The sequence below is a fragment of the Amborella trichopoda genome, chromosome 8 (genome assembly GCF_054954075.1).
Source record: "Amborella trichopoda isolate Santa Cruz 75 chromosome 8, AtrichopodaSantaCruz75HAP2 v2.0, whole genome shotgun sequence".
Classification (NCBI taxonomy): domain Eukaryota; kingdom Viridiplantae; phylum Streptophyta; class Magnoliopsida; order Amborellales; family Amborellaceae; genus Amborella; species Amborella trichopoda.
In genome coordinates, this window is record NC_142343.1 from 9,862,649 (window position 1) to 9,934,737 (window position 72,089).

At 35.9% G+C, this 72,089-nt stretch overlaps 2 protein-coding genes and 1 long non-coding RNA gene across 6 annotated transcripts; 2 read left to right on the forward strand and 1 right to left on the reverse strand.

Annotated features, from left to right (window-relative positions):
- Positions 1-10,532: 10,532 nt before the first annotated feature.
- On the forward strand, positions 10,533-22,633 carry LOC18436068 (cation/H(+) antiporter 19). 4 transcript variants are annotated; one of them, XM_020668481.2, is made up of 3 exons: positions 10,533-10,827; positions 20,155-21,156; positions 21,303-22,633. In XM_020668481.2, exons 1-3 carry the CDS (start codon positions 10,642-10,644, stop codon positions 22,491-22,493), a joined length of 2,379 nt encoding a protein of 792 aa, XP_020524140.1. In that variant the 5' UTR covers positions 10,533-10,641; the 3' UTR covers positions 22,494-22,633. The 4 variants fall into 4 exon arrangements, with proteins under 4 accessions (XP_020524140.1, XP_020524142.1, XP_011624081.1 ...); XM_020668483.2 differs by having other exon boundaries at positions 20,180-21,156; XM_011625779.3 differs by lacking the exon at positions 10,533-10,827 and adding an exon at positions 16,383-16,841.
- Positions 22,634-51,656: 29,023 nt separating this feature from the next.
- LOC148780775 (uncharacterized) lies at positions 51,657-52,788 on the reverse strand. The gene is made up of 2 exons (XR_016060525.1): positions 52,593-52,788; positions 51,657-52,345 (listed from the first exon to the last, which is right to left on the reverse strand). It is a non-coding gene; the product is annotated as an uncharacterized LOC148780775 (long non-coding RNA).
- Positions 52,789-64,071: 11,283 nt separating this feature from the next.
- On the forward strand, positions 64,072-71,048 carry LOC18436066 (peptide transporter family protein). The gene is made up of 5 exons (XM_006846092.3): positions 64,072-64,597; positions 66,641-66,698; positions 66,784-66,901; positions 66,984-67,101; positions 70,679-71,048. Exons 1-5 carry the CDS (start codon positions 64,085-64,087, stop codon positions 70,724-70,726), a joined length of 855 nt encoding a protein of 284 aa, XP_006846155.1. The 5' UTR covers positions 64,072-64,084; the 3' UTR covers positions 70,727-71,048.
- Positions 71,049-72,089: the final 1,041 nt, after the last annotated feature.

Genomic DNA, 72,089 nt, shown 5'->3' on the forward strand with positions numbered 1-72,089 from the left:
ATATACGGGTCAAAATGATATTTTTATTTTATGCAAATTTAAAGGATTTTAGTTTAGTTAAGATGAGCACAAGAGGCTTTCCTAGTTTCTAGGATGTCGTGGTCTATATTGATGAGCGTAAAAAGTAGATGGGTCGGGGGATTGGTCACGTGAGAGTTAGAGAGTTCTTCAAAAAGAGTATCTAGAGGAGAGATGAAAGGAAAGGATGGGAAAAAGGGTGATTTACATGATTTAGGGAGAGATATCCATGGTTAGTTACGTGAGAGATAATAAAAGCATCTAAATAAAGACTGGAAAGATGAACTTTGGCGAAGTTTTGTTTCGAATCTTACACTTCTCATTTCTCTCAAATAGTAGCATTCGGCTAGGCAAGTTGTTATATTTCATTTTTGACGTACTTGTGAATGCTATACTTCTCACTTCTCTCGAATAGTAGCGTTCGGCGGGGCAAGATGTTATACTTCATTTTTGACGTATTTGTCTCATCGGGGCAAATAAAAAGAGAGCCGATAGTAACCTAGTCCCGTCGGTACCCAAGACCTCGACCATGGGAACACTGTAGCAATAAGCCTAATATTGGGCGATATTTGAAAAAGTATTAAAATGACCTCAAATTTCATAAGAGGGTAGTTTTGGATACCTTGAGAAACCCCATAACGTTTCGTCGCGATCTGATAAGTTTTGAGTTGATCAAGATGAAGCTTAGTATTCAAATCTAGTTCTTATCATGCTGAAAATAGACCTCATAACTATAACCCTATTTTCTGGGCATCAAACAGTATCAGACCACAAAAATTTGATCCGTAACATCAAAAAACTACTATGGACCAAATTTCGGCTTAATCAGACCCGCCATGACCATTATGAGCCTAACTTGCCAGGGTGGCCGCACAGGAAGAGTGTGTGGCTCCTCTTGTTTAGGTCTTTTGCTCATAACTTTGTCCTGGAATGCCCGATTAAGCCGAAACTTAACCCATACAAATTTTCGATCGTGCCAGATCCAATGGCGATGGTTTCGTAGCTTTTGACACATCAAAAATATAGCTCTAGTTATGGGGTCTATTTCAAGGTGTTAGAGGCTGATTCTGCGAAAACTGCTTCTTGGTCTGCACTACTCCAGACATGTCGGATTGTGAAAAAAATTGGCAGGAGCCCTTTTGTAGTGTTTATGAAGATCTTAACTAGTTTTGGGGCCAGTCTGAGTCTGTCAAAATTTCCACTGTACGTCAGGCTTTATTGACCGGCTTCTCCCTTTTATTCCGCATTGGGGATCCATGGTGATGAAAATGTCTTCCAACAATGATTACTAGGGCTTTTCCTTTTGGTTGTGATTATGGAATGTCCCATCTTTTTTATGTGGATGATACTATGATTTTTTGTAATTTTTAATTAATAATGTTGCTGCTATGAAGTCAGTTCTCTCTATTTTTGAAGCAACTACAGGACAAGAACTTAATATTGCAAAAGCAAATCTTCTTTTTGGGGTTTCGCAAGGAAATAAATCTTTAATCAGAAAAATCAATATGGGAGTCTTATGGTACGACTGTTCATCAAGACCTTGAGGTTACTATGCCACAGGTCTCTGATCATATTGGGGGTGTTCCTCAATCTTGGGTTTTTGCCTACGTCAAGTTGGTTTCTTGGGTTTATGTGGCCTTATGAGTGCTTGTAAAAATGAAATGATATAGTGGAACATGAACTCAATGGGAGTGTGGTCCCTCGTGGACCACACTAAGCAAATGATGGTTTGCTGATACCGATCTGTGCTTAACGATCTAGGCCAGTCGGTTGGGAAAAACCTATGTTACCTGGGCATGAAGAACAAACCGATGAGGATTTATGGGTTAGCCCTTGATGAGGTCGGAGAACATGCCCGGATGAGTGAGCCAAGGGACTGTGTGACCCTTGTGTGTGATGGTGGCCTACTGAGACGGAGGCCAAAACTTTATCCATGTTCCACCACATGGCATGCGTATTGATAAATAGTTCGAGAAAGCCAGATATCCACCTTTGGGTGAAACGTATGCATGTGCAAGAGATACGCTTATGCGCCATAGAGCTGTGGTCGCATAAGGTCTTGGTGACCTTGACTTGTCTCTAAGGGAGGACTTGAAATCCACAGACTGAGATTACGATCCCTTGGCTCATAGATCAAACTTTGGTGACTTGCTAATGAGTCTCTGCCTGGACTGTAGGTCATGGGAAATACTGGGTCGGTCTGATAAAGTAAGTGTGGTCTGTAGTCCACAGTTGGAGGTAAGGTGCCCCATAATTGTTGATTCATAAACCATATGGATCATTTTCCCATCAAAATAATTTAATTGTATTTGTTTTATGATGAAAATTATTTTAAGATTATTATTTGAATTTTTATGAACCCCTGTATATTTTATTTTTAATTTTTGGATTTATAAAATTAAAGATATTGATTTTACAATTTTTTAAATATTCAAATAATATTCTAAAATATTTTTATTGATTTTAAATATATAAAAATATCATGGGAGTCCATTGTGCACATGGGCCCGCCATATCTTTTTAGAAAGTAGGGCCCATGAGTGCTTCTCCTGGGTGGCACGCCCCACCCTTATTCTCTTTCATATTTTTAGGTGATATGGCATGTGGCCATATGGTTGGAAGATATTGACGAAATATTGACTTGATATATCTTTGAAAGATTTTGTGGAAAGATTGATATATCTTTGAAAGATTTTGTAGAAAGATTGAGTAGACTTGTGCTATTTTATGGTACGACACAATATTTTGATTAGATTTAATTTATTTAATTTCTATTGATGGGAAAATGATTTAGAAAAGGGGGATAATGGTTCATGCACCTTCCATAATGTTGATGGCCCATTTATGGAATTGATGGCTCAGATCTCTCACCCCACAAGTCACCCTTGATCGACGGTCTATGTTCAATCTCACAAAAAGATGCAAGTTAAGGAAAACCCTAAGAAATCTTAATCTTATTCAAAGTCTATAAAAAAGGATTGTCTCTATCCAAAAATCTCTACACCTTATCTCTTGTACCTAATTCTCATCTTTCTCTATCATATCCCAAAAGAACATAAGGGTGTTATGAAGTTCTTCTCTCGTATCTCTCAAAAATGGATTTATACCTAAGGATTTTAGGGTTTAGCAAAAAAAGAATTCATCTCTCTCAAACTAGGTTGCTAAGAGAATTCCCCTAGGGTTGGAGTTTGTGATCAAAGGGGTTCATATTCCATTGGTGTGGCTTGACCGAAATTTGCCTTTCCGGTTTGGGATTGAAGCTAGACCGTTGATCCCTCGCTATCGAATGGTGGTGACTCGGTGTGGGTTGTAATAAGCCCGGTTGAGGTAACCTCCGCCACTCTTCTTTTTTGGTTTCTTGCAATGTTATCTTTTATTCTAAAGCATAGTGCATAGTTGTTTCAATGACATCAAGTTGTTAAGATCTTGATTTTATTGTTATGTTGATTTTATTTTGAAATTTATCTTATTATAATAAAGACTACCTGTAAGTGATCTTTTGCCAAAAGAAAGGGGTGAAAAAAAAAAAAAAAATGTATTCCCTGGTTAAAGATCACATAGGTCTCTCTTTCATGTTTGACACAGATATGGAATGAAGTTCAGAGCATTATCCTTCCACAACATCCACATAGGGATTTTCTGGCGTGGATTTATTCTGCGAGTGATCTCTTTTCAACTAAAGAAGCATGGGAGTTTATTCGTAACAAGGGCACTTCTCAACCGATATTCAGAACCTTGTGGTAAGAAAAATGTACCCCCGAGAGAAATGGTTTTCTTGGTTGGCCCTCCATCATCGGTTACCTATTACTTCTCTCTTGCAGTAGCGCATGATGGCTATGGGTCCTCCTGTATGGCCCTTTTGCAAAAATCGTGACGATAGTTCATGTCATCTATTATTTCTTTGTGATTTTCGTAGGCTATATGGAGGTCGGTTACCTAACGATGCGGTAAGCGCTTCATCTCTGGCATCTCTATTCCTATGATGTTGAGAAACTGGTTAGCATTCAGATTCAAATCATATGGTTTTTTCAATATCTAGACTTCTTTATTCTTCACAACTATATGGTTCTTATGGGCAGAACGCAACCAGCCACGATGGGTTGACCAAAAGGGAACAATTACTTAGACATATCATTTCACATGTTCAGGAGTTAGGTGATACCAAACCCTGGTCATTTCATTTGTCAGAAAAGACGATCATTGATAACTTACAGTGCAAATGGTATCAGCATAGAATAAAATTACTATTGCAGTGGTATGGTCATTTTCCTAGCCCTAATCACCTCAAGATAAACATTGATGGAGCTTCCTTGCATAACGCAGGCCAAGCAAGAGGGTGGTGTTATTCGAAATTTTGATGGTGCTTTTATTGCAGCATTTGTCAAACCTTTTGGAATCGCCTCTAATAATTATAAGAAATTTTGCGCTCTTGAAGAAGGATTAATCCTAGGTTATCAACCATAATGTTACCCTATTTAGATTGAAAGTGACTCAGCATTGCTGGTTAATATTATTCATGAATGTTTTCGACCTCCATGGAAGTTACATACGGTGACAGTAAATTGTTGACAACATCTCTCTAGGTGCGGGTGGTCTATTTCCCATATTTTACGTGTAGCCAATATGGTAGCTAATATTTTTATAAAGGGGCTACATCTTATGTATTGTTTGGCGTTCTCATCCGTCGGATTTTATTTACCTTACTTTAACTCATGATTTGGCACAAGTGCGTTGTTCTAAGGTTATACAGTAATGAGTTATAAACTTTCTATTTCTTACTTATTAATGAAAGAAGGGTATGGGGCCTTCTCCCCCACTGACTTACCCAAAAGAAAAGCAATGAAAAATCAAAAATATATATTTTATGGGTGGTCATGCATTGAGCAAAAAATATTAGATAAATTTTATGTGAATTTGTGGATATTATTATACCTTGAAAAAATTTGTAATAATATTCTAAACATTTAAATACCACCATTAAATTAAAAAACATTACGAACCAACAAACTCATAAGCTTTACAACTAAAATATTGATAGATTTTAAATAAAAATTCCATGAATATTGTTATAGAATAAACGATTGTTATATATATTGTGGACTCACAGACTTGGGATCATTAAGAGGTTGGTTTACTTGTCTAATAGCCCTGGAGGAGCTCAGTGCATACGTGAACATTTGGACTGGATTGTGCCTAATTCAGACGGGATCCCAAGTCTAAAGTGGAATTGTCCCCTGATGGTTACCAGTGATTTGAAAAATCAATAAAAAGAAAAAAGATAAAGAGGTAACGATTTTTTTATCATTGAAAACTCTTCGTAAAAATATGAATATTATCATCAACTATAAAATTATTTAAAAGTTCCTACAATAATAAACAAAGTCAGGATTTTTTTTTTTTTATTGTAAAAACAACATAATTGTTTTCTAACATTCTAAAAACTGTAATAAGAACAGATATTAGATATAAATAATATTAGAAAATTAATACTAATAAATGAAAATTTAAAATTCAAAATATTGGCATACATCTTCAGAAGAAAAGCTTAAACATTTTAAAAATATATATATCAATCAGAAAAATGTAATTTATAATTAAAATAATTTATACATTATTAATTATAAATTTTAAACTTTTATTAGTTTGAACGGACAAATAGTCATAAATGAAACTTACAACCATAATAAATCCTAATTTTTAAAATTCAAAATATGATAAATAATGGTCTAATTAGAGCATTTTAAAAATCCTTGCAAAAGGTCCCTTGAAAATATCGTTTGTTGGTCTTGTTAGCATAGTTTTCCTCGAATTGGAACTTTTGTAACTTTATTTTATTTTTCAAGCTTCTTTAAATTGTTTAATAAGTGTTTTTGTTCTAATTAATGAAATTTAGATCATCGTTTCTAGAGAAGTTGCACACCAAAATTTAAAACTATGAATTATTATGATTAAAAAATATTAATGGCTAATTTCAGAAATTTATTACAAACTTTAAAACATTAGAGCTTTTTTTTTAATGAAACAGAAAAACATTAGAGAATATTATGTTGAATTTTCTATAAAAAATTATAAAAACAAATGTTTTATAAGGACATTATATAAAAGAAAATTTTTTCATACGGCGGGGACCGCATTTCTACATTTGCGGTCCCCATAAAGCATCCATCTTAAATATGGATGCAAATAGGTTGTTCATCTAAATACAATTGAAAATAACGGTTCAAATGTTTTATTAATAAAAATATTTTTTCTAATTTTACAAATTATTAATTTTTTCATAATCATGATCTCCATGTTAGGGATTAAATGTCCTTACAATTAAGTCCAAAAATCCATTTCAAAAATAGATTTTTAAGAGGTGACTCATGTTCTACCTGGACTCATAAAAACCGTATCAATCTATATAAAGCAATTATATGTTATGGTCCTAAAATTCTTTGATTTATTTTCATATTTTTGTTATAAATCTCCAAATGATTAAAAAGTCATGTTGTCTTTATATTCTTCTCTTTTACTATTTAAAATAACTTTTTTTTTTTTTTTTTCATGATTTCTAATTATGGCAACCCTACATCTAAGGTTCTAATCTCGTACTACCTATCCAAAAGAATCAATTGAAAACAATACTCGCACTAAGAAATAGCGGTCAATAAACTTAAAAAAAAAAACAGAAAAAAAAGAGAGAAGAAAAGGTGTTATTTTTTCCTTTTTTGGTTTCAAATAGCATTTTATTTTCCAATCAATAAATCAAATAGCTGGATATTGTAAAAAACTAATTCGATCTAGAGACAAAAGAAGACTATAAAATAGGGAACACAATGAATAAATATTTAATATTCACTAATAAAAAATAAATAAACAAATGAGAAGACAAAAAAAGGGGGGCAGTTTGTATAGAGCCAAGGCTCTAAACAATCAAATTTCGGCTCCATACAATCAAATTAGAGCCCACCTTCAAATAGTATCAAGAAATATGGTTTTAATATTGAAAATATTTGTGATCGCCTTAAAATATATTTTCATCTTTAGTTATAACATTTAAAGCTTAAAAAATAGTGTAGATCAAGCAGATCATCTTGATGAGATGAAATTTTGGACGTCAAAACAACATCTTGTAGTGAAAAATTTGAAGTGAACTCTTGTTTAGACTATTCATAAACTTTTTACGAAAAATAATAAGACAAATAGAAATAAACACACCTGGGTGCAAGATCTGGATAAACAAGGCACGTCATGAGCAAGCCAAAAAAATGGGTGACTGGATTTTAGAAGAGAGGGAGAGAGATTTTAGAAGAGAGAGATGAACATTTAAGGATACCTGGAAATATATTGTCTCTAAAATATATTACTGGTATACTACATTACTGCATAATACATTACATGCAAATGGATTGTATTTAGATGCAACCTAGGAAATACATTGTTCTTATTTAACACGGTTTAATATGGAGTTTAATATGGAATTATCTCTATTGCACTTGAAATTTGCTCTTACATTGACTGGAGATAGCGATTTAATATAGAATTGTCTACAAAGAGACCAAAATTTGCTCTTACATTGACTGGCGATAGCGATTTAATATAGAATTGTCTACAAAGAGACCATTTATCTTTTATACTCATAATCATTCTTTTTCTTTAAATTTCAAAATGAGGGGTTCTACTAGTTTCATTGAATAAATACAAATTTTTTTTAAAAAATTCATTTTATAACTCACCTCAAGCCATCTAATTTGATATCTAATATTTGTGACATCCCTTCACAAAAGATAAAAAGTCTCTTTATAGGCATTCTTATTTAATATTGAAATGCATATGTATAGATAGAATCATTATACCATGCTTGTCATGCCTTATGGTATAATAATTAATAATGTGAATTAATATTGGTGATAAACATTAAGTTAACTATTTTAGTCACAACCTTTAAATATTGTTAATGTGTAGTTTAAATAGTAAATGTTGATATATCTTAAAAAAAAATTATTGTGAAATGGCAAAGTATTTTAAAAATTAGATTGAGATATTGGAGGTAGCCAGTAAGAAAAAAATACAATTAATAATCATTATAATTTATCAAATATAATTTATCAAAAAATCATTATAAAATTTATTTCTAAAATATAGTTGGTCAAAGTCTTTTAAAATAAATAAATAAATAAAAGATATAATCCAAATTGGGGATAAAAGGATGTAGAAATAGAAGAGTATAGCAATGAATATATAGGGGATGTGGAAACACTTATAAACAGAGTTTAGAGAGATAAAAGTAGAAATAGATGTGCTGAGCGAGAGGAAGAATGGAAGGAGATTAGATGTGCATAAGACATAGGGAGAATAACGGAAGATTGGATGTGCACCAAAAAAAGGAGAATAGCAAGAGATAGAGGATTTTTTTGGAACATAGATTAACTGTTAAACGCATGTGTAATTTATTTTCATTTTTGTTCAAGAGTACCCATACATAATAAATCTCATATTTCTTTATAATATATTCTCTTTATAATATATTTCGTTGTAATAGATTTTGAGATAGCAAACGGCCGGAGATTGAAAGCAAAGGGAGAGGGATTTTGGGAATCTCTATCTTCATTTAACAGAGGAAGACTGCATTCGGGTATATGCTCTTATTTTAAACTCAATCTCTATCCATTTGTCTCCTAAAATTTTTAACTCAAATCTCTATTTCTCTATTCCTAAAAGCATCTCTCCAAGACCTATCTTTCCATGAGATCCTTTCGTTCCTTAGGATGGAGCCACAATAACAAATTCTAGGAGAAATTTCCTTTTAAAGATGTATTCTTTAATTTATAAAGGAATCTTAATTCTTCAAAAATTTTAAAAATGCAAAAAATAAGTTATTCATTACAAATATTAATTTTTATTATAAAACAAATTAAAAGACACAAAAAGCATGAGGGAAAATACGCACATGCAAGAATAAATAAATCAAAAGATATTTATAGCAAAATAATTATCCAAAGTAACAGGAATATAAAATTTCACCAACGCTATAGAATGTAAAATAATGCAGGATTGAGACCAAATAAGTAAATATATGGTTGCTCTTCTACTTTAACTTGTAAATGAAAAAAATAAAACAAAATGAATTAAAAGACACAAAGGAAAATGGGAAAAAAAAGTTAAAAAATACAGCCACAATTGCAAATATAAAAAGAAATAATATAAAAAGAAATAATATAAATTTCCCTTTTCGGATTTTAATAATATGTTTTAAAACTTTTGGATGTTCAATATTCCAAAAATTACATTTCAGCATCCCCCAACATTTTTTACGTTTGAAAAATCGAAAAATTATTTGAAAATTAAAAATTTTATTTCTTAAAAATATGAGAATCGTAAAAAAAAGAGCATCCCGACAATTTTATTTAGCCAAAAAAACGTGTCCCAACAATCTTAGATTTTGAAATTATAAAATTTATTTGAAAATTAATTTTCAGATTTTAATAAACCAAAAATTTCAAAAAGAATCCAAAAATTGCATTTTACTGCTGCGTCATGCATTTTTTTTGTTAAATTCAGATTTTAAATATCTGAAAATTTATTAAGTAAATTAATTAAAAAAAAAAACAACCGACTACCCTTCAATATCCAAACTTGAAGGTCCAACCATTAAATTGATTTCCAATCTTGAAAATATGAAATATGGGCAATTTTGGAACTACCAAAAAAACTGAGTATAAATATAGTCACTGTGGGTAAATTTTTAATAATATTAAATGAAACAAATATTAACATAATTTTCTCTAAATTTTACGATTAAGGAAAATTGTGTAGAGAGAGATTTTACACGTTGGAGAGGGACATCTCATAAATATTACGATAGAGCGTAAGAGATGTGATATTGTTCACGGGAGAGAGAAAGATACAAATGCACTAATTAGTTGATTACTCTAGATAACAATAAATAAAATAGTTTGTTATTTTAGAACAAGGTTTAAAAAAATGGATCGGTAACCTGGGTCGGCCACTCAAAAAACCGTGTTAGATCAATGGATTGGTGATTTGGATTTGTGGGTTTCGACCTAAAAAAAAAAAAAAATACTATAATTTCTCAAATATCTAGTTTTTTAGAAGAAATAATGACAATTACATTATGGTTTTTCATTACTAGGTCGAAAATATGTAAATACCAAAAAAAAATTTCATATCAAGTGTTTGTTGTCTATTAAATTCATTTCATAATCAAAATAAAATTTACTATTGTATTACTTTAGGAGTCTTGATTTTTTTAAAAAAATTATATAAAACAAATTTAATGGAAGATATGTAAGTAGAGAGAGAAGTTTAGTTAAATTATTTGTTTGAACTAATCAGTAGTTCAATTATTAATGAAGAGAGAGAGAGAGGTTAGCAGAGAGATAAAGGTAGTTAAGAGAAAGAAATTAGTAGGGAGAGAGAAGAGGGATTAATGGTTATCCCGCCACGTACGCAGAAGAAACTAAGTAAGAGATCGCGATATAACTACGAATTGAGGTTATTAATGGCCCTGCAAATAGTAGAGAGCGAGAGAAAGTGAGAGTTGTTTGCCGAGTAGAAGGAGAAGAGATACTGAGAAAAGCCTGCAACCCTAAGGGTTGAACTGCATCAGTATAGAGAGAGATGGGAAACTCGACATGCCCATCTCCGATGAAAGCGGTGTCGAACGGAGCATGGCAGGGAGATAACCCTCTGGACTTTGCATTGCCATTATTGATGATTCAGATCTGCCTCGTTTTGATCGTGACCAGATCGCTTGCTCTCCTTCTGAGACCTCTGCGTCAGCCTCGAGTCATTGCAGAGATGATTGTAAGCCTCCTCTTTTTCTTTCTCCTCCCTCCGCTTTTTTTTCTTCTTCTTTTGCTGTTCTTTGTTCGCTGTTACGGTTCCCGGTGGTGCCCGTGCCCGTGCCCGTGCCCGTGCCCTGCCCTGCCCTGCCCTGCCCTGCCCTGGAGAGAGAGGGCATGGTCCTAGAATTTTGGGAGGAGAGAGAGGGCATGGTCCTAGAATTTTGGGATAGAGGTAGAGAGATGAAAACAAGGAAAGGGAACTTTACTTTTAGGGAGGTGCTTTTGACTTTGTTTAGAGATGATTCGTGGGACCCGAAAGGCCCTCTATCTCGGGGTACCTGAAAGGCCTCAATCCTTTGTTAAATCACTACTTACTCCATTCTTCAAAATGAAGACCGACCCGAAAGGCCATCCTTTTGTTAAATCACTCAAAAGTTCTCAACCCCTTATCTCCATTCTTCAAAATGAAGACCGTCTTGGCAATGGACCCGATTAGCCCCAAGTTACTCTTCGGGTTTGGGGCCCGGTCCAGCCGGACTAAACTCATACCTCTTGGCCATAATATGATAGCAATCATGTATCATGTTCATATCGTCACAATATTAACAATATTTACAGTGTTATTGAAAATAATATTAATAATAAATAAATAACTCATAATCATAAAAAAAATAAAAAACTTATAGTCATAGGGTATATGAATAATATGATAGCAATCATGTGTCGTGTTCATATCGTCACAATATTGACAATATTTACAGTATTATTTAAAAATAATAATAAAAATAAATAAATAACTCATAGTCATAGAAAAAATAAAAAAGTCATAGTCATACTTACATGAGGCAAAACAAAAATCCCCTTCATACGGTGGCAAATTGGATCCGACTCCAGCTGGACCGTGCACGTTGCCACAAGTCCAGCTGGACCGTTGCCACCCCTACTCTTGCAAGACCTCCATGAGTAGGGGTGGCCACTCCATTTAGGGAAATAGCTCTCTTAAGTCTTAACGTAAACCCCATCGAGTATGTTACAGTATGCTTCAGCATCTGTTTGGTTTAAGCATTATCGAGTTTGTTACAGTATGCTCTAACACCTGTTGCTTTCAAACGATATACCCGTATCTCTTCGACCATTATTAGGAGCTTCCAATAGCAACCATTTTTTTTTTTTTTCTTCAGATTATCAAGTTTCCTGAATTGTCCTTTTTCTTCTGCCCAATTCGCCTATTTTCTTATTTTCAAAACCCAATTTTATGTGTGAATTGTTGGAAAAGAACCAACAGTGAATTTCCAAAAAGAGTATTCTCCGGTGAGTTTCTTGCCTCTTACCCCAGAACTTACGGGGTAGAAAACAGATGTAAGCTCTAGCTTGCTTGGTGGCACTGTTCGTACGATTGTAGTCTCGTTTTTGGAAATCCTTCTGGTTTAATTATCTGGATTTGGATCAATTTCTTGAACCCCAACTTCCATTTTTTGATCGAATTTATAGCGTTTGTTTCCAAGTTGTGATATTTTTGTTATAAGCTGTTTTTTTTTCTGTTTCTGTAGCTCTATTATTATCAGGTACCCCCTTTAGCTTGGTTCTTTGATGAGTTATGGAAATCCTCGAAGTTGATGTCATTACGATAAATTTTGCTTTTTGTTTTGCACATGAACCTTAATTTTCTTCAAAGACATTTTTACTCCAGTTTCTCGTTTGGGTGTCCTATCATCTGATTTTACAGAATTTATACATGGGTGCGGTTTGTATAGAACCGAGGTAAAAGGCACCTTTAAAAAGTGTCGTTTGGGTGACCTATCATCTGATTTTATTGAATTTATATATGAGTGTAGTTTGTATAGAATCAAGGCTCTAAACAAACCTATCATCTGATTTTATTGAATTTATATATGAGTGTAGTTTGTATAGAATCAAGGCTCTAAACAATCATAGTAAAAAGCACCTCATAAAAGTATCGAGAAATGTAGTTTCAATATTAGAAATATTTGTTACAGCTTTAAAATATATCTTCATCATTAAGTATAAAATTTCAAGCTTCAAAAATAACATAGATTGAGTAGTTATATAAAAACTTGAAAATCTTGAAAATTGATAGTCCAAAAATTAAATAGATAAAAAATACAATACAAGATGCACTATTTCCAAAACTTGAAATCTATTTTTTTTTTCTCTCATGTCTATGCATTTTGATGTCGAGATCAATTTGAAGATATTTGAGCATCAAAACAATGTCTTATGTTTTTGAGGGGGGCTCTAATTTGATTGTTTAGAGCCTTGGCTATATATGAACTTGTTCCTTGGGCTCTAATTTGATTATTTAGAGCATTGGCTCTACATGAACTTTTTCCTTCATACATTGGAAAGATAGTCACACGCTTCCTTCCCTCTATTATTGATCTCTTTGATTCTCTCTCTTACATAGATTCTCTCTCTTACATATGGCAGGCAAAACCCTCTCAATGGTATATACCTCAATGCCTTAGTCTTGTTTGCGTCCTTTTGGTTTGATATTTGGAGAGAAGAGATAGATAAAAGAGAGACAGACAGTTTTAAGGGGCTTGATATATATTTGAGAGGGAGAGATTTAAAAGAGCTTGATATTTGGAGATATGAGATATGAGAGATAGATCAACATAAAACCAAATACTTAAAGCCTCAGTGCCTTAGTCTTGCTCAAGCCCTTTTGGCTTGATATTTGGAGAAAGGGTCTGATATTTGGAAAGATAAGAGATAGATCAAAAGCGTCAGTGCTTTACTCTTGCTCCTTGATATTTGACTTGATATTTGGAGAGATGAGATAGATCGAGAGGGAGCCTTAGTCTTGTTCAAGCCCCTTTGACTTGATATTTGGAGAAGGGGCTTGATATTTGGAGAGATAAGAGATAGATCAAAGAGAGAGGGACTACTTAAAGCTTCAGTGCCTTAGTCTTGTTGGTTGATATTTGACTTGATATTTGGAGAGATGAGAGATAGAAGTCTCAATGCCTTAGTCTTGCTTAAGCCAAAGGGGCTTGATATTTGGAGATGAGAGATATATCATTGATATTTGGAGAGATGAGAGATAGATCAATCTAAAATCAACTACCTAAAGCCTCAATGCATTAGTCTTGCTTAAGCCCTTACGAGACTTGATATTTGGAAAGATGAGAGATAAATTGAGAGGGAGCCTCAATGCCTTAGTCTTGCTCAAGCTAAAGGGGCTTAATATTTGGATATGAGAGATATATCCCAAAGAAAGGGAGAGGGAGAGATCTACTAGCACGGGGATCCTCCCCTTTGCTATCCAAAAATGCTACCCGAAAATCAAACTACTTTAGCTAGGGGGTGCCATCTAGAAACAGAAGAGATGACTTGGGGATGCCCCTTAAAAAAACTTAGGGGAAAAACTTGTGAAACATCTTGAAGCCCTAGGTGGGGCGTGCCACCTACCTCTAGAAATATCTTTCCACCTCCCTATAGAGGGATCATTATAAGTGATCTTTGAGAGTCAACGTGCTACCCAAAAATCAAACTACCTTGCTAGGGCGTGCCATCCGCCATCTAGAAATGAGAGAGATGACTTGGGGATGATGTGCCTCTTTGAGAGAGAGAGAGAGAAATACGTCCCACTTACCTATAGAGAGATCTTTGAGAGAGAGATAAATACGCCCCCATCTACCTAAAGAGAGATTTTTTAGAGAGAGAAATAAACCCATAGAGAGATTTTTGAAAGACAGAAATAAACCCTTAGAGAGAAGAAAAATAGGTGTAGAGATTTTATGAACTCTTAGAGAGAAGAAAAATAGGTGTAGAGATTTTAGGCAGTGGGAGAGCCTCTTTTTATAGATTTTCTATACCTTGGATTTATCTCAAATTGTAGGGTCAAATCATGACCGTCGATATGAGAAGACTTGTAGGCAATTTCCTAGATCTATTTCCATCAAATCTTTTAAATAAAGAAAGTGTATATCTTATTTTATATTTTAATATGTCTAATTTTTATTTCTTGGATCAAGCAATCTTGATTCAAAGATTTACTAAATATTTCAAATATTCAAGCAATCTTGATTCAAATATTTACTAAATATTTTAAATATTCAATTATCATGTAAATTGACTATACCCAAAATATAAACAAACAAACAAAGGGATGACTATCCCTCAATCTTGTCCACCCCCCAATCCCACATGTTCTAAATTGGGCTTTGATATTTATAGAGGGTTCTATATAATTTTAAAAAATATTTTATTTTGTATTTAGAATTTTTTAAAATCTTATATTTCATTAAAAAAATAAAAAATCAATTTCTCTTAATTTATAAATCCAAATGATAAAAATAAAATATTATAAAATTTACAAAAATTCAAATAAACATTCTAAAAGTCATATATCATAAATTTAATTAAAGCTAATTAATTTTGATGGGAATTTACCACGATTTACCTAACTTTTTCAAATTGACCCACTGTAGGGCCTCATGATTAGACCCCTAATAGACTAAGGGACGCAATTCCATTTGCGTCCCAATTTATAGATTTCAGGTTCTTCTTTAGAGACAAAAAAATCATATCTTCCATACCATGATGCAACCATGACCCATATGTTGCATAGGGGTAATCTCTTGAAAGGGTAATTATGGTGCATAGGAGTAATCTCTCACATTGGCGAATCTCAAAACGACACATCGTGTGATGTCATGTGATGATATAACAATGAGGATAATATAACGATGAGGTTTGTCTCTAGATTCATCACACATGCCACACAGTTTCTTGGCTCTCATTTGGGCATACTTCAACCTCATTAAGGGCTCATCCAATAAACCCTTCTCAGTAGATCCCTATCTCATACAAGCTCTCATAAAGCCTTTAAAAACCACATAAACCCAACGGTCTCATAAGACATTTAAAAATCACATAAACCCAACAGTAATTAGTTGATTACTCTAGATAATAATAAATAAAATAGTTGGTGACTTTAGATCAAGGTTTAAAAAATGGATTGGTGACTTGTGTTGTCCACCAAAAATCGTGTTGGATCGATAGATTGGTGATCTGGATTTGCCGGTTTTAACCTAAAAAACTACTATAATTTTTTAAAAATCTAGTTTTTTAGATTTCTAGAAGGAATAATAGCAATTGCATTATGATTTTTTATTATTGCTTCAAAAATATGTAAATACTAAAAACATGTCTCATAGTAAGATTTTTAAAAAATGTAGTTTTTTAGATTTCTAGAAGGAATAGTGGCAATTGCATTATGATTTTTTATTATTGCTTCAAAAATATGTAAATACTAAAAACATATCTCATAGTAAGTATTTGATGTCCATTAAATTTATTTTATAATCAAAATAAAATTTAAAATAAAATATGACAATAAAAAGAATCTCTCTAACTTAATTTATTTATTATTGTATTAACTTAGGAGTCTTTATTTTTTAACGTATAGAACAAATTTAATGGAAAATATGCAAGTAGAGAGAGAATTTTAGTTGAATTATTTGTTTTCTACTACTTAGTAGAGAGAATTTAGAGAATTTTAGTGAAATTAATTTTAGTTAAACTATTAATGAAAGGATAGAGATAGAGGGGTTCTAAGTAGAAAGAGACAGGTATTTAAGATAAAAGAAGTTAGTAGGGAGAGAGAAGTGGGATTAATGGTTATCTCGCCACGTATGCTTAAAAACCCAGTAAGAGATTGCTATATAATTACGAATTGAGGTTATTATTTGCCCTACAAATAGGAGAGAGAGAGAGAGAAAGAGTCTTGATTGCTGAGTAGAAGGAGAAGAGATACTGAGAAAAGCCTGCAACCCTACGGGTTGAACTGCATCAGTTGAGAGAGAGCAAAAGTAGAGAGAGATGGGAAACTCGACATGCCCATCTCCGATGAAGGCGGTGTCAAACGGGGCATGGCAGGGAGATAACCCTCTGGACTTTGCATTGCCATTATTGATGATTCAGATCTGCCTCATTTTGATCGTGACCAGATTGCTTGCTTTCCTTTTGAGGCCTCTGCGTCAGCCTCGAGTCATTGCAGAGATGATCGTAAGCCTCCGCTTTCTCTTTCTCCTCCCTCCGCTTTCTTTTCTTCTTCTTTTGCTGTTCTTTGTTCGTTGTTAGGGTTCTTTTGATTCCAGTGGTGCCCTGGAGACAGAGGGCATAACCCTAGAAATTTGGGATAGAGGTAGAGAGATGAAAACAGGGAAAGGGGGACTTTTAGGGGTGCTTTTGACTTTCTTTCATCAACGTAACGACGAGATGGACGGGAGGGAAGATTAGTGGGACCCGAAAGGCCCTCCATCCAGATTAGTGGGACCTGAAAGGCCCTCCATCTTTTTTGTTAAATCACTAAAAAGCCCTCAACCCTTAATCTCCATTCTTCTAAATGAAGACAGTCATGGCAATGGAGCCGACTAGCCCCAAGGTACTATTCGGGTCTGGGACCGGGTGCAATAAGACTCAACCCGTAACTATGGGCCATAATGTGATACCCGAAAGGCCCTCTATCCTTTTGTTAAATCACTAAAAAGCCCTCAACCCTTATCTACATTCTTCAAAATGAAGACCGTCATGGCAATGGACCCGACTAACCCCAACTTACTATCCCGGTCTTGGACCAGGTCCAACCGGACTCAACCCATTGGCCATAATATGATAGCGATCATGTGTCGTGTTCATGTCGTCATAATATTGATCATATTTACAGTATTATTGAAAAAAATAATAATAAAAAATAAAAAACTCATAATCATAACAAAATAAAAAAAGTAAGTCATATAGTACGCGAATATTATAAAGAAAAAGTTTATATAAGGATGCAACCATAACTAACTACGAATGGATCTCAAAAATCGATCAGAAAAGGGTAGTTTTAATGTTGAAAAACCCTTTGATTGATCATCTCGACATCGATCATCTCGACATCGATCATCTCGACATCGAGATATATGACAATGAAAAATAGAAGATTTTAAGTCTCGAAAATAATACTTTTTACAACATATTATCTACACCATCCATTTTTAAGTTTTTCATATGTTTATAGATCTACTTGATTTTAACCATTTTTGACATTTAAAATTTTATAACTAGATATAAAAATGGATTTTGAGATAATTCTAAAAACATTTTATATCAAAATTATATACCATGATAAAATTTGAAGGTGCGCCTTACCTATACAGCTACGGATGCATCCGTATGCCAACTGCACCCATATTATAATAGCAATCATGTGTAGTGTTCATATTTATAGTATTATTGAAAAAAATAATAAAAAAAATAAAAAACTCATAGTCATAGAAAAAATAAAAAACTCATAGTCAGGGTATATGATGGTAAAATAAAAGCAAAAAAAGCATCATTCATACGGTGGAAAAAGGATCCGATCAGACCGAAAAGCTAACCGGTTCAAATACCGGTCCAAATTTTGGACTCTAATACTATTCAGGTCTTGGTCCAAGTCCAATCGGACCGTACACATTGCCACCCCTACTCTTGCATGACCTCCATGAGTAGGGGTGGCCATTCCATTTAGGGAAATAGCTCTCTTAAGTCTTAAAGTAAACCCCATCGTGTATGTCACAGTATGCTCCTGTTTGGTTTAAGCAATATCGAGTTTGTTACAGAATGCTCTGACACCTGTTGTTTTCAAACGATATACCGGTATCTCTGCGACCATTACTAGGAGTTTCCGATCGCACCTTTTTTCTTTTTCAGAATATCAAGTCTATTGAGCGGTTCTTTTTCTTCTGCCCAATTGGTGGATTTTCTTATTTTCAAAACCCAATTTTATGTGTGAATTTCTGGAAAAGAACCAACAGTGAATTTCCGAAAAGAGTACTCCGGCGAGTTTCTTGCATCTACTGCCAGAACTTACCTGGTAGAAAATAGATGTAAGCTCTGGCTTGCTTGGTGGCACTGTTCGTAGGATTGTAGTTTGGTTTTTGGAGATCGTTCTGGTTTAATTATCTGGTTTTGGATCAGTTTCTTGAACCCCAACTTCCATTTTTGGATCGAATTTATAGCGTTTGTTTCCAAGTTGTGAAATTTTTGTTATAAGCTGTTTTTTTTTTTCTGTTTCTGTAGCTCTATTATTGTCAGGTACCCCCTTTAGCTTTGTTCTTCGATGAGTTATGGAAATCCTTGAAGTTAATGTCATTACCATATATTTTGTTATTTGCTTTGCACATAAACCTTAATTTTCTTCAAAGATACTTGTAGTCCAGTTTCTCGTTGCTTGGGTGTCCTATCATCGAATTTTACTGAAGTTATATATGGGTGCGGTTTGTATAAAGCCGAGGCTCTAAACAATCAAAGTAAAAAGCATCTTCAAAAAGGGTCGAGAAATATAGTTTCAATACTGGAAATCTTTGTTACAGCTTTAAAATATATCTTCATCTTTAAATATAAAATTTAAAGCTTAAAAAATAATATAGATCGAGTAGATCTATGAAAACTTAAAAATCTTGAAAATTGACGGTCCAAAAATGCATTACAAGATGCACTATTTTCAAAACTTGAAATCCATTTTGTTTTCTCATGTCCATGCATTTTGATGTCGAGATGATCAATTTGAAGATATTTGAGCATCAAAACAACCTCTTCTAGTGAAAGTTTTGAGGTAGGCTCTAATTTGATTGTTTAGAGCCTTGGCTCTATATGAGCTTTTTCCTATTTGAGCTTTTTCCTTCATACATTGGAAAGCATTTTTTTTCATACCTACATTACACTGAAGTATGCTCCTTTCAATTGTAGCTTGTTCACATAAATTTCTAAGAAACATAATCCTAACTTTCAGAGCACAGATTACTAAAAGACTAGCTTACAACAATGTACCAAGACTTGGGTGAATAATCCCTTCTCTAAGAGAGAGGGAGATGGTTGTGTGGCTTGGGGGGGGGGGGGGGGGGGAGAGAGAGATGACAGAGCTTGAAGAGAGAGAGATCTGATAGATTGGAGAGAGATAGACGGCTGGGGAGCAGAGAGAGAGAGAGATGACAAAGATCGAAGAATGAGAGAGGTCAAAGATATTAGGGAGAGAGGGGGCTTGGGGGTATAGAGAGAGCGACACACATGGAAAACAAAAAAAAAAAAGGTGGTAATGTTACTGAATAATCCCAATTGGTTTAGACAAAGTATAATCCATGTTAACTTAAGCCCAACTTTAGCCCAAAACTGCATTATATGCCTCATTTATCTCTCTTTATACTTGAAAAGTTGAATTTCTAAACAAGCACAATACAGTATGTCTGTGTCAAACAACGCTTATTGTACCTCCCAAAATGCCATTTGTTTTTCCATGAAAGCGAGCATTTGGCCATAATATGATTTTTCTTGTTATATTTGTATTGACAAGGGTGGGATATTACTTGGTCCCTCAGCACTGGGCCGCAACAAGGACTACATGCACAGGATCTTCCCTCCTCGGAGCATGACAGTGCTGGACAGTCTTGCCAACATGGGCCTCCTTTTATTCCTCTTCTTGGTTGGGTTGGAACTGGATGTCAATTCCATCCGCCGCACTGGTCGCAAGGCCCTTGGCATCGCCCTTTCCGGCATCACCCTCCCCTTTTTGCTCGGTGTTGGTACCTCCTTTGTCCTCAAGTCCACGGTTGCCAAGGGTGTTGACACTGCTCCCTTCCTCGTGTTCATGGGTGTTGCCTTTTCTATCACTGCTTTCCCTGTCCTTGCTCGTATCCTTGCAGAGCTCAAGCTACTCACCACAGACATTGGTCGCATTGCAATGTCAGCTGCTGCTGTCAATGACGTGGCCGCATGGATATTGCTGGCTTTGGCAGTGGCACTCTCAGGCACTGGCCGAAGCCCACTTGTGTCATTGTGGGTGCTTCTTTCAGGAGTGACTTTTGTGATATTTGCGGTGCTAGCAGTGAGGCCTGTGCTGGCATGGATGGCTCGGCGATCGGATGACAGTGAGCCTGTGCACGAGGGCTACATGTGCGTGGTGCTGGCAGTGGTACTAGCAGCTGGTTTTGCAACAGATGCAATTGGGATACATGTTCTGTTTGGGGGGTTTGTGATGGGGCTGTTGATGCCCAAGGAAGGGGCCTTTGCTGTGTCACTTACTGAGAAGATCGAGGACTTGGTTTCAGGGCTGTTCTTGCCACTGTATTTTGTGTCAAGTGGATTGAAGACGGATGTGGCTACAATACGAGGGGCTCAATCGTGGGGGATGCTTGGGCTGGTGATCCTGACGGCATGTGTTGGGAAGTTCTTGGGAACTGTTGGGGTGTCAAAGGCGTTTAAGATGCCTTGCAGAGAGGCCTTGGCGCTTGGCTTCCTTATGAACACAAAGGGGCTCGTGGAGCTCATCGTCCTTAACATTGGCAAAGACAGAAAGGTGAGGCTTCCTTTCTCTCCTCTCCTTCACTATCTAACGCCAGGATTAGGCTCTCCTCTCCCTCACTATCTAACACCAGGATTAGGCAATGGGCTGTTCCTTCTGCATGACAATCAACTAACATGAGTTATTTGTGATTTGTACAGGTGTTAAATGACCAGACATTTGCCATCATGGTCCTGATGGCCCTCTTCACGACCTTTATTACCACCCCGTTGGTCACTGCAGTCTACAAGCCTGCCCGCAAGGCTCCCCCTTACAAGCACCGCACCATCCAGCGTAAGAATCCTGACAGTGAGCTCCGCATGCTTGCCTGCCTCCACAATGCTAGGTCTATCCCAGCCCTCATCCACCTCATCGAGGCCTCCCGTGGCACTCGCCGCCGCCTCCTCTGTGTCTATGCCATGCACCTCATGGAGCTCTCCGAGCGGCCCTCCGCCATCCTCATGGCCAACAAGGTCCGCCACAATGGCCTCCCCTTCTGGAACAAATCGCATCCCAACTCTGACCACATTGTTGTCGCCTTCGATGCATATCACAGCCTCAGTTCCGTTTCTGTCCGCCCAATGACTGCAATTTCCTCCCTCACCACCATGCACGAAGACATATGCTCCTCTGCCGAGCACAAGCGTGCTGCCCTTATCGTCCTCCCCTTTCACAAGCAAGCCCGCATTGATGGAAACTTTGAGCTGACTCGCCCTGGCTTTCGACAGGTCAACTTGCGTGTCCTTGAAAACGCTCCCTGCTCAGTTGCCATCTTTGTCGACAGGGGCCTTGGGGCCCCTGCCCGTATCCCCACCAGCGACTTTGCCTCCTCTATTGCCATGCTCTTCTTTGGTGGCCAAGACGATCGTGAGGCCCTTGCATATGCGGCCCGCATGGCAGAGCACCCTGGTGTCTCCCTCATCGTCCACCACTTCCTGCCTGTGCCTCAAACCAATCAACCGGATGGAGTCAGGATAAACATGGATGCTGGGAGTCGTGAAGCTGACAAAAAATTCCTCGTTGATTTTCAAGCAATGGAAACAACAAATCAGTCAATCAGATACGAGGAGTTGGAGGTAAGAAACAGGGAGGAGACAGTGGCTGCCATAAGAAATGTGGCTCGTTGCAACTTGGTGCTTGTGGGGCGGAGGGCAGAGGCTCCTGGGTTTGAGATGAGGAGTACAGATTGTACAGAATTGGGTTTGGTTGGGAGTTTTTTGGCATCACAAGAGTTCACAGGTGGGGCATCGGTGCTTGTGGTGGGACAGTATAACCCTGGTATCGCCAATGGCTCAACACTATTCTCCGAGGACACGCTGGAAATGTCAAAGACGCCAGGCGATAATTTCTGATGTTTCTGCAACTTCCTTGAAAGAATGATTTCCCAAGTAAAAATTAATGTAGCTCGTGTACTTTATTCTTTCATTTTATTTTCTTTCATCATGGATAAATCGTATTGGATTGATTATTTTTTAACCATTTTGTTGTTGAATATCTTTCGTGAGCACAGAGGAGATGGAGTCTTAATCCCCAAATATTTAGAAGGAATACCAGAGTGGTCCCTTCCCTTTAATTGATGGAAATCAATATTTTCATTGGAAAATGTCTTAGAGGCTCACAGAGAGCTTTAATTGACAGAAATCAATATTTTCATTGGAAAATGTCTTGGAGGCTCACAGAGAGCTTTAATTGACAGAAATCAATATTTTCATTGGAAAATGTCTTAAGAGGCTCACAGAGAGTTTTATGCAACATTAGAGACACCAGATATTTGTTACAGAGAGTAGACCAAAGAAATCCTAAAATTCCGAAATGGATGTAACCCGATGTTTATGTTGCTTTGTGGATTTGAATGCTTCTCTTTTTCATCTTTCTCTAGGTTTTTATGCTTTCTAAATGGTGGATACTTTTGAGGGTTCTCTACCTCTCTCTCCTTCTGCCTAACCAATATATCTTCAATCTAAATGTTGTAAACCAAATAGATTTACCAGAAATAGAAAGAAAAAAAATCTGAGAAAAATATAATGAAGCTGCTAAAAGTTATATAAAACCAAAGATCCTTAAAACTCCAAATATGCTTCAAAAAGAATATAAAAAGTGGATATAAATAAATTGATACATACTGGGGACATTTTCATAAAAAATCCAAAAAATATATATATAAAAAAAAATAGGAATTATGTCAAAAAAAAACTCACTAATCTTTGCCAAAAACTTCCAAAATATATAAAAAAATTATACAATAGTTCTACTTTTTTTTTTTTGGGAGATAAATTTTATGAGAAAGAAACGGACATGCTCGATGAATTTTTGTTGATTACCCTGAGCTGTACACTAGACTAGGGATAACACTGCGGCGAAGCTGAGTCATTTGCCTGAGTTTGAGTAACCCCATAACACTGCTTAAAAATCATATTTATTCCCTTTTTGCTTGAGAATAAGAGAGATTATTTTCACCTATGATATTGGGGGATAAATTTTATGAGAAAAAAAGGGAAATTCACGATGAATTTTTGTTGATCCAGTTGCACACTCTTATTTTATTTTCTTTTTTTTTTTGCAAAGAAAACTTCTATCTCTTTATTCCCTCGTAGTTAGGAATGTATTTTTTTTATTAAGCTCAAAATCTAAAAAGCTATTTTTTAATTTTAAAAACATGACTTAATATATTAAAATTGATTATACCTTCCATGTACCAAATGGTCACGTATAATAAAATTTTACTTTTAAATAAAAAAAGCTTGCAGTTAACGAGACAATTTTGTACAACAAGATCTCTAAAAATATTGTTTAACAATGTCATCCCGGTACTCAACTTATAATTCATGCCACGTGTAAACATGTGTCATACTGTGCCATGTATTGACACTTGAGCACTCTTTGGTAGTCAATAAAGTTAAATAACATTAGAAATTATATTATATAAACTAGTAAATATAAAATATAATTTATAATATAGGAATGCACAAATATGTCAAATCACATCAACTTTTTATATTAGATACCCATGAAACTTCATGGACGCCTATTGTTTGTCACTATGTATATAATATGCCAGTATAGAGATATATTCATGAAGAAAACTAGAAGGGTTAGAGAAAGCAAACCCTAAAACCAAAAAGTCATTCTGAGATCTAAGGTCCTAGTCTTCTATCTATAAAATGCATCATTATTTTGAATCAAATGTAATTACATATTCCATAATCCATATATTCAACAGATGATCACTGTCTATGGGCTTTTTCCTAAACACTTTCAATGATTACTTTTGGTGTATACTATGTATATGACAATTGTGTTACAAATCTTCATTCTTGTGTATCATGGAAGGATGCGAATATAGTTTCACCTTATCATGAATGTAGAATTTTTTTTGCTTGTTTCTTAAGTTATCATGAATCTAGAATTCGTGCATAAAAAGTTAGGGCGATTAGGCAATACAAAGTAGTCCTTTGTTGGGCAGAATCACTGAGTAAAATTATGCACCTTTTTTTTTTTTTTTAATATATAACTCATCGTAAAAAAAAAATAGAAAGCCAAACACTTGAGCTACAATACCTTCTCCTTCTGCAAAAGAACAGATTGTGTAGGGTTTGGCTATACATGGGTTAACAAACTCTTGAATCAAAACCTTGTTATTTCCAACCTTAGGTTAAAACGTGGTTACTCAAAAAGGATTTGTTTGGATGACTTTTGAATAGTACCCAGGTTATGCCAATCTCATAGTTGGATTTTTTTTTTATAATCTAGTTTGCTATTGCAGACAAAGAGAGAACATATCAAATTTGAAATTTTGAGATAATTTTTTTCTCTAAAAAATTTGATATTCTATCTCTCTCTAAAACTAGAAATTTGATATAGTTTCCCTTTCTAAAAATTTTAAGGTAGTTTTCTCTCTAAAAAGTTTCACATTGTTTCTCCCTCTAAATTTTGATGTTGTTTCTCTCTTTAAAACTTAAAATTGGATATAGTTTTTCTCTCTAAAAATTTTGAGATAGTTTTTCTTTAAAAACTTTTAAGTAATTTCTCTATCTAAAATTGAATACAATTTCTATCTCTAAAATTTTAAGATAATTTCTCTATCTAGAGCTTAAAATTTGATACATTTTTTCTCTCTAAAAATTTTAAGATAATTTCTCTGTCTAAAAATTCTCTCTCTAAAATATTAAGATACTTTCTCTCTCTAAAACTTGAAATTCAATAGAGTTATTCTCTCTCAAAATTTTGAGATAGTTTCTCTCTAAAAATTTTAAATTGTCTCTCTCTAAGATTTGATATAGTTTCTCTCTAAAATTTTAATATACTTACTCGCTAAAACTTGAAATTTTGAGATAGTTCTCTTTCTAAAAATTTTGAGATATTTTCTCTTTCTAAAACTTTTAGGTAGTTCCTCTCTCTAAAATTTGATATAATTTCACTCTCTAGGATTTACAATACTCTCTCTAAAACTTGAAATTTGATATACTTTCTCTCTCAAAAAATTTTATGCAATTTCTTTCTCTAAAATTTGAAAGGTTTTCTCTCTCTAAAATTTTAAGATACCTTTTCTCTATAAAACTTGAAATTTGAGAAGTTTCTCTCTCTAAATTTTTTTAGATAATTTCTCTCTCTAAATTTTTTTGGGTTGTTTATATCTCTAAAATTTGATATACTCTCTCTCTAAAGTTTTAAGATTCTTTGTCTCGTTAAAGCTTAAAATTTGAAAATAGTTTCTCTCTCTAAAAATTTGAAATAGTTTCTTTCTCTAAAATTTGATATAGTTTATTTTTTAAAAATTTTAATATACTTTCTCTCTCTAAAACTTAAAATCTGAGGTAGTTTCTCTCTCTAATTTGTAGATATTTTTTTTTATAAAATTAACTATATTTAATAAAATGGGCAGCTCCGGTATATAAAAATAGTATCATCAAATGTGTCATATTGGATTCCCTCTCCTTCATGCTTACACAAAGTCATGTTTTGAATAATCAATTTTTTTTTCTTGATTTTGTGTATCCATGTTTTGGCCATCTTTCTTGGTTACAGAAAACATGATTATGTATCCAAAAATATTTCCAAATATATTTTTAAGCACGATACGGTACTTTGGATATACAAAACATGGTTTTGGATACCCTAGGATCCGACCCCTAACCAATTAAGCATGGGCTCATAGTTTTTTATAATTCAACTTTTTCATAATTGAATTATTTTTTTGGCCGAAATAAAGGGCACGATTATACATAATTGAAATATTAAACTATATATATATATATATATTTTTTGGTAGATTAGCGGTTTTCATAGAAAAAAAACCTATGTCGGTAACTGAAGCTCCAATGACGTTACCACGAGGACTTCAATCCCGTTCCCACTAAATTATAACAATTCGATAAACTCTAAAACGTCACCATCCTAGCTTTATCAACTTTACGATATCTCAAAAAAAAAGATCTCTCTCTATAATTTCCGGACTTTTTTGATGGGGGTAGAGAGGTGATAGAGAAGTTGTACGGATGAAAAGGTCAGCAACTTGATAAATATAGATTGAATTAGAAGATTGAATTGGAAGGAATTAGATAGAATTGGGGGCAAACATCTATGTTTTTCCTACAAAAAAACTTATATACTTCTCTTAATCCCACCGTCCATTCTGAATAGAGGGTTAAGATTGTCCCAATCACAATGTCACAGCTTTACACTATTTTATATTTAATCTTTTTCATATGAATTATTTTCACACTAAATTTGGAGTGTCTGATCCTTTATTAAACATGTACTTATAAAAAAATATTTAAAAAATATTCCCAATAAAATACAATGACCAAAATACCCCTAAAATTTTCAAGGGGTATTTTGGTCATTATATTTTATTAAAAAATAATTTTTAATATTTTTTATAGGTGTTCGCTAATGAGTAGATAGCACCTACCAAATTTTATATTCAATAAATTTTTTATAAAAACAATTAAAAATAAAATAATATGAGATGTCGGATCTAAAGATCAAATGGTGAGCGGCTCACTTGATCAAAATTGAACGACTGGATGGTAGGAGAAACATAGATCTTCTCTATTGTACGGGAAGTATAGAAACCTTTCCCTTTTCTAGAACTACAAGATAATTGTTTTAAGCTTTAAAAAATGGATCAGTTACTTGAATAAGTGACACCCATACCCGTGTCGGATCGGGGGAATCAGTGGATCAGATCGAAAGAATAGGCGGAATCGGTAATTTTTATCCCAATTTTTTTAAAAAAAATAATTCAAGAAAACAATGTTCATCTGTTTTTTCTTTTTTTTTTCGCTTGACTCAGTGAAGAATCGGTCGGACTCGATGAAGAATCATCAGAATTGGCGGTTTCGTGAAAAAATCGGCGATTCTACTATTCTAAATCGACCGAATCCTGGTTTTTTACCGGATCTGAAATGGTCATGGCGATTCTTGATCTAGGTCGCCCAATTTCAGATTGGCTCACCAATTTTTTAATCACTGGTTTTTAGAAAGGGAAGATTTGGTGGCATTTTATCAAAACGCTAACAAGGGGTTAATAGTGGAATTGAACAAGTTGTAAGCATTTGTTACCTCCGCAGTGGAAGAATGAATTAAATGAAAATAAAATTTATGTATATTCTATTTTCCATTACTATGTGTTTTCCTTTGTATTACAATATTAAATTATGAAATCAATTTTAAAGCCTTTTATTTTTTTCTTATTGAATTTTTTATGCTTCTAGATGTCATGCATAAGTCATTTTGCTATTTTTAAAATAGATTTTAAAATATAAAGATTAAAGCATTTATTTATATTTTTTAACCAATTTTAAAAATTATAACAAATAATAAATTTTCCTTATTTTTTCGTTTTAATTGTAATTTCTCCTCCCTCTTATCGTAGTTAAAAATTTCTTATTCTCTAATACGTGCTTCATACATATTCATTAAGATCTCTTTGGTCATTGAATATTAGTGCAACAAACCAAATTAATTAATGTATAGATGGGTGGAGACCTAAAGAAAGTGCACCCAAATACAAATTAGCCGTACAATAATGTAATTTATGCAAAAGACTCGTTTATATTACTTGCAATTTTTCCATTTAGACTGCTGTTAATCTCGTATATATTGCTTGCAATTTTTCCATTGAGACTGCTATTGATCCTGTGATTGACCTAATTTATTCTTTTAAATTTGCTTTCATATTGCTTTTGGAAAATTGTTCCATGCAGTGGGGATCATCCATCAATGCAAATAGGAGGTTCAACTAAAAATAATTGAAACTAACGTTCCAATAGAATCAGGGAAAAATTTATATAAGGTTGCAACCTAAAATTGTAGTATCACAGATGCAGCTCAAAAATTTAAATGTTGTTTTAATGTTGAAAACCCTCTAATTGATTATCTACATCGAGATATATAAATATGAAAACATATATAAATAAAAATTTGAATCTCAAAATAGTGCATCTTGCAACATTTATCCAGACTGTCCATTTTTCAAGATTTTCATATATTTATAGATCTACTTGATTTTAACCATTTTTTAAATTTAAAATTTTCTAATTAGATATGAAAATAAAATTTAAGACAATCCTAAGAATTTTAAAAAACAATGATAAATTTTGGAGGTGCGTCTTAATTAGATTATTTAAGGTTGCAAATGTATAGAAACCACACCCTAGAATTATTATTTTAATTTTTAAATTTTATTTATTTTTTTAAATTTTCATGATCTCCATGTTAGAGATTACATATCTTTAAAAATTAGGTCCAATCTCAAAAATAGATTTGTAAGATGTGACTCATTTCTACGTGGACTCATAGAAACCGGGTCCCTTTGTTTTCTTTTCTTTTTTTCTGTTAAGTATATATACCTATGGCTCGTTAAAATTGATGCATGATTTTTCTACTCTTGGGGGTTGACAATGAGATGACGTAGAGAATCAAGTGAAACTTGCATTGAGAAAGCCTAGGTCAACCAAAACTGTGTACTTCACATTGAAATTTGGCTAATTTTAGGAATCAAGCTTGGGCTTAAGTCATTAGCATCTCAGGGATGATCCTACAACTAAGCCACCTAAAAAAAAATAAAAATAAAAATAAAAATAAAAATAAAAAGTAAAAAGTAAAAAGAAGAAGAATAAGATTAATTTTGAGTTACGAAATCGTAAGATACCATTCCATGACATATCCTTTTCTTTCTTTAGTCTCTCCCATGTACCCCATTCACTAGGAAACAGTTACCAGGCTTCACCCAGCGACCAGTCAGTTAAAGGGTTATTTGCCTTCGGAATGTCTTTCCCTCCCATCCAAGAAAATTAAAAATAAATAATAAAATTGAATAAATAATAAAAGATTATCAAATTGGCCATTAACATGGCTTTAAATTTGATATGTATTATTTGGCACATCCATATATTCAAAACAAAAAACGGAAAGTAGTTCTGCAGGTCCTTAACTCCCTTCGAAAAAAATAAAATAAAATAGAAAGAACCTCCTCGGTGGTTTGCACCATTATCAAATTCGCTTCGCTAAGCCTTCGGATTTTAAGGATAAACTGATACAAAGAGAAGCGTGGTGACGCTGTTTCAATCAGATTCAGGTTGCTTCGGGCTGCTTCGATCAGATTTGGGTCTGCTTTGGGCTGCTTCGATCAAAAAATAAATACTTATATAAAAAAGTATGTTTTATTTTTAAATTTTCTATTATTTTTATATATTTTATATATAAATATCTAATTTATTTATATTAAATTAAAAAAAATCGAAGTCTTCCTCCAAATCGGCCGAAGCACCAAATTGCTTCATATTTTGCACAAAACCGAAAAAAACTTTGAAACGAATTAGACAACAATGGTCTGGGCAGCAAAATATCGAAAATACCAAAAAAACTAGATATCGAAATAATAATGGTAAATTGCACATAAGTTTTAAATAATATTAAATAAAACATATATGTCTTTAAATTTTGCATCTAATTTAAGCTGAGAAAGGTTTCTATGCTTCTCGTACAATACAAAAGATATATACTTTCTCCTTCATCCAGCCGTCCAATTTAGATCAAGTGAGTCACTAACCATTTAATTTAGATCCGATGCCTCAGTATTTTATTTCTCTTCTTTTTTTTTTTACTAACTAGATAAATATGAAATTTGGGGCGCACCTAAATAAAATATTAAAAAATATTTTCTATAAAAATAAAATGACCAAAATACACTTGAAACTTTAAAGAGAATTTTAGTTATTCTATTTTATTTTACTTTTATTTTATAGGTGCTCGTTCAAGAGAGGATTGGAGACCCAAATTTTGGTATCAAAATTTTTTGTATAAAAAAATTTAAAAATAAAATAATATAAGGGAAGTATAGAAGTTTTATGCGCTAGGAGAAGCACAGAAAAACTTGCCCTATTTTCTCTTCTACGCAGTCCTATGTTTCTTTTACATCTTTTTTGCAGGAAAAGCAGGAATGACCATTATGCAATGAAAGAATTGCTTAGCAAGTTGGAGACTAATTTCCTGTTTGGGTTAGATTTTAATGTCAATGTTAACCAATAACAATTTGAGATTTTGTTCAGTCACCTGCCCTAGATAGCGCTAAGAACTACCACTACAGAAGAGACTAGATAGCAACCTACCATTACAGAAGGACTAGATAGCACTAAGACCTACCAAGAGAGAGGAGGGTAGTAACATGTTTTCTGTTTATTTTATTTTATTAGTGGTTATTTGTGTCATTATAATTTTATTAGATGTTATTTGTGTAAGAGAGAGACATATGATTGTAATTAGACCAAGTATAGAAACTTGACTTTCATATACCCATTGATATCTTTTGTGTTGTCATTTTGAGGTTTTGAATGTTAAAGTCTACTTATTTATCGATATGCAAGGTTTTAAACTTTTAAGTGTATTGATTTTTATTTTATTTTTACCTTCAAAAATCTCTGATCTCAATCTTCAAAATCATCACCCTCTTCAAAATCACCACCCTAGCAATCTCTTAGGGCCGTTTGGATCCATCAAAATATATTACCTGGAAAAATCTATTTCCATCAAAATATATTTCGAGAAAAGTAATTGCTATGAAATAGATTTCGACTGTTTGGTTAGTACATGGATGCATATCATTTTCATGTTTACTTTTTTTGTTAAAATTTTTATTGTATTATTCAAATGGGAATGGTTGTATACTTCCCCTACAGCATAGAGGATCTATGCTTCCCCTACCATCCAATTTTGATCATGTGAGCCACCCACCATTTGATCCTAGATCCGATGCCTAAGAGTATTTTATTTTTAAAGTTTTTAATACATATTGAATGAATATGAATTTGGTACATGCCATATTCTCATTAGGGCACACCTATAAAAAAATATTAAAAATAATTTTTTAATAAATATAATGATAAAAAACTCCTTGAATCTTTCAAAGGCATTTTGATCATTTTATTTTATTGAGAATATTTGTTTTATATTTTTTACAAGTGTGAGTTTAATAGAGAATTGAACGCCAAGAATTTAGTGTCAAAATAATTTATGTAAAAAAAAATTAAAAATAAAATAGCGTAGAGAAGTGACATTGTGATTGGGACAATCTTAGCCCTCCATTCAGATGGACAGTTGGATAAGGAGAAGTGTATAAGTTTTATGTTGTAGGAAAGCATAGAAAGCTTACTCATTATTCATTATAATGTGTTTTTTTTGTTATCGAGATAATTTCTCTCCCTAAATATTTGAGATAATTTATCTCTAAAAAATTTTAAGTAGTTTCTCCCTCTAAAATTTCAAGATAGTTTCTCTTTTTAAAATTTAAAATTTGAGTAGTTTCTCTCTCAAATATATTTAAGATAGTTTTTCTCACTAAAAATGTTTAAATACTTTCTCTCTCTGTAAATTAAATTTGAAATATTTTCTCTCTCTAAAAATTTTAAGTACTTTATCTCTCTAAAATTTAATATAATTTATCTTGCTAACATTTGAAAATACTTTTCTTTCTAAAACTTAAAATATGAGATAGTTTTTCTCTCTAAAATTTTTGAGATAGTTTCTCTCGAAACTCTCTCTATCAAACTAAAAATTTGATATAGTTTCTCTCTCTAAAAATTAGAGTGATAGTTTCTCCCTCTAAAAATTTTCAAATACTTTCTCTCTAAAACTTAAAATTTGATATAGTTTCTCTTTAAAATTTTGATATAGTTTATCTCACTAAAAATTTTAAAATATTTTATCTCTCTAGAACTTAAAATTTGAGATAGTTTCTTTTGATATAGTTTCTCTATCTCTAAAAATTTCAAGTACTCGCTCTCTCTAAAACTTAAAATTTGAGATAGTTTCTCTCTCTAAAATTTGATGAATTTGAGATAGTTTCTCTATCTAAAATTTGAGATAGTTTCTCTATCTAAAATTTGATATACTTTCTCTCTCTAAAATTTTAAGATACTTTCTCTCTTTTAACTTTAAATTTGAAAAACTTTATTTTTTAAAATTTTTTGAGATAGTTTCTCTGTCTAAAACTTTTCAATACTTTCTCTCTCTAAATCTTAAAATTTGAAATAGTTTCTCTCTCTAAGAAATTTTAGGTACTTTCTCTTTATAAAAACTTAAAATTTGAGATAATTTCTCTCTCTAAAAAATTTGAGTTAGTTTCTCTCTCTAAAAATTTACAAGTATTTTCTCTCTCTAAAGTTTAAAATTTTTGAGATATTTTTTATAGTGGAAGATGAACTCAGTGGGAGTGTGGTCTCATCTATGCCCTCCTAAGCAACCGATGTTTGCTGATACTGGATTATACTTAACATGTTAGATAGGTCTGGCTAGGGAAAACCTATGTTACCTAGGCATAGAGAACCAAACCGATGAGAGTTATATAACTTATCCCTTGATGAGGTCGGAGTATGCCTGGAAGAGTAGGCCGATGGACTGTGCGAATCTTGTGTATAATGGAGGCCTTCAAAAATGGGGTCATAGCCTCATTATTTGTATTATCACACAACATGCATCGATAGTCGTTTTCGGGAAAGCGTACCACATTTCAGGATGAAGCACGTGTGTGTGTGAGAGATACCTCCTGTGCACCATCGAACTATAGATTGCATCAAGTCAGGATGACTTACGTTTCATCTTCAGGGGGGATCTGAAATATATATACTGGGACTACGACTTCTTGCTCATTGGCTAGACTTTGGTGACTCACTAATGATTCCCTCCATGGACTATGGTTATGGGTAACGCTGGGTCAGTTTGAGAAAACATATATGGTTCATAGTTCGCAGTTAGACATTGGGTGCCCCAATGGATATTTATTCCTAGACCATATAGATCATTTTTCCACTATTTTTTTTTTTTTTTAAAAGATATATGACTTTTAGTATTGTTGTTTGATTTTTTCTAAATCTCTGGATATTTTATTTATTAAATTTGGATTTATAAAAACAGATATATTGATTTTATAACGATTTAAATATGCAAATAATGAATTGTGTATTTATAAAAATAATATAATCACATGGAGGCCCAATAGGTATTTTGGGCCCACTATTACAAATTGGGTGGAGCCCATTATGTGCCACAATGGGCCCCACCTAGGGAGACTATCCATTTTGTGAGATCAAGCTCTAAAGCTTGAGAGATAAGTTTTTGTTGTTTTAAAAAACCTTAAGCCTTGAGGAAATTTTGAATGATACTTTGGTATATGAGAAGCTTTATGTATAAAATTAGAAAGGATAATATTATGATATATTAATTTCTTATTTAAATTAATTGATGGAAAAATGCTTTATAGGATGTTGATGGTCCATCTATAGAATTGAGACCTCATATCTCTCACCCTACAAGTCATCCAAAATCAATGGTACATATTCAATCTCATATGTGTGGCAAGTCGAGAAAAATCCTAAAAAACCTTAATCTTGTTCAAACACTAGGGGTTGATCCCTACCCAAATCTATACACGTCATAACTTTCCATCTCTCTTTTCTAAAACTCCCATAGGGGGCACGCCCCACTAGAAGCAATCTCTCTCTCTCTCTCTCATATGGGCCCAAAGGGGGGACGCCCGACTCTCTCATCCTTGATGGTTGCTCTCTTGTCTCTCATCTTCTCTCATGCCTTCTTGGGGTTAAGTCTATAGGGTTGTGGTAGAAAGCGAAGCATATCTTTCAAACTAGGTTATCAAGGGGCTTCACTTAAGGGTTTGAGAATTATGATTAAGGGGTTCATGTTCTATCGGTATGACTTGTCCAAATTTGCTTTTCTAGTTGAGATTAAAGGCTAATCATTAGATCCCCCGCCATTGGAAGGTGGTGACTCGGTGTAAGGTGTAAGAAGCCCAGTTGAGGCAATCTCTGACACCCTCTTTTATTTATTACTTATGTGTTTATTTGTTTTCTTCATTCTCAAACATAGGTTGTGTTTTTTCTTTGTTAATGAAAAGAGTGATTTTGAATGACTTTAAGTTCTTGAGATCCTATTGTATTCTTATCTTTTCTTTTATTTGAAGTTATTATGTTGTCAAAGGATTACTTGTGAGTGATCTAGACAGTGAATAAAAGAAAAAAATAATTATATACTCCGGCTAGATCACACGAGTCCTTCATTAGTACTAGAGTTATTAATACTTGTTGTCATTAGTAGTATTTTCTCTTTATTGAGTCTAGATCTAACTTGGGAATAAAATATGACTGTCAGCACCTTTCTCTCTGAGATCCTAAAAGCCGAAAGTTTTGATGGGACCAACTATGTTTCTTAGAAGAGAAAGATGTGCTCTATGTTGAAGGCTTGCAAGAGATACTCAATGAGCAACATCCTCTTAGTCCAAATGATGACTCATCTCAAGAAATTGAAGATGTGTTTGTCACTTGGAAGCACAAAAACATTAAGTGTAGGAACATCATTTTATGTGCAATGATCGACCCATACGCTTTCAAATATGAGTCCATTGCCAATGCTAAAGAGATCTATGAGAGACTTGAGAGGGAGTTTTCAGATCTCTCTTTTATGAGACAAGCCATGACTATAAAAAAGTACAATGAGTTAAAGATGCCTGAAGGAACAAAGATGTCGGACTTTGTGCACATTTTTCTTGCACTAGACCGAGATGTGGAAGCTACGGGCATGAAATCCATTAAACCCATGTAAGTGGTTCATCTCATCAACACTGGTTTATCTCATGAACGCACTTCCCAACTCATGGGAAACTTTCGTGACTTCCCTCTCCGCTCAAGAGAGGGCCCCAAACTTGGAAGAGCTCATCACGACACTCAAAGGCGAGGAGGAGAGGATGAACTCAAAGCATGAACTCCGCCATCTCAAAGGGAGGTCGTGCACATGGTAAAATCACAACCCCTCTTTAAACCTATGTATGGAGAGGGTAAATCTAAATTTAGAAAGAAAGGGAATGGTAAGAAGAGAGACTTTGGAAATAATGAGAGGAGAGGGACTAGGACTTGTTTTAATTACAAGAAGGTGGGTCACATAGCAAGGTTTTGTCGGTTCAATAAAGTTGTTGGAACCAACAAAGAACTTGCTTGTGTGGTCTTTGAGACATTGCTAGCTGACCCTCAAGGGAACTTCTTGGTATCTTAACTCGAGAGCTACGGTTCATGTCACAAACACCGATGATGACTTCCACTCTTTTACTCCCATGGAGCCGGCAGAGCAATATATTTATATGGGAGGGAACCAAATAACTGATGTGCTAAGAGTCAGAGATTTTGAGCTGAAATTGAAGAGTAAGAGCTTCTTGATCTTAAAGTAAACACTTTATGCTCCTTATATGAGGAAGTGCTTATTTTCGGTTCCTAAGATGGCTGGAGCGGGTTTTGTTACTACCTTTGTTGGAGAAAAGATGGTAGTCAAGAGTGGAGGTAATTTTGTTATGACCAGACATCTTGTGGACGGTCTTTATGATATTGAAATGAAAGAGAACATTGCTTATAACTCATCCTCGAATAGTTTGGATTCCACCCTATGGGGCATGCGGTTAGGACACATTAACTTCAATAGAATTGAAAGATTGAAAAATGATGGGATTCTTCAAAATTATAAAGGAGATTTATCAAAAGTATGTGAGTCTTGTGTACAAGAAAAACTAATAAGGAAAAATACCATTGGGGCAAAGAGCTACTAATTTATTAAAAATCATTCATAGTAACTGTTTACGATGAAAATAGGACAGATCTTTTGATGAAGATCTCTCGGATTTTGACACCTTAAACTAATAAAAATAACGTAAAACGTGGAATAAATCGAATTCAGATCTGATGCCAGATCTGCTAAAAAACGAGTAGATCCACTCTCAGATCTGTGGTAGAGCCTGCATGATCCAAGACATTAAAACACGAGTTCAAAGAAAGCTGTCCAAAATTAATCAAAATAAAATCAAAACAATAAGAAGAAGAAGAAAGAAAGGGTAAGAAAACAATACCAAACCGGGGCGGATGGCCTGGGACTCTCAAGCCTTCGAGGGCTCGCCCGTATCAGAACCAGCGTCCTCTTTGCCTCTTTGATTCAGATGTTGATTAGACAATCTCTGGTTGAAAAGAGTTGTTATACCCTAGAGATGGTTTAAAACTAGGATTCCCTAGGTTAAGGTTAAGGTTTCTCAGGTTTAGGGTTAGGGTTTTCATATTAGAGATTTAGGCTTAACCTTCTTTGAGCAAAAACTGGTCCCCTTGAATGGCCACGAAAAAGGGTTTATAAAGGCCAAGGATCTATTGGGAAAGGAATCCTTCCATAACCAACAAATCCCCCAACCAAAGATACCATTTTTGGAGATCCGGATTTGGGTGACCCGCCTAGTGTCACCTAAACAAATATCGTAAAACTTCACAAAAAGGGCAAGAAATCAACACACAAAAGAAACTTCTAATTTGGGCCTAAACAGGGCTGGGCGACACCAATGGTGTCGCCTGAGCGACACGAGTAGTGTCGCCCAATCTAAGCTGGGTGACTCTCCTAGTGTCGCCCAAACCAAAGTTGGTCCAAATTGAAAATTTCTATGTCAGATGTGTTTCGCAGCCTCTTATGAAGCTCTCAGAGAAAATTTGGACCAAAAAGGATTTTTCTACTATTTTTAATGATTTGTTTGGTAAAACAGGACGTTTGTAGGATTCTAGGTCAAAACATGGTATCTGTAGGGTTCTGGGCAGGCGGAATGGTTCTGGGTCACAGGATAGGCTGTGTGGACTATGGATTTGGATTTACTAGGGCAATGTGGTCCTAAGTATTCAGAAAACTACAGAATTTTTCATATTTAAAATGGGGTGTCTATAGTTTTCCCTCTTTGGCACTCCTTGTCCTTCGAGGGACAGGTGAGTGGTAAAGAAGTAGACACTTTGGCGTTCCCTATCCTTCAAGGGGCAAGTAAACGTAAAAAATAATGCAGACATTTTAAATTTCATCCTGATGTTGCGTGGTCAAAGGGCACACCAACTAATCCCTCCAAGTCAAGCTCATCGAGCTCACCCACCTAGGGCATTTTCCTTGTAGGGTTTTCGACGTGAGATGTCGGTGAGTTACACAAGCTTGAAACTCGAGTTGGATTTTCTGGCCATGCCACTTAACTTCAGGGATTTCACAGTTTGAAAATTTTTAACCCTGGCATCTTCTTTGATTTCCTTAGGGTTTCCTAAGGCTTTCTATAGGAAGAGACTTATCTGGCTGATTCTGAAAAGAGAGTTGAGGCAGCAACACAGTAATCGCAGCAACGTTGTTATCATCAAATACAGGTGTCCAAGATCCTTTGTTTTAAAAGACTTTTTAGAACTTTTTAAGATAGATTGATGTTTGAAATAGAACCCAGCGCTTGGACATGTCACGATTTTAACAAAGAAATTAAAGTTTTTGAAAACACAAGACATATAGTGAAAATTTTAAAAAGAGAAATATATTTTGAAAAACAAATTTTGATTAGCAGTTTTAACTCCTACAACCATAGAGCCCTCTAAGCAGTTTAACATCATGCAGATATGGACGATGTAGTCGGCAGTTATACTCATATGATCGTCGAGTTGTTAATATTTATTATTATTATTATTATTAAAAATTTGCTTCCCCTATTGGGGGTGGTTTTCTTTTAATATAGGGCTTACATTTTAACCACTTGTGACCCCTTTCGTGGACCCTATGTGAGTGTATCAGGTTCTTGCGTGAATCTTCGAGACGAGAAATCATCAAGTATTTCTTTATCTTCTAACCTCAGCTCTTGTGTTGCAATTCAAATGAGAGTTATCTAGAGTTTCGAGCTAAACAAAGTCTTAAAAATAAAGGGTACTGCCCCTGGGTGTTCAAAATCTCTTTGGATTTTGGATTTCGTTCCTCCACCACTCACCTTTTGAAGTTGTAGATGATCTAGGTCTTTAACAATGTTCTGTCAGGTTAATACTTATTGATTTTCTTTTAACACGACTTGACTCAAGAGGAAGAAGAGAAGATATTTAGAGAGAAAAGACTTTGGAGAGTAGAATGAAGGAGAGAACTTTTTCTTTTTCATTGCCCTGGGGTCCCTTTTGGGAGTTCAGCCCAGTTGCGTTTTTTCCAACACTTAAGGTTCTTTTAGGATTTTCAGCCCAGCGGAATTTTTTTTTTTTTTCATCGCTCTGAGTTCTCTTTCGAGTGTTCAACCTAGTGGCCTTTTATTCCAACGCTTGGGGTTCTTTTCAGATTTTCAGCCTAGCAGATTGTTTTTTTTTTTTAAAAGAAGAATATAAAGGAAGAGGGAGGGGGGGAGGGGAGGAAGAAGAGTCAAAAGGTGCATTCTTTTCTTTTTTAGCAATTCGCCTTAAGATCATAGAAGAATTTGATCATCTTTCCTTCCTCCAAGTTGTAGGGAGGTTCTAATATCGGTCTTCCTCTGATTTCCCTTGACCAAGTTAGCATCCAAAATCTCTTTAACAATGGTTCCTGAATCTCTGTTGAACTTTTCTTTTAAATTGCTCCACTTAGACCTTGATTTTGGGACTAATAATCACTCTCAGTTTCCTAATCCCTCAGTCTTCTGTATGGACGGATAAGTTCAATAGGGTTTTCCCATTAATGGAGTACTTGAAGTGTGAGGTATGAATGCCTCATTTGGTTATTTGCAAAAGGACGAGTGATCGCCCAACTCCTTTTCGGTAATATTTTTCATCACAAATATCGAATTGTTTTTCTGAGGTTAACTTCGTGGTAGGCTCCTTCTCAATACTTGAGCTTAGGTGAGACCCTCACACAAGAGGAGTGGTTGAGTTGGTATTAGATGGCCTTACTACATGTTGGGAGTCAACAAAGAAGGGTTCAATCTCATTAATTGTCCCTATTGTATTAAATGGCCTTATGACGTGTTGGGAATCAACAAACAATGGTTCAATCTCGTTAGTTGCCCCTATTGTATCCTCTTCATGAGAGGAGTTTGCCCCTATTGAATATTTTGATGAAGTTGCCCCTACAAGGCTTTCTATTCCGTTGAGAACTTGTTCTTCACAAGATGAATTCTCTTGATATGGTGGTGCTCCGGTTATCGAAGTTGTGCTCATGTTGTTAATGACTTTGAGAGGGCCTGCCTCTTGAGGAGGTAACATGGTCGGATTTTCAATATCCAATTCTTGATCCCAGATTGATGGGTCATTCAAGAAATCATGTGAAGGTGGCCCAGGTGGGCCCTTTAGAATTTCCAAAAGTTCGAGCTCTATCAACTCTAGTGAATATGCCAAATCTTTGGGAATAGACAAATTTTGGCTCTTTGCTTCTCCATCATCTATAATTGGGTTCACCTCGAGGGTGACTTGATTAAATCTTCTAAGCTTCGCTCCTCATCCCATATAAGTGGGTTGGCCAAGAAGTCTGGTGAAGGTGGCCCAGGTGGGCCCCTTAGAATTTCCAAAGGTTCGATTTTTTTTTATATTTGAGGTGTTGGTCAAGTGTAATGGAAGACTTTGGGGTGTTGATCCCTTGTTTGGAAGATGATCCCTTTTCATTGAGTTGGATCACATCAATTTCTAGCACGTCGTCCTCATCATATTGATCCCACTTAGGTGGGTTGTCAAGGTTTTGGGGTGAAAGGTTTCCTTTGAGCACTTACTCATTTGCCCCCTCACGAGTTATTGTCCAAGAATTAAGATTTTTCTTGTCGTCATGGGCTTGGGGATCCATAGCTTCAAAACATTGGTTGAGCTTATACTCGAGTTCATATTGCTCTTGCGAGTTTGATTCGTTGTCGTACACGTATGAACCATTTATTGTGTTAACTTGGAAGTACGAGTTGAAGGGTTCATATGCCCTAGTGTGGCTCTTGATGATGGGGATTTCTTGTGCCATGTTTGGGAGTGTATCTTGAATTGGAATTTCATATGTGATTCTCTTTTCTTTTCCCCTTTCTTCTATTATGGGCTTGGAGCTAAGATCATCCTCACTGCTTTGATTTTGAGTATCCTTACTCATTAACTCTTGGGTGAAGTTATGCTCGTTTTTTTCTTCATCTACTGGAATTTCTAGTGGATTTCTTCTCGTGCTCTTAGGCCTTTGTGGATGTTCTTCAAGTTTGGGCACAGCTTGTGATTCTCCTGAGTTAATCAGGTTGACATCAGTATTCTTTGTCGAGACATCTAAAGTTTTTGATTCTTCTTTGCCATCAACATCTTCGTTTTTGACACTTATCATGCCGATATTGATGAGATCTTGAACTCTATGTCTGAAAGCTCAACATTCCTCAGTGTTATGACCATAGTTTTGATGCCAATCACACCATAGAGATGTATCACCTCCATGGAAAGGAGGAATCTTGGCTTTTGTCGGTAATTTTATGAGCCTTGCCTTAAGCAACTTCTTCATGACATCGGTCATAGGCTCACCACTAAGAGTGAATTCCCTTGGTGTGGAAGTCTGCATTCTCCATGTGGTAGAATAAAGTTTAGTCTTTTCTTGTGAATGGTTTGCAGAAGGGTTGCTTTTCTTGATCATGTTCACCTCTCCTTCTTGAGAGGACTCTTCACCAATCGAATTATCAAAGACTATGGTCTCATCTTCATTGGCTCGCTCATATCACGATACTCATTCAAGCATAATATCAAATGAGTAAGGGACTTCCCTCATACTCAAGAACGTGACATATTCTGGAGTTATGTTCTCTAATACCATGCTTACTTTCGCGGCTTTAGGGAGTGGAGTTTCAATGACTCACATAGCAGTCTCTCTGAATCTGGTTATAAACAGGAAAGGAGACTAGCCCGACCTCTGTTTGGTGGAAGTTAATTCACCAAGGGTGAAGGATCTTGGCCTTCCTCCACTATAGTGAGAGGAAAATTGTCTGACTATTTCGTTAGGAGTTGCTTGAGGGTCATCCTTCACGAATCTTCAATGCCACATCAAGGGTTCTTCTGATAAGCTATGCCAGAACATGACCTTAAGTTGGTTGGGTCGGTCTCGCAGTGTGTGGACCATCAATAAGTAGCCATTAATGTATGCATCAGAATCCTCTTTCCTTAAAAATATGTTTCTGAACTGTGGCATCATAAACCCATTGGTAGATCTTCTAGGTGTTTTAGAATTTCTTGTACATAAGCTTTAGGAATTGAGAAATCCCATATTCACATTTCTCTAAAGAGTCTGTGAGCTAGCTTAGTTGTATGGTTTGTTGAACTTGACTTTGTGATATGTGACTCGTATAAACTGTCTGTTGGGCCCATGTAGCGGGTTGCCCCAAGGACCGAGCATGAGGAATGTGTTGAACTTGATGTGTCAGTTGTTGGCTTGTAGACTTACCTGAGCTTAATTGGCCCAGAGAATACCCATCACTCGGAGGTTGCACAACTTGGTCATACAAGGAGGCCTGCAGGATAGGATCACCACTTAACTCGGATGGATGACTTAAGCTGCTATGATGACTAAACCTCTGACATCGAGTGGCTAGGTCTACCTGTCCTTGACCTTGATTGGATGATCTATCCTTAAGGTAAGGGTGTTCTCTTGTCCCAACACTGGACTAAAAGAGTGAAGGAATGTCATAGCTACTATCAGATGGAGTCTGCCCTTGAGGTAGACTTGGGCTCGGGTGATGATTAGAATGAGACCTCTGACCTGTAGTGGGTTGAATTGGCAAGCTAACAGCCTTAGGATTATCCTGGTTTGAGCCAAAATGTTGGACTTGGGCTATAGCATGAGCTTTTGACTTGACTTTCTTAGATTGACTGCTTTGGATGGTGTATCCTCTATTGAGCAGGTCTTAAAAGTAAGCGTGCATTTTAGGATTGTCTTTATATCAAGTTAGGTCAAAATCCTGATCTTTACTGGTGATGGGTTGCCTGAGTAGACTTCTCCAAGTTGTATGTGAACCCACTCGCCTACTAACTGGTTGATTGCTAAGACTGGAATGTTGGGCTGCTAGTTGACCATCGGCGTTCATACGGTTGAGATCGGCTGACTTAGAGATTTGGGCAGGGGCCTTATTCTTGTTGTGCCGATTGGATTTGAGGTTAACCCCTATGTCTTGGAGGATTGCCCTCGGCCTCACCCCTTGACTATTCAAGGTGTTACAAACCTTATCAACCAATTGACTCGTGACTTGTAACAGGTGGCCTTGAAGGCGGCTTGGACAACTAGGTTTGGTTCCATGCTGGTTGAGAGTCGGCTCACTGACACGAGTGCTATGGATGATTTGTGAGGGAGCACTGTGACGGTGCCTCTCGGACCGACTAGGTTCTCTGAATCTATATTGAGATGAGGCCATAGGGTTAGACCTTACTCTGCTTTGATCCTGGATCATGACTCCTAGACTTAGGTTGAGATCTAGACTCGACGACTTAAAAAAGACCTAGTCTAACTCTAGGGGCAAAACCCTAACTAAGATCTAGGCTAGGACTGGACTGAATGAAACCTGCTAGACTTGATGGGTTTTGGTTTGAACCCTAAACTAGGGTAAACCTAGTTTAGCTCTAGAGGCAAATATATGCTTAGACCTATGCTAGAACCTAGACTAAGATCTAGACTAGATGGGTACGAGTCTCAGCTCGGACCAAGAGAGGGTCTAGGTTCGGACCTAGATGTGAGCCTTGTTCAAACCTGAACTGAGCTGGGTGTAAGCCTGGGCTTAGACCAAGAGGGTTTTGAAGATCATACAGGGTGTGGACTCAGATTGGATCAAGGTTGGTTTAGGCACGAGCCCTTGGATCCGACCAAAAGGGAGGCCTAGGTTCGAACCAAGGTGTGAACCTAGTTCGGGTCTGGGCTAGGCTGGGTATAAACCTAAACTTGGACCTAGAGAATTTTGATGATCAGACCAGATATGGACCCGGACCTGATCAAGGTTGGTTTAGGCACGAGCCCCTGACCCGGACCAAAAAGGGGCTTAGGTTGGGACCAAGATGTGAACCTGGTTCGAACCTGGGCTAGGCTGGGTACAAGCCTGGACTTAAACCCAGAGAGTTTGATAATCAGACCAAGTATGGACCCGGACTGGATCAAAGATGAATTAGGAACGAGCCTTCGGCTCGGACTGAGAAGGGGCCTAAGTTCGGACCAAGGCGAAACCTGGTTCAGACCTGAACTAAGATGGGTATAAGCTTGGACTTGAACCTAGAGGGTTCAGCTCAAACCAAAAGTAGGTCCGGACTGAGGTCTAAGATTAACCAACAGAAATAAGCAAGCATAACACGCAAAAACTTTTGACCTAGATTATAGGTAGGCTTAGCTTGAGAGGGGGTTCCTAACTATTGAAATGCGGTTAGGTTGATATAGGTCCCCACATAGGTTCTGACCTCCTGTTATAGGATTTTCACCAGGTCCTACTGTACGCGGAGTTGCTTTGAGGCAAAGGATTATGGAGGGGCGCTCACAGTTAAAGTTACGTGAATCCCAACCGCCTCGACTCTCAAAGCGATGTTCCCCTCACCCCGTTAACGCGGATTTTGGGGGTTTTCGAAATATTTGTTTGTTGGTTTCTCGGTCCAGTGTGTGTTGGAGTGTATAAAGAAGCACAAAATCAAAAATAATTGGCAAGCACACAATGCAAAGAGGAAGTAAAGCGAACGCTTGGCGTTAATCATGCCTAGCGATGCACGCTTCGAGGTGAAGCTCGCTCAAAGCACAATATAGATGGCAGGGTAAGCAACCCCTAAGAAGGTACAGTCAAAACAATGAGACCAAACACAGTCCGTACTAAGTCAAGCAGGGCCCAAGTCGAGGGTGACTCGAATGGGACACGGTTCAGGGAGGGTGTAAGCAACCCTCAATGTATTTTTTTTATTTTTTTATTTTTTATATTTTTAACTTTGATGAAATACAAGTAAACTAAGCATGGTGAAAGCAGGGAAAACATGATCTCAATCAAAATTAACAAACTAAAATAAAATCAAAAGCCAGGAACAGAATAGATCTATCTGAAACAAAATATTTTTTTTATTTTTTAAAAATTTCATTTTAAGCCAAAAATTGGTGAACAGGAAGCCAAAAAACATCTGAAAGAGGTCTGTGTGGTCCCATGAATTTTTTGGGACCACTGCAGCTGGGCGACATTGGTGACGTCGCCTAGGTGGCACTACTGGTGTCGCCCTTACAAGCTGGGCGACACTGCTGGTGTCGACCGAAAAATATATATATTTTTTATTTTTTAAAAAATTTGATGAAATAAGGTTACAATAAACTTGAGGGAAAATAATATTTTTGATGAAATAAATTAAAATAAAGTAAAACAGAAAAGTGCAGATATAAAAGACCCCTCTTAAGAAAATCATTTTTTTGTATTTTTAAAATTTTTATTTTGATCTGAAATTTTTGACCAGTCACAAGAGAGTCCTTGGAACAAGTATAAAAAGTATCAGAGAGATTTGAGACTTCTGGACTTGGGCAACAGGGGGGGTGTCGCTCTGGACCCGGGCGGCACTGGTGGTGTCACCCAAGACAGTCAAGGTTTCGTAGCACTGAAACCCTGAGTCCTGGTCACAGCCGATTTTTGGGACTTTTTTTGTGACTAAAAACAGTAAAAAATAGCATTTAAAACTCGTGTTTTGGCGCTTGGATCAAGCTCGAAAGGTCCCACGGTGAGCGCCAAACTGTTTACAATGAAAATTTGAAAGATCTTTTGACGAAGATCTCTCGGATTTTGACACCTGAAACTGATAAAAATAGCGTGATAGAGAAAGTGAGACAAATCGAATTCTGAGCCTCAAATCTGTAGCAGAGCCAGCATGATCCAAGACATTAAAACACGAGTTCAAAACAAACTGATCAAAATTAATCAAAATAAAATCAAAACAATAAGAAGCAGAAGAAAGAAAGGGTAAGAAAATAATACCAAACCGAGTCGAATGGCAGGGACTCCCAAGCCTTCGAGGGCTCGCCCGTATCAGAATCAACGTCCTCTTTGCCTCTCTGATTCAGATGTTGATCAGGCAATCTCTGATTGAAAAGGGTTGTTATGCCCTAGAGATGGTTTAGAACTAGGGTTCCCTAGGTCTAGGTTAAGGTTTCTCAGGCTTACGGTTAGGGTTTTCAGATTATGGTTTTAGGCTTAACCTTCTCTGAGCAAAAACTGGTCCCCTTGAATGGCAACGAAAAAGAGTTTAATCTGTTGGGAAGGGTATCTTTCCATAACCAATAGATCCTCCAACCAAAGATAGCATTTTTAGGGATCCGGATTTGGGCGATACCAATGGTGTCGCCCGGGAGACACGCCTAGTGTCGCTCAAACAAATATGGTAAAACTTCACAAAAAGGGCAAGAAATTGACACACGAAAGAAACTTCTGATTTGGGCCTAAACAAGGCCGCCTAAGACTGAGCAGCACCACTCGTGTCGCCCAGACCAAAGTTGGTTCAAATTAAAAATTTCCACTTCAGGTATGTTCCTCAGCCTCTTGTGAAGCTCTCAGAGATAATTTGGGTCAAAAAGGATTTTTCTACTATTTTAAATTATTTTTATGGTAAAATAAGGCGTCTACAGGATTCTAGCTCAAAACAGGGTATCTACAGGGTTCTGGGCAGGCAGATTTGTTCTGGGTCACAGGGTAGGCTATGTGGACTATGGATTTGGATTTGCTAGGGCAGTGTGGTCCTAAGTGTTTAGAAAACCACAGAATTTGCCAGATTTAAAATGGGGCATCTACAATGACATATGTGGTCCTTTGAATGTGGCTTCCAAAAGCTGCAAAAGATATTTCATCATTTTTATAAATGGCCACTCGCAATATGACCATTACTAAATTCGAAGCCTTAGATAAGTTTAAGGTACATAAAGTCGAGGTAGAAAATCAGACAAACATAAGAATCAAAGTCCTTAAAACTGATAGAAGGGGAATACTATTCCGAGCTCTTTAAAAATTTATGTGTAGAAAATGGAATCATTCATCAATACACTATGCCCTATACCCCCGAACAAAATGGTGTAGCCGAGATAAGGAATAGGATCTTGGTTGAAATGATGACAAGTATGATGGGGTATGCAATGCTCTCCCTTGAATTTTGGGGAGAAGTCGTGTTAATGGCATGTTGTATCCTTAATCATACTCCCACTTACTCCTCAAGAAATGTGCATTGGTTGTGCTATTTCCCTTGACCACCGTAGAATATGGGGATGCTCAACCTATTTCCTAATCCCATACCAAAACAAAACTAAGCTTCAACCTAAAACTATGAAATCCATAGTCATTGGCTACCCTACCATGGTAAGGGGTATCGATTCTACAATCCTGAAACTGATGTTGTTATTGAAAGCTGCAATGCTCAAGCAAGATTGAGTCACAAATAAAGCAACTTTTTTGAGGAGATGAGAGATAAGGATGTGCTTTAAGAACCCGAACTTGAAACCTCCAATCCAGTTGAACCTAAACCTCCATCTTCTAAACAATTTGAAACAGAACCCGAACTAAGAGGAATTAATCGAACCACTAGACCACCTCTATACCTTGAGCATTTTGTCTACCTGGGGGAACACTTTGATAAGGTTGGGGGATATCCTGATATTGAGTTTGAAACTTACTATGAAGCCTTGACCTGTCTTAAAAAAGAATATTGGGCAGAAGTGATGAAAGATGAATATACCTCTATAAACCAAAACCATGTTTGGGAATTAGTACCCCTACCTTAGAACCGTAAGGCTATAAGTTGTAAGTGGATCTATAAGAAGAAATTGAACTCAGAAAGAAGAATAGAAAAATAAAAAGCCAAACTAGTAGCCAAAGGATTTACTTAAAAAGAAAGGATAGACAATGATGAAACTTTTTCCCCTATTGCTAAGTTTCGGTCTATTCGCATCTTAATGGCCATAGCTGCCCATTTTGATTTTGAGGTTCATCAAATGGATATAAAAACAATCTTCTTATATGGGGATTTAGAAGAGGAAATCTAATGAAACAACCTAAGAGATTTGAAAAAAAAGGGGAAGGAAACCTAGTGTGCAAACTTAATAAATTCATTAATGACCTTAAACAAGCATCGTGTCAGTGGTACATAAAATTTCAAGAGACACTTTCTCGTACAAGGTTCTCTGCAAATGATAATGACTACTATATCTACCAAGAGAACAGTGGGAGTGAAGTAATCTTTATTTCCTTATATGTGGATGATATGTTAATCGTTAGTAGGTTGATTGCCCTAGTAGTAGAGACAAAAACATTCCTTGCACAATACTTTCATACGAAGGATCTTGGAGAAGCTTCATATACATTGGGCATCAAGATAATAAGAAATAAAAGAGAGAGAACCATCCAACTTTCCCAGGCAACCTATTGCCAAAGGACATTGGAAAAGTTCGAGATAGATAAATGTGAGCCCATGTCTGCTCCTATAGACAAAAAGATGAAGCTCAGTAATAAAATGTGTCCTACTAAAGATGAAGATATAAAAATCATGGAGAGTATCATATAGAAGCGCGGTGGGATCCCTTATGTAAGCCATGAAGGGAACAATGCCTAATTTGTTTTTCGTCATGAGCATGGTTAGCCGATTCCAATGCAATCCTGGTGTTGAGCATTGAAAGGTGGTTAATAGAATCATATATTTGAAAGGGACCGTGAACTACGCGCTTACATATGGAGGATGAACTGAAATTACAATTGAGGGGAATTTGGATGTAAGCTATATCTCAGATCAAGATAATGCGAAGTCCACATTTGGATTTGTGTTTATGCTTGGAGGGAGTACAATTTCTTGGAAGTCTAAGAAACAAGATGTGGTGGTGTAGTCCACCATGGAGATTAAGTATGTGGCGTGTTGTTTAGCAACCAAGGAGGGTGTATGGATTAAGAAATTTCTTAATTGACTTGACTTTCACCCCATGCCTTGTGAGGAGGTAAGGATTTTCCGTGACAACACAATGGCAATTGAGTGTCGAAAGAGCCACGTTTCTATAAGGATTCCAAGCATATAAAGCCCTACTTCTATGACCTACGGAACGAAGTGAGATTGAGAGAGATCAAGATTAGCTATATATCCATAGAGCTAATGATTGCAGAACCTCTGACAAAGGGGGTTACCCCTAATATTTTTGTGAGACATGTGAGAGAGATGAGGATGAGAGAAAGTGAGAAAGAGAGAATGTAAGGCTTTTAAATTTCAAGTGGTAGGTGTTGGGTGAGTGTGGTCATTAAAGGCTTTATGACTGCTTGTAAATGAAATTATATAGTGGGACATGAACTCAGTAGGAGTGTGGTCCCATATGGACCTTATTAAACAAACGATATTTGCTGATACTGGACTGTGCTTAATGTGCAAGGTCGATCTGGTTGGGGAAAACCCATATTACTTGGGCATAGAGAAACAAACGAATAAAAGTTATATGGGTTATCCCTTAATGAGGTCGAAGTATGCCCGGAAGAATGAGTCGAGGGACTGAGTGACCCTTAGAAGTTATGGAGGCCTTCAAAGACGGGGACAAAGCCTCATCATTTGTACCATCACATGACATGCACATCGATAGCCGTTTTCGAGAAAACGTACCACCTTTTAGGGTGAAACATGTGTATGTGTGGGAGATACTCCCTGTGCACCATCGAGTTATGGATTGCATTAGGTCAGGATGACCTAAATTTCGTCTCCAAGGGGAACCTAAAATCCATATACTGGGATTGTAAGCCCTTGCCCATTGGTTAGACTTTGGTAACCCACTAATGATCCCCTGCATGGATTGTGGGTCATGGGCAACTCTGGGTCAGTTTGAGAAAATATGTGTGGTTTGTAGTTCGCAGTTGGATATGGAGTGCTCTAGTGGATATTTATTCTTAAACCATATGGATCATTTTCCTATCAAAATATTTAATTTTGTTTATTTTAATAATATATGAATTTTAGAATTATTGTTTGATTTTTTCTAAATCTTTGGGTATTTTATTTATCAAATTTAGATTTATAAAAACATAGATATTAATTTTATAATGATTTAAATATTCAATTAATGATTTTGTGTATGTCTAAAAATTATATAATTGCATGAGAGGCCCAATAGGTCTTTTGGGCCCACCATTACAAATTGAGTAGGGCCCATTATGTGCCACAATGGGGGGCATGCCCCACTTAGGAAGACTTTCTATTTTGTGAGATCAAGCTCTAAAGCTTGATAGATAAGTTTGTGTTGTTTTAAGAAAACTCAAGCCTTGAGGAAATTTTGAATGATGTTTTGATATGTATGAGAAGGCTTATGCATAAAATAAAAAAGGATAATATTATGATATATTAATTTCTTATTTGAATTAGTTGATTGGAAAATGGTTTAGGAAGTGGGGGATAATGGCTCTAGCACTTTCTATAGGATGTTGATGGCACATTTATGGAATGAAGAGCCCATATCTCTCACCTCACAAGTCACGCAAGATCAATTGTGCATATTCAATCTCACATGAGTGGCAAGCCAAGGAAAATCCTAAGAGACCCTAATCCTGTTCAAGCACTATATAAAAAAGTTGATCCCTATCCAAATCTCTACACCTCATAGCTTTCCATCTCTCTCCTAAAACTTTCATATGGGTACGCCCCACTTGAATCAATCTCTCTCCTTAGAAACTCTCTCTCTCTTATGAAGGCCCAAAGGGGGCACGCCCCACTCTCTCATCCTTGATGGTTGCTCTCGTCTCTCATCTTATCTCATCTCTTCTTGGAGTGAAGTCTATGGCGTTGTGATAAAAAGAGAAGAATCTCTCTCAAACTAGGTTATCAAGGGGCTTCACCTAAAGGTTTGAGAAATGTGATCGAGGGGTTCATGTTCTATTCATGTGGTTTATCCAAACTTGTTTTCTCGGTTGATATTGAAGGTTGATTATTAGATCCCGCATCATCGAAAAGTGGTGACTCAGTGTGGAGTGTAAGAAATCTGGTTGAGGTAATCTCTAGTACACTCTTTTGTTTCTTACTTATTTGTTTTCTTCATTTCCAAACATATGTTAAGTCTTTTCTTTGTTGATGAAAAGAGTGGTTTTGAATGACTTCAAGTTTTTGAGATCCTATCGTATTCTTTTATTTTATGTTATTTGAAGTTATTATATTTGTTAAAGGACTACTTGTAAGTGATCTAGACCGTGAAGAAAAAAAACAGAATTGAAAAAAGAAAAAAAATAATAATTATATACTCCAGCTAGATCACACGAATCCTTCTTTCTGAAGGTACCATTCAATCAAACAATGCCCAGCTCTATAAAGGAGAGACTGCCTAATACTGGGCAGAATCATCATCGACAAGTTTTCAAGACCATGCATGACCCAGGTAAAATCTTCTAGATTGTCCAACAAGTTCCTGTAATAAGAGGCCTCCTTTGATGGCGAAGAATCGCCGACAAAGGCCAAACCCCGGGGCATCAATGGCTTGGATTGGATGCATCGGAGGGCAAATCACATAAATCTGATTATAAGCCCAAGTTTGCAAACAATATATGCAAGATCAGAAGTCAGAAAAATGGATTCAGAAAATCAAGATGCAAAGCTCTCCATGCCGCAACTTCCGGCACGGTGGACCACTGTTCCCGGCTGCGAGTCCCAACACAAACGTCATATGACCTCTATTCTTCATAGGCCCATTCTAAGGGAAACAAAGAGGTAAAACAATGAAAAGGAATCTGAAACAGTGGACATACCTGAAGGATGATCATGCTACCTTCAGTATAGCGATAACCCGAACACCCAATCATGCAGTCTGCAAAACATGTGAGCAGGAAGGGCCGCCACAATGTTGTGATCAGAATTTTGCCAAAAGGTATAAACAAGGTGGATCAGGGAACTCTTAACGGAAGGGAACAATACAAGGACCAAAAAACAAAACAAGAAAATCCGGACTTGTTCTTCAGGCATAGAGTTGTCCTTGTTCAAGACCAGATTCTCCATATCCACCAAATCCCCTGATGGAATGTCGGCCGCCCCAAAAATTTGTCACCCAGAAGGGTATGGTCGTCAATGGACGAGTGGAATGGTATGGAACTCCAAAACTTAATCCCAAAGTGAAAGTCAACTCTTCAAAGTAAAACAGAAGCTGGGCTTCATAGACCCAATCACAGAGTACATGGACAATGTTTTCAAGCATTCTCAATGCCATTTCACTAAAAAAAAGATAGAGTCATAGAGATGAAAGAATAAAAGAGACACAAGCCATTGGATAGAAAACCTCAATTTTATTCAATTTTCAAATCCATTACATGGGGATCACTCTCCTCTTCAAGAGGGATAAAAAAAACTGAAAAAGAAAATAAAACCCTAGAACTAAGAAAATGCAAGCCCTAAGAAGCAACTAAAAACTCTAAGATCTATGGCCTTATTTCATTAGTGGCCAAACATTGCATGAAAAACAAAACAAAAATCAGAAAAACTCCATTAATTGGAAGAAGAAGAGCTTGGCGAATCGCAACGAGCCTTCTTCAAGTTCTTGTGTGCTCTTTTCAACTCCTCTTCAAGGCTCGTGTTCACAACATTCTTGATGGCTATTTGAACCTCCAACGAGGCAATGAGAGCATCCTTACGACCCATTTCATCTTCAAGTGCCTCAATGGAATGCCTTTGAAGAAGGAAATGTTCTTGAAGAATGCTAAAGCCTATGATCACTTGACTGGTAAAATTGGTGAATTGACTTGCAAATCCCTCAAAATCATGGGCAATGGGACCCCAGTCATTGGATGACTGATAGTTCTCCTCAGAATTCTCAGAAGAAGGTGACAAAAGGGATGGAGAAGAAGGAGGCTTACAAACAAAAGAACCGCATATTTCATAAGAAAGGGAGCCATTTGAGTTGAACTCCCATCATTCATGAGAATTATCGCTCCTTTCCTGAAAACATGGTTTAAAACCTGCAAGAAGTGAGTTAGAAGCAAAATAATGGAAAAGAGCAAGATAGAAATCTTAAGAGAACTCAAGATAGAATAAAAACAGCCGTAAGACCCAGTTTTATAGACTTCTAAAGTCTCCAGAAGCCAGAAACTGCCTTGAAACACAAAATGGAAACTTCTCAAAAAAGGTCGAAGAAAAAAGGAACTTGTGTCAGGAAACAAAGTGTGGAAGACTAAAGATCATGCCAGAAGATTGAGACGCAAGTACCTAACTCCACTTGATTGATCAGAAAAATCGAATCATCATGTTGGCATAACCCGAACCTAGCCCGATGTCATCCTAATGAATTATGGCCGGGAAAACAGTCCGAAAGTATCATTTCACAATAATGCACCTACCAAATTTGAGGCACTTCAAACATACCTTCCTAACCCACTTTCCAAAAGCTTTATCCATGACTCAAAGTATCTTCTAATCATTCCAAAACCAATCTGAAACCATATTTTGAACTTCCTGCTTTCCTAATCTTGGAAACAAAAGGAAAAATGAAGGTGAAATTTCAAAACAAATAAAATATTTTGGAAGGTATCCTTTCCCACAAAACCCCCCCCCTCGTTAAATTCCAAACACTACCCTGAATTTTCCAGCACAATCCAATAATGTCAAAATAAATAAAAAGGGATAGGAATTCTCAATCAAACCCCTATCCACCCACATTTTCAAATAACCCTCCACATCATTCAAAATACCTTAAAAGGCACCCCTCTCTCTCTCTCTCTCTCAAAAGATATCAAAGAAGTACCCGAAGCTTTAAACGAATTTCAAAGAGACAATTATCAAACTTTGCACCATTATTTGCTTTTAAAAAATTAAAAAATGTATCCTCATCTTAGGCTCTATAGTTGCGTAAGCCTAAACTGCGTGACCATTCTAAAATTTTCCCATTATTTTCTCTGAATGCTCAATGGTTGCATGAGCCCAAACTATTTGACCAACCCATTTTCAAAATTTTCCTCATTCTTTAAAAATATCCTTTATTGCCCCATGGTGGCAAAATCGATATCACTACCACTCGGTGGATTGAGTCTAAAGTGCTAACAAGTTTCAAAATCAGATTCTCCTTATTCCTGGCATGAATCCAAACTGCCACTTTCAAAATCAGATCGTCCTTATTCTTGGCATGAATCCAAACTGAAGCCTTTAAAATGAGATTCTCCACGTTAGAAACTGTATTTCGGTATAATTGGGCCATAGGCCCTCATGGGAGATTATTTCAGAATACTGCAGAGAACTCTATTAAATTGATCGATCAAGAATATATAATACTCTATATAAATATACGACTAGTAATAGTTAAAGATAAATACCAACAGTTATGGATTGACACCACCTAATCTTATCAAGAGATATACATCATACTGATACATATCTCAATCTTATCAATAGATATCAAGAGATATGTATCCATACAGATGCATATCCATACTGATATGCATCAGTATGATACATATCCACATCCATATACATATCCATGGGGCCTAATGCCCAAATAAATTAAAGAGCCTACAAGTTTGTAGGATTTGCATTATTCAAATTTCAAAGCTCGATACTCAGGCTTGAAACGAGATCGTAGTAGAGAGAGAGAGTTGCAGCCCCTAAAGATAACCGTATAGAGAGAGTTGTTGTGATCTGCTCAATATAAGACAAGCATTAGCCATTTGGGGCAATCTGAGAAGCATTATACAAGTTTGAAGTATTTGCATTCTTCACATTGCAAAGCTCAGTACTCAGGCTTGAAACAAGATCGCAGTAGAGAGAGAGAGAGTTGCAGCGCCCCAGAGATCATCGTATAGAGAGAGTTGGTGTGATCTGCTCATGATAAACCACGCATTAGCCATTTGAGGCAATCTGAGGAGCACTATTGTGGGAAGCTCTCGATCCTCGTGGGAGCAAGTTGCTTGGATCCGTGCTTGGTAAAGATGGTGGTGTTTCAAAGGTTTCAGATTTTCTTTTGTTTTATGTTGGCTCTTCCAAATGCCTCATGTTTGATGATCGAATCTTTCGATCTTGATTGATGATCAACTTTTTTGTTACTTGATCTTGTTTGATGATTAAGTTTTTCGTTACTCAATCCCATTGAATGATGGAGTTTTTCGTTACTCCATCTTATATGATGATTGAGTTTTCTGTTACTCAATCCTGTCTGATGATCGAGTTTTTCGTTACTCAATCTCGTTTGTTTTCGATGCCATCTGTTCTGCTGTTGATCGAGTTTTTCGTTACTCGATCCAGGATGTTCCTGATGTCGTTTGTTCCTGACGTCTGCTGCCACTTTTTTGTACTTGTTGTTCAAGCAATATGTGCTTATTGTTCAAGCAATCTGTACTTGTTGTTCAAGCAATCTGTACTTGTTGTTCAAGCAATCTATGCTTGTTGTTCAAGCAATATGTGTTTATTGTTCAAGCAAATCTGAATATCATTACTCATTTTTTGGCAACTTACTATTGTTCAAACTTCAGCTGCTTTGTGTCAAAGCATCTTGAGTTTGAGGGGGAGTGATAGGATATGGATATCTCGTGTTCGTATTGATTAATACATCGTTATGGATACATATCAGTACATCTCTTGATAAGATTAGGATATGTATCATGCTAATACATATCAGTATGTATATGCATCTCTATGGATACATATCTCTTGATAATATTAGATTAGGTGGTGTCTATCCATAACCATTAGTATTTATATTTAATTGTTACTGGTTGTATATTTATACAGAGACTTGTATATTCTTGATTAATCAATAAAGAGAGAGTTCTCTGCAGTATCATGAAATAATCTTCTATGGGGGCCTAAGGCCCAAATATACAAAAATACAGTTTCTGTATTGCTTTATATTTCAAAATTTTAAAGCAAATCTCCTTGCAAGCATTTCAAAGCTGCTCGTACCTAATTTTTGTGAGCAAATCTCCGTCAAAATTTTTTTTTGCAAGCAAATCTTGCAAAAGATTCTTCAAGGTGCTTTGCATCAGAAGACCTTTTTCTTTAAAAGGTGTTGATGTCAAGCAAAGATCAATGCCATGCACGTGAATACTTTTCCACTGCTTCTATTGGTCACGCCATCCACGTGAAGACTTTCCATTGCTGCCATGCATCATGCCATGCACGTGAAGACTTTAATAACAATCAACAGTTGATCAACAAGCATAGTTAGAACTTAGATTCAGAGTTGAAAACAATAAGATCCAAAATAAATATGCAACCTTTGAAACACTGTCATCTTTAGCAAGCACAAATCCAAGAAACTTGCTCCCACGAGGATCGAGAGCTTCTCGCAATAGTGCTCCTCAGATTGCCGCAAATGGCTAATGGATGAATTATCTTGAGCAGATCACAACAACTCTCTCTATACGACAATCTCTGGGGCGCTGCAACTCTCTCTCTCTCTCTCTACTGCAATCTCGTTTCAAGCCTGAGTACTGAGCTTTGCAATGTGAAAAATGCAAATTCTACAAACTTGTATAGTGCTCCTCAGATTGCCCCAAATGGCTAATGCATGGCTTATCTTGAACAGATTGCAACAACTCTCTCTATACGACGATCTCTGGGGCGCTACAACTCTCTCTCTATTGCGATCTCGTTTCAAGCATTGCTGAGCTTTGCAATGCGAAGAACGCAAATCGTACAAACTTGTAGGTTCTCTAATTTATTTTCTCTCTTACTCCTTACTACTTTCCCTTCATCAGCAAAAATTGTAGAGAGAGATTTACTTTCTGGCAATAGAGTTGAGATTGGTTTTTGCCTCTAATGATTTTGGGTTTTGTTATTGATTGGAAGCAACCCAAATTTAGGGTTCATAGTTTGATAGAGATTGATTTATTTGGGGATAGATTTGGAGTTGGGTTTTCTAGTTATCGTCTTTTGGCGGTAAAAGGTGGGCTTTAGACAAAATTTGAAAGTGGGTTTTTTATATCGATCAATTTTGCAATGGACTCAAGAGAAGTTAGTGGCTTTGGAGTCCTTGAAATAATATTGGAGATGGTTTTGGTAGAGAGATTGATTTAGTGCACCATTTATCTTGGGGTCTCTTTCTAACAAAGGGAGCGGGAGGTGAGAGAATAGAGAGAGACAAAGAAGAGAGAAGTAATGAGTAAGAGAGAAATAAATTAGAGAACCTACAAGTTTGTAGGATTTGCATTCTTCACATTGCAAAGCTCGATACGCAGGCTTGAAACGAGATCGCAGTAGAGCTAGAGAGTTGCAGTACCCCGGAGATCGTTGTATAGAGAGAGTTGTTGTGATCTGCTCAAGATAAACCATGCATTAACCATTTGGGGCAATTTGAGGAGCACTATTGTGGAAAGCTCTTGATCCTTATGGAAGCAAGTTGCTTGGAACTATGCAAGCTAAAAATGGTGGTGTTTCACAGGTTTTGGGATTTTCTTTTGATTTATGTTGGCTTTTCAAAGTGCATTTTGTTCGTTCGATTCTGATTGATGATCGAATCTTTCGATCCTGATTGATGATCAAGTTTTTTGGTACTTGATCATGTTTGATGATTGAGTTTCTCGTTACTTAATCTTATTAGGTGATGGAGTTCTTCGTTACTCTATCTTGTGTGTGATGACCGAGTTTACTCGATCTTTTTTTATGATCGAGTTTTTCGTTACTCGATCCCGTCTGGTGATCAAATTTTTTGTTACTCGATTATGTTTGATGATTGAGTTTTTTGTTACTTAATCCCGTAGGATGATCGAGTTTTCCATTACTCGATCTCGTATGTTATGTTTCGAATGCCTGTTTGTTTGCTATTGATCGAGATTTTTATTACTCGATCCCAGATGTTCCTAAGGCCCTATGTTCCTGATGTCTGCCATTGTTCAAGCATTCTGAGCATGGAGACCACTGCTTCTATTAGTCTCGCCATGTACCTGAAGACATGAAGATCCAACTCAACCTGAAGATCCACCTCGTTCGTTTATGCAACTAAGCGACAGATCCAACTCATTCGTTTATGCAACCTATTGTTAAAACTCCAGATACTTTGTGTCAAAGCATCTTGAGTTTGAGGGAGGGTGTTAATGTATGGATATAGATATGTATCATACTGATGTATATCCTAATCTTATCGATAGATATCAAGAAATATGTATCATACTGAAACATATCCTAATATTATCAAGGATATGTATCCATACAGATGCATATCTATACTGATATACATCAGTATGATACATATCCATATCCATACGTTAACACTCCTTATTCTTGTTTTTGTTACAAGAGTAACGAATATTACTAGATAAAGAAGATAAAGATAAAGACGCCATCAGAACTCCTTTCTTGGCTAAATCATCGACAATAGAGTTTGCTTCCCTATAAACATGATGAAAGGCAACAATAATACCAGAAGATAACTGAATTACTTTGTAAAATAAGGTTAAAAGCCACCAAGGAGGTCTTGACAAACCTTTACACCAATTAATGACATTGTGAGAGTCTCTTTCAATGATCAGATTTTGCTTCATACCTCTCTCCCTATAGATCCGCAGTCCGTGTAGCAAAGATTAAAATTCTGCATGATTAGCAGTAACCACCCCACAAGGCCCAACATAACAAAAAATTATCTGACCTTCGTGATTGTGACATACACCCCCAACTCCTGAAGGCCCCGGATTTCCAAAAGAAGAGCCATTAAAATTTAATTTCATGCATCGCATTACTGGTGGGTTCCAATTACACCGTCATCTCATCTTAAGAGTTCTTTGCATGACCAAATTGGTGAAGTTTAGTTCGACATCGTTCCTTGAAATCTCCCAACCCTCCTTTGTAAGACTAATCCAACTCCATGTAGAAAAATTAATTTTGCTTTGTAATTCAGCCAACCCCATAGCCACACCATCAAAGGTACGCTTGTTCCTCTCCAACTAGAGTTCTCATATAATAGCACCCCTCAAAATATCCCATAACAGAATGCCCTTGGTAGCCCTTTTTCAGTTGACTCATAAAGTGACTAATCGATGATGAGATAGGTAAAGGCACACCTATTTTTTGCATTGCCCAACACCATAAGTGGGAGGTAAAAGGGCAATGCAAAAATAGATGATCAACAGTTTATTATCTTGTTTGCAAAAAAGATAAAACATTAACGATGATCTTCCCTCTTTTCTTTAAGTTGTCAATCGTTAATATTTTATTTTGAGACAAAATCCATAGAAAAACTTGTACTTTATGGGGTATGCACCATTTCCATATGTCCTTTAGAGTAGATTGAGTCCACCTTACCCTATCATAAAATAATAAATTATATGTTGATTTCACTGTAAATATATCGTATTTTTCTAGCTCCTAGATGACCATATCCTTTGCTGAATCAAATATATGAAACCCATCCAAAGACTTGAGAATGTCAATATATTGATTGACCGCAATATTGGGGATACGGTTATGGAGGCACTTAATATTCCATACTACAGATAAGCTTCTTTAATACCCGCCTCATTAACCTTAGCCATAGGAGCTGAGCATCTGAGAAAAATATCCTGATAAAACCATCTAAAAGATATATCTGAAGCCCATTTAGAATGCCAATATATTACAGAATCTCCCTTTCCAACTACGCATCTCGAGTTTGAAAGAACAAAATGCCGCATAACGTATATAGCCCTCCACGTATATGCAAAGGATCCCAACCATATTTAGCCTGATGCACATCTTTCCATAAGCACTTATCATTTTGCATTACATGCCACCACCATTTCGCTAGTAAAGCTTGATTCTTAAATTTTAATTTTCTAATGCCCAAACCCTCTTCTAATTTTAGAGTACAAATTCTATCCCAACGCACCAGATGATATTTCTTCACATCTTTATCAGAGCCCCGCAAAAAATTTCTCATTAATTTATGCAATTGTTTAATAATATCACATGGCATACATTATAAAGACATCTGATAAATAACCAAATTAGATTGGCACGATTTTATCAGATAACTCTACCCCCAAGAGATAAGTGTTTTGATTTCTATATATCCAGTTTCTGGTTTGCCCTTTTAACAACAGGGTCCCATATGGCCTTTGGCAACCTGCAATCAGATAAAGGCATTCCCAGGTAAGTAATTGGAAAATATTCCTTCTTACAATTCAAAATCTAAGCAAGATAGTTGACCACCACATCTTGGCACCACACATCAATTATTGAGGTATTTCCGAAATTTACTAAGAGCCTCAAAGAAAATTCACAGCATCTAAGAAACCCTCTTAAAGTTATTATTTGATCTACATCTGTTCTATAAAATAAAATGTTATCATCAACATATTGTAAGGAGAGATAGTAGGCCCCTTACTTTTTATTTGAAAACAAAGAAAACCTTGATGATGAACCATATTGTTGATCATCAAACTAAAGACCTCACTAACAAGGGTAAATAAGAACGGGGAGAGAGGATCCCCTTGCCTAAGACCTATTGTGGCTTTAAAAAAACCCTTGGGAGTACCATTCACCAAAATAAAAAAATGAGTAGTTGAGAGACACCCAAAAATTCGTTTCTTCCAATTAATACCAAAACCCATTTTGTGCGGGATTTCATCAAGGATACCCCATTCCACTATGTCATAAGTCTTCCCCATATCCAGTTTGACAAGAATTCCCTACATACCACTTTCTACTCTTGCATGAATACATTCATGTGCTATCAATACACCATCAATTATCATTCTCAAAATGCATATTGATTCCCAAAAATAATAACATGAAGTACATTTTTCAATCTCTCTGCCAACACCTTAGAGATAATCTTATATAAACTGGTTAATATGCTAATTGTTCGAATATCATTAATACCTGAAATCGATGATTTCTTTGGAATCAAAGCAATAAAGGTAGAATTAATGCTTTTATTCAATTTACCACTATGTATAAACTCATTGACCATAAACAAAAAGCTCATCCTTCACTAATGACAAAAACTTATGGAAAATAAAAGTGAAAAGCCATCAGGTCCTGGTACTTTGTCCATCGGAAGTACAAAGACTGAATTCTTAAGTTTGTCTATTTCAACCCTCATTTCCAAATCATGTGCAATATCTTGAGAGAGAACATTAAAGGGAACAACCTTTAAATTAACTCGACATAGTTGTTCACTAGAAAATGCCCCTTGAAAATGGTTGACAAATTCATTTTCCTAAGCATTATTATCTAAATGTTCCACCCTATTAAATGAGATACCTGAAATATCATTTTGTCGACGTTGAGCATTAGCAATACAATGAAAGAAATTTGTATTTAAATCCCCTTCCTTCAACCATTTCACTCGAGATCTCTGCTTTCAATTAATTTCATCCTTTCTCATTAATTCATACATAGTATTAACAAGAATATGTCCATCATTCGCCAACTCCATCGATGTAAAACCCTGATTCAACATTACATCATCAAGATCACTAATACAATTCATAGTCTCATCAATTTTATTCTTTAAGCAAAAATTCCTCTCCTTTTTCTATTGAAGTATTTTTTGCTTAATAAACATTATTTTTTTGAAAATTTTATATCCAGACCACCCCAAGATTCTCCTTATTCCTAACATGAATCCAAACTGCACCACCTTCAAAATCATTACTCCCCTTATTCCTGGTATGAATCTAAACTGCCACTACTCTCCTTAATCCTGTTATGAATCCTAATTGCCATTATTCTCTTTATTCTTGCTATGAATCCAAACTGCCACCTTTTGACATCATAATCAGTCAGTTCTGACATGAACACAAACTGCCCTTTTGCTTTCAAAATTATTTCTAGTCAAGGTCCATTAATGCACGACGTTAAATTGCTTAGTCAGCTCCATGGTTGCAAAAGCTAAACTGCTAAATCGATTTCCAAAATCTCATTCTTTTTGAGGAAGTTCATTTTAATTTCTTAATTTCCAGCTCTTAATTTCTATTTCTTAATTTCCGATTCTTAATTTTTAATTTTCAAAACTCCAAGTGCAGGAGCGATCTTGGTTTGGATGCTTTCTAAATTTTGTGTTTGCCATTTTCTAAAATTTTAATTAATTTGGTTTAAAACGTAACCAGGCAAGGTTTTGTTTTTAAAACTTCCCCTTTGTTTTCCAAAATTTTCTAAGAAGATGTTTTCAAAAAACAAAGGAGTAAATAAGAAGCCTTGAAGTGATGACAGTTGCCCCGTACCTTACAAATCCCCTTAAAGACGAAATAAATATTGGATAAAAGATTTTGAATCAAACCTTAGGAACCCCTCTCCCTACCCGTTCATTAGGAAAGCTGAGGGATAAGAAATCAAAAGGAAAAAGTCAATTTCAATTCCTTTTCATTCATTCATTGATTTCAAAGAACTCATAATTAGTGACATGGCAAAAACTAGGCAGCAATCGACCAAGAGCGCCTCAAAGAACACTCAGTCTCCCTAGATGCAAAAATTTGTAGGAGAGCTGAGATAGGGCAACGGTCCATGTGCTGACGAACCTGGTAGGACAACCACCCTATGAGCATTGGTTTTAAGTAACGGTCCATGTGCTGACGAACCTGGTAGCATTGGTTTTAAATTTCTAACTCATTCATTTTATTCATGTGTTCATAGGTGTTTGCGTCTTTGCAGCTCATCTCTCCCTTTAATGGCACGGTACGTCAAAAAGGGGTAACCGTAGACATCCTATTTTAAAATTGACATTTTTTTTGAAATTTTAAGTTGCAAAGCATAAAAAATATCATTTTAAATGCATAATAGGAGTCTTAGACATGCCATTTGGAGTTCTAGGACAATAGTAAATTGTAAGCACACCCAAGTATAGTCCTTAAGCTCCAATTCTTTGACTTTACTTTTGATCTTTTCAGTTTTTTTTTTGTTAGATCTTGCCCTATTTCTTTCATTTCCTAGAGCCTTGTTGATTGCCTCTGACTTTGATGCGATTTACAAGTTGGCATTGCTGACAACTAGAAGTGGGTTTGATTCTTTAGTGCGAGATCCCATGACCTTCGAGTTGGAATTCGACGAGGCCTCCCATCTACCGTATGAATAACTTGTGAAGAGTGAATCTACGTCAAGACCTCGTCAGAGATCAGTCCCAAATCATGTTATACACATCATCTATTATTTTATTTGATTTTTTACTATTTTTTAGGTATATATTAAAGGGAAATTAATATATAAATCCTTTTTATATAACTAAAATGTAAGCTTCATTTTTTTTTCATTTTTTATGTTGGGGTTCTTTCTTTTGTTAGTTTTTAAATTTTGGCCAAAGTAACCCTGGACAGGTGTACTTACTGGACTGCACACAAGACTTTTTCTTCCAAAACTTAGTCTAGGACTTCATCTATATTTACTATTTTCATTAGAAGTCAGTTCAATACTGGAACTGACTCGAATGATGAAAAAATGCAATCTGTACTTAAAGTATCAAATTAGTTAAGCAAAAAGGCTGGTAGAGGTGGGTCCGATCGCCTAAACCTATTTTAAAAGAAAAAAAAAAAACGCGCTTGTGGTCTAGTACTCAAAGTACAAGGCTGCGGATATTTTGAAAGAATACAAATAATTAAAAAAAGACCAACACACAAAATAAGAAAAAAATGAGTATTTATTAATTTAAAAAAAGGGTGCGGTTGGTATAGAGGCGTGGCTCTAAACAATCAAAGTAAAGCGGCCCTTCAAATAGTATCGATAAATGTGATTTCAACAGTCAAAATCATTGTGATAGCTTTAAAATATATTTTCATCTTTAATTATAAAATTTAAAGCTTAAAAATAATATAGATCCAGCAGATCTATGAAAACTTGAAAATCTTGAAAATTGACAGTCCAAAAATGTGGTACAAGATGCACTATTTTCAAAACTTAAAATCCATATTTTTTTCATGTCCATGCATCTTGATGTCAAGATGATCAATTTGATGATATTTGACCATCAAAACAACGTCTTCCAGTGAAGTTTTTGAGGTAGGCTATAATTTGATTGTTTAGAGCCTCGGTTGTATATAAACTCTTTCCTTAAAAAAAAAGATGCCGTTTGTATAGAGCGGAGGCTCTAAACAGTCAAAGTAGAGCTAACCTTCAAATAATATCGAGAAATGTGGTTTTAATACTTTAAATCTTTGTGATAGCCTTAAAATATATTTTTATATCTAATTATAAAATTTAAAGCTTAAAAAATAATGTAGATCGAGCAAATCTACGAAAACTTGAAAATCTTGAAAATTTGACGGTTTAAAAATGCATTAAAAGATGCACTATTTACAAAACTTGATATCCATTTTTTTGTTATGTTCATACATCTTGATATCAAGATGATCAATTTGAGGATATTTGAGAATCGAAACAACCTCATCTAATGAAATTTTTGAGGTAAGCTCTAATTTGTTTGTTTAGAGCCTAGGCTCTATATAAACTTCTTCCTTAAAAAAAATTATACAACAAAGTTTTTCGATATATTTAATCATTTTAACACAAAAGAAAGCCAAAAGCTTCAAAAAATTGCCCGAAAGCGTTTCCAGAGTATACCCTTTCTACCACACTATTATCATTAAATTCCACGCTGGTCCTTCCCCCCTCTTTCTCTGTATTTGAATTTTTTTGAATCATCGGGCCTCTGCCTCTCTCTCTCAAGCTCACTCTCGATCTCTCTCTCTATAGCCCATTGAAACCATCTCTCTCTCTAACCCATTCAGACTCTCTCTCTCTCTAACAGGGACATCATCATATAACCTAGTGAAACCACGTCTCTCTCTCAACTGGTGGAGGTGATAATGGCGGCCATGACTCTGTTTCCCGATGACAATGCCCTAGACGATGCAGAGCTATGGGCCGTCATAGACTCAGCAGTTGTTTCTCACTCTGCCTCTAAATCGAACCAGAGTAAAACCCTGGCTCTGGTGGGCAATCCCACTAATCTCCGTAATCTTACTCCCAAAACCCGCACTATACCTTCAATCTCATATCAATACCAAACGCCTGAGGCCAAAGGCTCAAGGAACTCTAGATTCAACTACACAGTGGAAGAAGATCCGAGAGAAGGTGAGGTGCTGCAGGAGCGGTCGATTCCTCATCGACCTCGCAAGATTATGAGATCTGATGCCTATGGAGGGTTTCAGAGCCCTGGGTCTTTCAATGGAGGAACTCAGCTGGTTTTTATTGAGAAGCAACCACACTCATCGCCTAATTCATGCAAAGATGATGGAAAGGAGATTTTTTGTCACAGTTTGAATGGGGGATTCCCTTCGGTTTCGCTGTTCAAGCAATATCAAAATGCAGCCATGGCGGCAAGAATTATTTTCTTCCTTTAGCGTTTTGGGTGCTTTCTTTATTTGATGGATAAAGGGAATTTGTTTGTTGACAACAATCAAAATGTTTGACACATTTTTATGATTGTGGAAATCTGAGCTGACATTTGAAATGAGTTTTTTTCTTTCTAATTTTTCATTGCATTTTTTTGAAAAAAATTTGAATATATTGTTTCTGATTTTTAGGTAGTAGTTTTAGGAATGGTACATTCTCTGTTGGATGTTTGGGAATTATAATGTGGATTATTGAAAAAATGAAGTCGAGGGCATTGTGTGTTAGGAACAATCTCAATCAGTTTTTGAAAACTCGGTCTAGGGGATGGTGAGTTACTCGGCCTCAGCACCGTGCCAAGGTGAGTAGCGGTGCTCATACTTGGGGTTATGGGGGCCTGTATAGTACAGGGTCAAGTATGGTAGAGACTTGCCCTAGCATTGTAGAACTCAGGCAAACTAGCCTGGGTTCTAGAAACTCCGGCAAGTCCATGCTTGCCTGAGTATGATTGCTTAAAGAAATTAAAAGGGGATTGGAAATTCACCATCCTTTTTTCATCTCTCTTTCTTCCTCTGAGAACTCTCTCTCTTCCCAAATGCTCTTTCCCTCCCTTTGTCATTTTTTCTGATTTGTACTAAAAAGGAGGAAGAGAAGGCAGTAAAAAGAAAGAGAAAGAGAAAGATAAAGAGAAAGAGGAGCAGGAGCAGAGAGACCCATAGAAGAGGAACTCAATAAGGACCCTTGGGAGATGATAATGAAACATTCCCTTCTCTATGAAGAATAATAGAGTGTTGCGAGTATTGTGATAATCGTGGCTCTCTGATGAGATCCTTCAAATTGGATCCTACTATCTGATGATGAATCACTCCATTCTCTGTGATTTTCATCAGCCAAAGCTAAAGAAGATGGAAGCTTTGGTTTCAGAGATGCCTAGATGTTCAAAGAGAAGGCACACCAGAGAGAGAGAGAGACATGCTCATGCCCAAAGCTCTCTATCTCTCTACCCCTGGCTGTTTTTATATTGGGTAGAACTTCGAGTGCACTCGGAATACCCGAGTTACTAGGCTTATGCATGAGCCAAGTCCTGGGCGCAAGCCAAGTAATTTAACATTAATGCCAACCATAATTCCTAGATAATATGTGTTTTTGGATGCATTTTTGCTTTTTTTTTTTTGGTCAATGCTCACTGCATGGGATTGACGTTTTACTTGATTCATTACGTACTTTAGCACCTCAAATTAGTTAAACTGCTACGAACTTAGTTATTGAACCTTATATGTTGACAAAGGCAGTTGCATGCTCAATGCAAGATCATCAACATCGTCGTCGTTGTCATCATTTGAGCCTTATCCCAGCTATTTGGAATCGACTACACGAATCATATTCCGCCATCCTGCTATCAAGGGCCATATCCTCTATCAGACCATAAGTCACCACATCTCTTCTGACGACTTCCATACATATTTTTTTAGGCCTTCCCATTGCCTTATTAGAGCCTTCCACTTAAAGCAAATCGCCGCTCCTAAGTGGCGTTGTTCTAGGTTGACGTGGTACATGGGTAAACCACCTAAGTCTACTTGCCCTGATCTCATTGCCTATTGGAGCCACTCATAAGTTGCCTCAGATGTCTTCAATCCAAATTCTATATCCTTTCTTGTCTTGCCACTCATTCCTCTTAAAGTCCTCATTTCCGTTACACTCATTCTATGGATATATTGTTTCTTGATTGCTCAACATTTCATCCCATATAGCATGGTTGGTTTTGCAATATTCCTATGGAACTTCTTAGTTTTATTGGTTTGCGATGATCACATAAGACTATGGAACCACATCTCTACTTTGTCCACCCAGCTATAATTATATGCACAACATCTTCCCCAATGTCATTTTGTTGAAACTTGAAAGTAAACTGAATTTCTAGAAAAAATAATATATATCTATTAGGATTCATGTTTTATATCATCTACTTTATTTTTATTTTTTGTGAAAGCCAATGTTGTATTGACCTAATTGTTCATTCTAATGAACAGATTCTTGAGAAAAGTGATTATACAGTCATTTCGGGGCATCCATTTATTAAGAAATCTGGTAAGATTTCATAACATTGGAATAAAATTTAATTTATATCAATTTTTTTCATGTTTTTACTCTAACATTGTGTTTGATTTTGCAGGATGGAGGAAGATATCATTTTTCTTTAATCTTTCTTTTGAAATCAAAGATAAGACCATTGAGTATGATCAGCATCAAAATGTTCAGCGTGCAGAATTTGTTGTTCGAGCATACATGCAGTAGGTTCTTCAGTTTCTGCTAATAATGTTGTGAACATTTACTTGTTTCCTTCTGAGTTGTGAAATGTCCATATCTGGTCAGAGGTGGTAGATTCTCAGATGGTTGGGGCTCCTGCGAACGTCGTGAGAAGAAGTTTTTGAAACCAAATCATGATATTCCAAGTACCGCAGAAACCCGGGCAAAGAATAAATCTTGCCAAGTATGTTCTGTACTCAACTTATTTGGTTAAAAATGCTTTCCAAATTGTTTAGATTTGATTTTGTGTTTGTTAACTTTGTAATTTGCATTTTCTGTTATGTCAAGTTTGATTACTTGATTGCAATGTGTTCTAAGCTACTAGATTTGATTTTGCGTTTGTTAACTTTTTAATTTGCATTTTCTGTTATGTCAAGTTTGATTACTTGATTGCAGTGCGTTCTGAGCTACTCTTTTTCTCAAAAGATGATTCAATAACATTTTGAGATTATGTTAATTTTAGCAAAAATAATGCCAAAGTGGAACAAATTTGAGTACATGTTGCGCAGGAAAATATACCTATCCAGAAAACAAGGTACTTACACGTGAAAATACACTTGAGTTTTCTTCCCTCCTTATCCTCCCTTTGGCCTTTAGAAGAATCTTCTGAAACTTTCAGTTGTATCTAGTGCTTTTGTACTCTTGTTAAATGCAATGGTGGATATCTATTCGACAGAAAATACACTAGAGATGTCAACCTGCGAAATGTTATTGGGAAAAAAAATTTGAAATTTTCGTATCTTGGATAATTCAGTGTAAACAATACAACTCTGCTTGGGACAAAACAGTCTTGAGTTGAGTTGACTGGATGATTTTTTATCCAAGTTTCTAGGGTACTCATAGTTAGGAAAGATAATAAAAGAATATAAAATAGGAATTGAAAAAGGGTTGTCTACAAATAGGCTATTTACCTTTTGTACAAGGAGGTCACAATCATTCTTGTCCCTTAGATTTTCAAATAGGGGGTGTAAGAGTATCATTAATTAGACATAAAGTTACAAAAAGAAAATTCTCAGACTTCGTGACTCATCTCAAGCCATCCAATTTGACATCTAATGAGAGGGAATAGTTGTGACTTCCTTGTACAAAAGTTAAATGGTCTCTTTGTAGACAATCCCATTTAAATAACTATATGAAAAAATTCCTAGTATATTTTCAACTGATCAAGGAAAATATTCTAGATTATATTTTTACCTTTTTGGATTTCTTGAACACATTAAGATATTTTTGTGTGATTTTGGCTTTTAGCTCCATTAGAAACTTAGAATCTTAGAAGCCTGGAAGTCTTTTGGACTTCGTTCAGTCATATGGCAAATGAGGGAAAATACAAAATTATAAATTCTAAATCGTGTATTCATCACTCTAAGTCCTACATTCTAAGGTGTCATCCGTGAATCATAATTTGAAAAGAGTAAATGATTAAATAGATGTTCAATGTAATATAAATTGCCTTTTTAAGGGAAAGTATGTAAATTACCTTTTTTAAGAAAATTCAGTTATTTATGATTTAAGGTAGAAAGTTAGAAACATTACTTACTACTGTAGTGACGGAATGCCATCTTGTCATTTTATGACTAAAAGCAAAAATAGTAGAGAAAGAGGGACACTGAACTTCCTTCTTAGCCAAGGGGTTGGCTATGACATTGTTACTGTGAACTGTGAAGGACATGGCTAAAATGAATAGGCTGACCATCACACAAATCAATGAGCTCTGACATGAAGTGGCTTGGCCTCTAAGGGGATCTTCTTGTGTAGCATGCAGATTGAATTACACTCCAAGTCTCTAACAATCTACCCAAGCTATTAGCGTCACCTAAGAATGATCTGAGACCGTCTCAATACATTGTAGAAAGATTTTTTGTTAATATGAGTTGTCTTAAAAATTGATACTTGCAATGAATATTGCTCAAACAGTAAAATATACTAGTCTGTCAAAGCTATACACTTGCAAATGTTGTAACCCCATTGGTCGTATACTCTTATCTCTCATCATAATTTGATGATTTGTAAATCTCTGCTGGCCCGCATCCCAAAGTTACCATGCACCATTACTATTTCCTCTCTCATCATTGTTAATGGCACCATCTACTATTATCACCACCATCTTTGTCATTGTTGTTTCCACTATCCCCGTCTTCATTATCTTGATCTTATGCTCCTTGTTGTTGCTCTTCTTTCTCCTGTTCTTACTATTTTTGACCTCACATGTTGCCAAATGGTTGAAGGTCCTGCCCCGTACTCCCTTTCCTTCCTGAATCCAAAATTCTTGTCCCAATCTTCTATTACTTGAAAATATAAGGCTTAATGATTGAAGCTCCTGTGCAGTCCTTCTAAGGAGTTGGATCTCCAATCTTCCCTTGAAAGTCTAGAGCATGGTTGATGCTAAAGAGATTTAAAAACTCAAAGTTATCATAAATTTCAGGTTTTGCATAACGCATAACTAAATCACTATTCATGGTCTTTAAATGCCATCATCTGATGGAAATTTTTGTAGTCAGCATTCTGAGGTTCAGAATTTGGGGCCAATTCCAATGGACCACTGAATGGAATTTCTACTTTTATCTTCCTACATTTGGGCGGGAATGCTTCCGCAACTCGTTTGTGTCCATGGCTGTCTAGAACCCCACTTATGCAGAAATGGCTGCCAAATAGTGGCTATTTGGTAATAGCTGAGGAAGAAAAACTATTATTTCCTTTATTCTAAACAGTAGAAGGAAGAATATTTCTAAGTGCATCATCCCAAACTGGCCATGTTTAACATTACTTCTTAGTGGGGACTATGTTTGATTCTGATCTTTAACATCTCTAGGGGTATCTTAGAACCTCCTTTACATAAGATATGCTTCAGTGAAAATTGGACTCTGTGAATTATAAGCTCTAAGAAGTTGCAGACATTATCTCGTCTAATTGCTTTCGTCCATGTCCTTTTGGGTTTTTCTCTTGCCCTATTAGAGCCTTTCACTTGAAGCATGTTGATTAACGAATTTTTTAATTGACAAGGGTTATTACCTCTAGTGATGAAGTTTTATATTGAAATGCTAGCATGTCAACTAAAGAAATCCATAGTAAAGTAAAAATAGAAACTTTTCAGTGATATGGACATTCAAAGTGATGATCAGCTTGAGGGAGGCTAGAGCGACAACTGTCCATACTTTGTGTTTCCCTTGTAAACTTTTCATTTTTGCAATGTTACAAGAAAAGTTTGAAGCTGGAGTTGTTGATTTATTCTTGCATGTTTGCCCTAAATCATCAACAACTCCAGCAACGTTCTGCACTAGTTTTTTTTACATGACTGCCTGCATTCTTCTGACAATTTAGGACTACGAATGTAAAGTGGAAAAATAGGGTGTTTTTGAAAATTTACTTTTCATGTGAATCTCTCTTCTGACAATTTAGGACTACTAATGTAAAGTGGAAAAATAGGGTGTTTTTGAAAATTTACTTTTCATGTGAATCTCTCTGTAGTTTTGGAAACCATGCTTAGCACATTCTATGAGGAACGAGAATCTCTTCCTTATCATGATGTTGTGAAGATGTTATTGCTAATCTCATAAATTAATGTTTAAATTCCTGCAGCTTTTAACAACCTTTTATTATCGGGATTTTGGTTTTTACTTATTAGACGTAATAGATCTTTCACGTATGGTGATGTTTTCGATCATATTTGATATTAGTTTGTAAAAATTTCATGTGAGTTGTAGAATGCTGAATTTGTCCTCTCTCTCTCTCTCTTTCTATTACTTGTACCTTCCTTCATGCAGGATCTTCTTGGTATTGGAGAATACAGGCCAGGAGCTGGGAATTCTTAGCGGTAGTTGAAAAGTTAAAGCGTGATTTTGTGAGTTGCTCCTTGCACTGACTTGTAAGTTGTAACATGTTTGAAGCCAGTCCGTTACATTAACACCATTCATTTCTCTTGAAAGGTTAATGTCTTAAATGCTTTCAATTCAAATGGTGTTTGGGCGATTTTATTTGAGAATCTGAGATTGTGATTTACTTGTATAAATAGAGAAAATTCACATTGTAAGCCTATTCCCTTCCCACTTCAAAAGAAACACAAGTAAATTTGTTGTCACATTGAAAGAAGTCTGTACTTAATCTGTTAAATCCAGTTGAATCTCACTTTGGTGATGTGTGTGTGTTTGAGAGAGAGAGAGAGAGAGATTCGCTCTTTGGCCTGTTTCTAAAGGTAAGCCTGTGGTAATACGAAACATAGAGGGGCTGTTATTTTTCTTTGGAAAAGTATAGCATGTGGGCATGATACAGTTTGAGTAAAAAGTAGGGGATCTACCCTTTGATTCCAAGGGGAACAGTGGAGATGAACTATTGTACCAAGGAATGGCTGTCATGTCTGTACACAGCTCTCTCCACCATCTACCGTGCGAGCAGATGGTCGATAGCCTGTCTGTGTTTTAAAACACGGCTTTCTAAATGTGAAATTTGTCCAAATTTCAGAAATGCTTTCTATAAGGAGCATCATAATATCGAAAAGTGTAGCGTGCCTTGGGGGACACAATTGTACATTTGTGTCCCCCCTAACGTACCTAACATCCATATTGGATATGGATGTAAAATGGAGGTGGTCGTACCAAAACCCACAAATTTATGGTCTAAAAATATGTATAGACAAAATTATTTTGTACTTTTTTATATTTGCATTCACCATGGTATAGATTCTCGATCTGTAAAACCTTTAGATCTAAAATCCATATCTAAAATAAATTTTTGAGGGAGGGCTTAAGTATATAGATGAGGGGGCCCATTCATAAAAAAACTGATCCATGTAATAGTCATCTAAAACTTTTCCCAAATTCCCCGACTCAAACCAACATATGATTCGGACAAGGTGAAGATAAAATTGGAGAGCTGAGGGAAATATTGGAACTGTTCGAGTTAAACAGCTTCCCAAATAATGGTGGAAAACTTCTGAACTTTGCAAGCTGGCCATGTAATTCCCCTTCAAAACCCTTTCTATGCTTCAAACTTGTTTTGTCTCAAACACAAACATTGTTTCTTCAAGCGCATCTAAACTCTATATAAAATAAAAGAAATGCTATCAATGGGCACACCTCTGGTAGATAAGCTTTTGTAGCATAAAAATTTCATGAGGATTTCCTTACAAGCTAGTTCCTATTACGGAATTCCTTTCTAGGTGAGGAAGGGGACCACTCC

What these genes read in the sequence shown, in the direction of transcription:
- LOC18436068 (XM_020668481.2), top strand. Translation starts at nt 10,642, where the DNA reads ATGGGAAACTCGACATGCCCATCTCCGATGAAAGCGGTGTCGAACGGA. An exon ending in GAGTCATTGCAGAGATGATT is followed by an intron (nt 10,828 to 20,154) that starts GTAAGCCTCCTC and finishes TGTATTGACAAG; the next exon opens with GGTGGGATATTACTTGGTCC. An exon ending in ACATTGGCAAAGACAGAAAG is followed by an intron (nt 21,157 to 21,302) that starts GTGAGGCTTCCT and finishes TGATTTGTACAG; the next exon opens with GTGTTAAATGACCAGACATT.
- LOC18436066 (XM_006846092.3), top strand. Translation starts at nt 64,085, where the DNA reads ATGGCGGCCATGACTCTGTTTCCCGATGACAATGCCCTAGACGATGCA. An exon ending in ATCAAAATGCAGCCATGGCG is followed by an intron (nt 64,598 to 66,640) that starts GCAAGAATTATT and finishes TCTAATGAACAG; the next exon opens with ATTCTTGAGAAAAGTGATTA. An exon ending in TCCATTTATTAAGAAATCTG is followed by an intron (nt 66,699 to 66,783) that starts GTAAGATTTCAT and finishes TTGATTTTGCAG; the next exon opens with GATGGAGGAAGATATCATTT.